We start from the raw sequence: 72,089 nt of genomic DNA on the forward strand, positions 1-72,089 counted from the left end.
TATTCACATAACACCACTGCTTTCTGTTTTTAGCAATTGACGTTACTTGCTTGGAATTCACATAATTCTTTCATACAAACAAACACATTACAGAAAGTTAAACCGTTAATTAAAGAGAAAGGAAATTAGTATTTGGGATGTAGTTAAGTGGTCAAACTGTCAAATTGCAATTCATAGCCACATCCATGCTAGCTACCTATAAGAATATTCTATGCCCATTTGATGTGTGGGATAATCATAAACGCATAAATGATTATGTTAGGTTTGATGTTATGTATAACTGATTTTGTTAATGAATTTCTTATTTTTTTTTTTATTTTCGTTATTTCTAAATATGATGTGTAATGCCAACAAAATTATCGTCAGAGATCACTATATCTCTACCTGGTTTTATTCTCAATGATGATCTCACAATCTTAAATAATTGAAATTGCCATAAGTGAACCTTGGACCTCTAAAGATTTAAGAAATATATTATTAGTCAATGGAATTGATGAAGGAGCAATGAATACGTGCTTTTATTTTGACACTATAGCATTTTCACATCTCATTAGTTATCACTCACTACCGTCTTGAAGTTCTTAATTTTAGGGTAATAATCTCACAAAGGAAATCAATTGCTTTTAGAAAGACGAAAATAAAAGGGAGGAGCGAGGCAACAATAATGAGATGGCCCTCAATCGTAAAAGCATACAATGACATTGAAACAAAAGTGTTTCTTTGCATCCAAACACAAACATAACAGAAAAGTTTCATTTACCAACAACTACATAGTAGTAGTATGTATCAATAATTCAACAACCTAAGAGACTAAAAAATCCAGAAAGTAAAAACCAAAACATAAAATCACAATCCCCAACTTAAACAGACAGAAAAGAACACACCGGAGGAGCTTCGAGCTTCATAAATCATAATCACAAGTTAAGCCTCTTCCACGCGCTTCTTAGAGCGACTGAACCTTAGACCAGAAACACACCCTCTGATGCAACAATCCATCACGCCCTGCCACTGCATGTGGTTTTAAATACTTTAACCACACTCACCTCTTTCTCTCTCTTTCTCTCTCGCGTTAATAAACACAATCAGTCTCTTTGTAGCACCCACTCTTGATCGAACACCCCACGAGCCTCTCCAGCATTTTCAATCCTCTTCTTCTTTATCCTTATCGCTCTGAACCAAAACCTCCCCACTCCTCAATTATTTATTTATTTATCTCTCCCACTTTTTCTTACACATTTTCTCAAACACATGGTACACGTTACTTTCCTCTAGCTCAACGCTCAACCCGCAAATCACCCGGAGGAACTTCACCTCAAACTCAACCATGGCCCTCGAAACGCTCCTTGTCAAGGTCAAAACCGCTATATCAAATAGCTTCGACTCGGTTCCGCCCAAGCTGCTGAAGAAGAAACCCTCGTTCAAGTCCAAACCAAACGTCGGCGTGTTGGCGTTCGAGATCGCCGGCGTCATGTCGAAACTCCTCCATCTCTGGCACTCGCTGTCCGACGCCACCATCGTCCGCATCCGAAACGACGCCGTCAACCTCGAAGGCGTGAGGAAGATCATCTCTAACGACGAGTCCTTCCTCCTCGGACTCGCCTGCGCCGAGTTCGCCGAGTCGCTCCGTGTCGTGGCGAACTCGGTGACCCGACTCGGCGTGCGCTGCGAGGACCCCAACCTGCGCTCCTTCCAGCGGGCCTTCCTCGAGTTCGCGGACTCGGGCTGCGACCCAAAAGAGTGGGCCCTTCCGGGCCCAAAAGAAATCGAATCAAAGCTCAAGAAAATGGAGCGTTACGTGACGCTTACGGCAGCCCTCTACCGCGAAATGGAGGAGCTCACGGTTCTGGAAAGCGGCTTTAGAAAAGCTCTGATCCACGCTGACGCCAACAACGTTGGGAGTAAAGACCAGCAAAAACTCTATGAACTTCAGCAGAAGATTTTCTGGCAGAAGCAAGAGGTGAAGGATCTCAAAGAAAGATCCCTGTGGAGCAGGAGCTTCGACAGCGTTGTCGTGCTCCTTGTAAGGTTCAGTTTCACTGTTTTAGCTAGGATTAAGGTTGTCTTCGGAATCGGTCACCGCATGCCTTGTCTGTCACGTACCTTATCTACTTCGGCCACTGTTTATCCATCTGATCAAAACCCTAATGATTTTGTTGTTTCTGGGTTATTAGAGGAAGAGTCAAAGTTTGATGAAGCGGTAAATGAAGATATGGAAAGTGGGTTTTTTGAGGCCAACTCGAAGCTTCTTAAACCACCGGAGAGCACTTTGGGAGCTTCAGGTTTGGCTTTACACTATGCAAATTTGATAATAGTGATGGAGAAGATGATAAAGTCACCTCACTTGGTTGGAGTAGATGCAAGAGATGATTTATATGGTATGTTGCCGAGGAGCATAAGGTGGGGGTTGAGAGGGAGACTGAGAGGGGTGGGGTTTTGTGCTAGCGATCCTGTTCTTGCTGGAGAATGGAGAGACGCCTTGGGAAGGATATTGGGATGGTTATCACCTTTGGCACACAACATGATCAAATGGCAAAATGAGAGAAGCTTTGAACAACACAATTTGGTGGCCAAGACCAATGTATTGCTGTTACAGACTTTGTTCTTCGCCAACAAAGATAAGACTGAGGCTGCCATAACTGAACTTCTGGTGGGGTTGAACTATATTTGGAGGTTTGAGAGGGAAATGACTGCTAAGGCTTTGTTTGAATGCGCCAATTCTAATGGGCTTTTGTTCAAGTTGAATAAACCAGCTAATGAGATATGATGAGTTTCCTTTTGGTAATCTTCCTTCATAGAGACTCGAATTTTGTCTCTGGAAATTTAATTTTATATAGGGTTGCAGATTTTAGATGAATTGAACCGGTTGATCGATGAGTATCAGATCCTTCAGGTTAGTTTGCTTTGCTTCCAATTAACCCACCAGGTCTGTAAATGGAGTCAGTTAATCGGCGTCTGTAAATGATATATGATTTTTTAGTGACATCAAAGTTCAAGAAATGAATTGTCCTTCTTGATCATGAGAAAATATTCCCATCTGTTCAATTATAATTTGACCATGAAATTTGTTATTGATATTATTATTGGCAGAATTCATTTGTTGCGGGCTTTTGTGGCTGCACCACCAATTCCTGATTCAGTTCTGGGTGCTCCATGTGAGAAGTGATAAACTACTAATTATACTCAACCTTTTCATATCTTGGGAAGCATTAATATCGTATTAAAAGACTACCAAGGATGGACCCCGCCTATTATTCATATACTTAAGTTTGCACTAAATAATATATATATATATATATATATATATACACACACACATACATATATATGTGTGTAATTTTTCCGAAACGACGGGAAACTTACGTTTTTTTTAAAAGGTTTTGATATTTAAAAGAAAAGATTCAAAAAGCTATATTTTAAAAAGAGTAGCACTTTTCAATTATTTAAATATATACGATTATCTATATTTATCATAAAATTAAAATATTTATAAGCTTTACAGAACTCATTTTTATGTCTTCGGGCTGTAACTCTATTAATTTTTTATTATTCTCATTTTAGCATAATAATAAACACACTATCTATGATAACTAAATGTGTGTTTAAAATATTTATTAAAGAAAAATAAGTGAATTTACTATACATATCAATTTAGTGTATATATAATTTAAAAAAAAAAAATTGCCTTAAAAACTGTTGAATTTATCATACATTAGATAATTATAATTTCCCATTTTATACTCTAATAACCACATCTCTCAATTTAATATTATATATATATATATATACCTTATTGGATTCATTGATAAAAAACCAAAACAAATCTGAAATTATTATGTTTAAAAAATAAGCGAATATAATATGCATGTTATGATTTGATTAAATTATTGACCTAAGATGAAGGTAAGGAAGCATGCCTTATTATTAGTAAGGATTCCAAAGAACCTCCCTTTCCTTTTCCCTCTTCTGGCCATCAAACAATTTGATCATATTCTTTACTCTCTTTTTCTTTTTAGTTTCTATTATTACTTTTGTTTGGTCCTTTTCTTCTTTTAAGTGGATACCTGCATCTTTTTTCCTTTCACATTAAACTTTTTCATTCATGAGAATTTAAAACCAATATTAGGAGTTTCTAAACCACTCCAGTAAATCACCTAACCTTTAGATTTAACCATAATTAAAATATAAAGTTACTCAAATGTTAACCATTATTCAATAGTTTAATTAATGTTAATATATGTTTATAAGATTAAAATTTACTCATTTTCTTGTTATTATAAATTTTCATATAACATGAATCACGTCAACAAAAATTAAGAGAATCTACACTATCATATCTCCGTCTTTTCTGTGTCCATTCCTCCCCTCCAATTTGCATACTAACTTGTATAAAACCATGAACTAAAAGCTTATATCTCATGAATATTTTACATGATAATTTTATGTGGAAGAGAACATGCCTAAATCTAAAATCCCTAAATACAAATTTATTAAGTTAGTTTGTGTTGGCTAAAATTTATGGAATTCACTATCAAGTTAAACTTTGCATCATTTTTTCTTTTCCTTTCATTTCTTTATCTATTAGAAAACAAAGTCCAAATGTATATCAGATATTGCGGGCAAAAAAGTAATTTTATAACTGTAAATATTTTAAGCATCATTTTATAATTAAAATATAGGTCATTAAAAATCACATTAAATATTGACAAGATTATTGTAATAAAACTTTAATCTTGTTTGACTTAAAACAGCAATGTTAATGCATTTAAATTTAATATCTGTTGAAAGAAAGAATAGGAAATTCTTGAACTAAAAGAATTTATGGAGGAATTTGATTGTGTTGGTCCCATACTGGGATGGATTTATTCAAGTGGACCAAACTCAAGTGGACCAAAAGTTCATCGCCCAATTTGTGAATTGATTTGTGTGAAATAGTCATTGAACTTTTATGGGGTAGTTGGCTCAGTTTATTCACTAGTTTTAAGTTCAAATTCTTAGTAGTCATACACTTGAAAAGAGAAAAGTTTTACTTGTAACTTAATATTGAAAAAATTAACTCTACTAAGAGTATATATAGGTTATAGAAAAAAAAGAATGAGCACCTTAGGCGATGTGGGAGTAGGTCTTTATTTAGTTGTATAATTCAATCCAATTTGGAAGATCCTTTTCATACCCAAAATCCACCAAACTAAATAGCAGTTAGTGCCTTTCCCTTTCTCACTTCTGCTCCTCTCATGTCACTTCTTTAGCCACATATTCAATAAATTTACATTATTTTTTTTTCTTACTCAAAATTTAATGAAAAAAAATCAACTTTCATCATTTAATGTTTCATCCTCTTCTTCCTTTCTTATTTATAAAGGAACGTATTTCACATAAACCTAGACACCGAATACTTCGAAGACAAAAATATATTAACACAGATTTTTTAAGAATATTTTGATACAATATACATATTATTTTTTATTAAATTTAGAATATATTAATATAATAATAAATTAATAAAAGAATGACATATATACTATTTAAAATATTATCAAAAAATTAACATAAGATATATTTTTTCTAGTTTCAATGTTCATAGCTGTCAAAATGGGTCACTCGGGTCCACCACGAGTTGGTCACTTAGTGTGTTCACTTGGGGGAGAGTGAGTAGATGAATTTGAGGATGAACTAATTGTTGTTTGTTTGAGTGGATTTTGAGGTAAATGAGAGTGAATTTGGAAGTAAAGTTTATAAAAATTAGTGTAGGATTTGATTGATGTGAATGATAAAAAAAAATTGTTTAATTGGTAGGAATTAAGGATTACCAAAATACCCTTAGTTATTAAAGTAATATAAATTTATATTTATTAATAAATGATAAAAGTAATATAAAATGATATTTATTAATAAATGATAAAAGTAATATAAAATGATATTTATGATTAATATATTTTTTGGTAAAAATTATTTGAAATAGTAAAATTAAAAAAAAAATTAATATACAATACATTTTTTTAGGATACATTTTAAAAAATAATAAAAAAATAAAATATTATATTTTTATCCTTAGTTATAAAAATAATTTAAAATAAAATATAATTAGTATTAATTCAATTATATGCATATTCTTATTTTAAAAATACATAAAGGGCACTTTAGTAAAACGATGTGAATCTTCTCAAATCTCTTTACCACTGTGAGGATTCACTTCCTCTTGTAACCCGCAAATCCATTCACTCAAATCATTGCAAATCTTTTAAAACAAACCCAATAAATCCCGCAAATTTGTGCTTCGATTTTCTCTTGAATAGTAAATCATCCAAAGTGAACATAGGCTTAGAGTCAACCCAACCCGGCTCATTTATTAGCGAGTCAGAAAAATTCGAACCGGGCCCTACCCACCACACGTTGATGGATAAACGGGTTGGTTCACTGGCTCATTTAATTACAATTTTTTTAAAATAAAAAAATTACAAACTTTCTATAATTTAAATCTAAACAAATTTCACTGTTTAATTAATTTTGAAAAATAAGGAACTTAAATAATTTTTTCAAACAAAAACAAAATAATAAATATTTTTTTATAAAATTAAAATTAAAATTAAATTTTAATAAAATAAAATTAGGCAGATGGGTTGGTGGCCAACCCGGTCCACCACGGGTTCAACCCGCATGAGCCGGGTTTAAGACTTTGTTCTTTTGTAGGGATTTGGGGAGATGATTTGGGGGAGATGGTTTGAATGGATTTGAGGATAATTTTTTTTGTTTTTTTGAGTGGATTTGTGGATAATTGAGAGTGGATTTGGAAGTAAAGTTTTTGAGAATTAGTGTAGGATTTGATTGATGTGATAGATTTAAAAAATTAGTTTAATTGGTAGAAATTAAAGATTACCAAAATGCTCCTAGTTATTAAAGTAATATAAAATGTTATTTATTAATATTATATTTAATTGTAAAAATGTTTATAAAAAGACCAAAATCATAAATATTTTTTAAAATTAATTTTTAAAAATTATAAAAATTATAATATAGTAAAATAAATTTATTTTTAAATGTAGTATTTGTTTGTAATATAATTTACTACCAAGTAGTATCAATTTATTTGTTACGGAAGTGAGATTGATTAATTTTAAACAAACATATTCGACGCTACATGGCCTGTGTATGTCATTCAAGAGCAGCACATACTCTTCTTCTTTGATTATTTACTTCTTTCAGTTCATCTATGATTCGAGAATGGCTTGTGTATGTCATTCAAGAGCACCACATAGTCTTCTTCTTTGATTATTTACTTCTTTCAGTTCATCTATGATTCAAGAATTGTTAATGTTATATTTAATTGTAAAAATGTTTATAAAAAGTAAAAAAAATATAAATTAATTTTTAAAATGTAAAAAATGGTAATTTAGTAAATTAAAATAATAATAATAATAATTATTATTATTAATATTATTATTATTATTATTAATTATTATAATAATAATAATAATTATAATAATAATAATAATAATTATTATTATTATTACTATTATTATTATTAGTTATTATTATTTATATTACTACTATCATTATTAATTATTATTATTATTATTTGTTATTATTATTATTATTATTACTATTATTATTATCATTCTTATTATTATTTATTATTAATTGTAATATTTCAACCAGATGGGTTTAAACCTTAGAACACTACGTCTTCGTCCCGCAAAAATTGCTCCCTTACCTCCACAAAAATTGCTTCCTATCCAAATCCCTAATTATCATCTCCTTCAATTCCCAATCCATTGCCACAGTCGCATACGTCGCGGGGTGCTCAAGATTCACGCCGTGCCACAACTTCCCCCTCCCTCCCGTCCGAAACCGCGTGTCCTTCACCGTGAAGAGCCTCAACATCTTTCTCCCCTCACGCGCCGCCTCTACCTCCTTCATCACAAATGGAAACAGAACCATCTTCCAGTACTTCTTCCAACACGAGCTTTCTCCTCTTTCTCCGTACAGGGCATATAGGTCTTTCTCTACTAAATCAGGACAAATCTTCGCAAATTAGTGAGATGACTTCAACAGTCGCAAATCATGGTTGTTCCATCATCGTAAATCATTGCAAATCATCGTAAGAGAACACCGCTCGTTTTCTAAATTCATCGTTGTCAATCACCGTGAACAGTCATTTTCTTTCAAACGAATACAGACTAAATAAGCCGGGTTAAAATCTGACTTGCTTAAAAAATACAATTTTTTCAAACCCAACCTAACTTAAACTCGTGGTAGACTGGATTGTTCTATGGACTGTAACCCATTTTGACAACTCTACCCAAATCTCAAGATCCACATATAAGAACCGATTGAGATATCCAATGCATGCTTTTGTTCTACGTGGTCACATTTTACAAATATGGTATTTAATTTTAAATTCAGTTTCTTATAAAATAATAATTTTAAAAAATTGATTTTAAAATATGGTATTTTTGTTTTTTTTACTGAGTTGCTTCTGATTCCATTATTAAAATAAAAATTATTGTAACATGTGACAATTTTAATTGTTGTCATGGAAGGAGTACCTGTCACCTACATTATTCCTGGTTTTTTGTGTCTAATATACAAAATATTAATTAACTTAAGAAAAGATTATAAGATTCAGTTTTAATATTAGACATTTTAAAAATTTAAATATACAAATAAAACTAAAACAATAGTTGTAATTGTAAAGGATAAAATTGGAAATGGAAAATTGTAGACCAAAATATTGTATCTCTTTGTTATAGATTGTTATTATTATTATTATATTTATAAAATCAAATATAAATAATTTAATTATAAATAAATTTTATTTATTATAGGTAATTTTTAATTAAAAAATATTTAAGTTTTAAAAAAATGGTTAAATTGAAAAACAATTAAATTTAAGAAAAAGTCATTTAAAAGACAAAATTAGTAAAATAACTGTTGTAATTTTTAAAAAAATATTTAAAGAATAAAATTGAGAAACAAATGTGGACACCTAATTAAAAATGTATTTAAGTTTAAAGGGTCAAATTAAAAAATTAATTAAATTAAAAAAATATATTTAAAAGATAAAATTAGTAAAATAATTATTTTACTTCAAAAAAATTATTTAAAGAGTAAAATTAGAAAACAAACACGAACACTAAAAAGAAATACTTTTAATAAATATTATTATTATTAATAATAAGCAAACAAGTCCTATAACATCAAAATAAAAACATGTCTTTATCTTTCAAACTCTTTTTATTTAGATAGATACTCTCCTCTACTATTCTTTTTAGTGTTTAAAACTTCCAGAAGGAATGCAAGTTTGCATGTATAGTTATAAAATTAAAATTAAAAAAGCTCTCGAACTAAAATGGTTAGAACATTGGAATTCTCGTATGTTAAGTAAAAATCATGATACAGAGGTCTAGTTCTTTGTTAAACAGTCACAAACAGAACAGTGCAAACAAGGCCAAAAGTCTTCCTGTCACCTACACAAAATCACAAACAGGAAAAAAAAAATCAAACAAGGTGAGTAGAATAGTTTGTTTCTATTTTCAGTCTATGTTCGAGCATTCAACTAAAAGGACTCCAAAGTTTCAATAGTTAGACATCATTGCATTCCATGAGCTGTGCCTTCCCTGTATTTTACTGTGAAATGGAAGTACTATTATGGCTTAATGTTTGTGCACCCAAGAACATTGAATTTCACTTACAAAAAACATACTAAGCTTTGAGCTGCAGCAAGAATGAACTCAGTTCCACAAAAAGGTTTTTTTAGAAATCTTAAACTTGTCAATCTAGTACTTTTTATTGATTTTGTAAGTGCATACATCATTCTCTGGTTGATGAAATACGATATCGTAGGCCATTTACTTACCTAGTCCTGTCAATAAGGTTGTAAGAACCTGACTTTGCTTTGTCTGTTTATGAATAAAAAATCAGAATAATTGATTATATCATACTTCACTACAGAAAGATGAAAAAAAATAAGTGTGCAATTCCTTGAAGTCAATAAAATGATAGACTGAGAATGAATTTCTAACAATGCTTGAACTTGTGGTCAAATTCAAGGATTAGCTTTTTGGTGTGAAATCATATACAGAGTAGTGTGGTAGAAGATAATCCGTAGTCAATGTATAAGTTTCCTCCAAGTAATCAAACCTTAATTTCTTTGTTATAAATTTAATGTAGCATTAATATACGTGGAGGTCCATTTTCCAAGTCACATGTTTCAGATAATTTCTGCCATGCTACAGAAGGAAGGAAAATTTCAAACTCCATGATACAACAAACTACCAATTGATATAAACTGAGACCTATGTCACTTGGTAAAAGTCATACATATCTAATGGTAAATATGAACCAATTAAGGCTTTCTTACCCTGGGAGCACAGAAAATATTGAACCAAAATTACAAGAATATTAATTTAATTTTGAGTTGGAATGGATCAAATCCATTGGGGGGTTGACTAGCCATTTTACTACTTGGTCATTGCTAAGTACAATACAATACAATACAACAAAGAAACAATAATAACCACACATTATTTCCTGGGAGGAAGATTGGAAGCCAATGAAATTCGAATAATAACAATTTATCCAATTCAATCAGGTGAGTGCTTCATCTAACTGTCATCATCATCTTGACAAATTCATCATAGTTAACTTGGCCATCACCGTCCAAATCTGCTTCTTTAATCATCTGCTCCACTTCCTCATCAGTCAGTTTTTCTCCTAGGTTGATCATTACGTGTCTCAACTGCACAACCCAGAAACAGATATAAATGTTTTCACCATTATCATACAGTAGTATCTACATGTGTGTATAACTTATCTATACTTAGAGTGAGAGAAAACAAAAGAAAAAAGATTCTCTACAACACTCAAATGTCAAACCCAATGCATTTTTTAATCAAGCAATTGATATTCATTGCATGCGGAAGTACGGTCTACTGTCCTAGTTGTTATAGATTTTACCTATATATATATATAAATAAATTACAAAATTTTCCATGTCTCTTGAGTCTAGATAATACTAACATTATATTATTTTAAATGTGGAATATCAAAAACTTTATTGAAAATAGCGAGCTTTTTCATTATTAAAATTTAGACTTGTATATTTAAAAGATGGAATAAAAAAGTTGAAAACTCTCTATAATTATTAAGGTAAAAAGAAAATGTCAAGAGCTTTAACTCTTTCAAGGAAAAGAGCTGTAAACTAAATTTGCAACTTATATATTGGTCCACCTACATTGTTCAGCTCAGCTCAGCAGAAAACTTTATCGAAATTTTCAGAAATCTATGATGTGGATGATGATGGAGATTTTCCAATGGCCTTGTCATCAAAGAAAGAAAACCAATACAACAGAAAAATAAATAAATACCTCACTAGCTGATATATAGCCATTTTGATCTTTGTCAAAAACCTTGAAAGCCTCTTTGAGTTCTTCTTCTGCATCAGTGTCCTAAGTGAGAAAGAACACAGCTCACAACTCAGTCTTTGATTATTGTACAAAGAAAAAGGAAGCTTTGGCCACACAAAAATCAAATATCAACCGAATAGGACTTGTTGAAATGAATGGAACAAAAAGAAATCAATTTACTTTCACTTTCTTGGCCATCAAGCTCAAAAACTCATCAAATTCAATGGTTCCATTGCCATCTGCATCGACCTCACTTATCATATCTTGGAGCTCTTCTTCTGTGGGGTTCTGATCCAATGACCGAATGACAGTGGCCAGTTCTTCCACAGTAATGCAGCCTAAGATGGACACAATTGATCACAACAACATAAGACACTGACAAGAATTCTATCAATCTAAAGATGAATTCAAGGGAATAAAATAATAGATACCATTTTATGAAAATTATAGAGACAACCAAAAAAGGAGAAATTTTGCTCACCATCTCCATCTTTATCAAACAACCCAAAAGCCTCCTTAAAATCAACAATCTGTTCTTCACTCAAGACGTCTGTCATAGTCATGGTGTATTTGTTTTTCAAACAAGAAAAAGAGAAAGAGAGATAGAGAGAGAAGGGGAAGAGAGAGAGTTGTATTGTTGAGTATAGCTCAATCTTAGCTGGGGTATATGTAGAAGTTGAGTGATGGTAGCCAGTCTTGGAAGATTTGTTTAAAAATTTGAATTTACCAAGTCAAAATAAGTTTTAATGGCTGCATTTTGTTGTTATACTTGTGGCATTAAGGTGGAAAGAAGAATGAGAGAGTAATTGTTAGGACATAAATGGGGTGGTGGAGGTGGTGGGGCAGGATGATTTAAATGCAGTGAATGATTTTATAATAAGTAATGATATTTATTTGATTAATATAATGCAGTGAAAATATTGACAGCTGGAAGGGTTTGGTGTTTAGGGGACAAAAGAAAAGAGCTTAATTGAAAGTTGAAAGGGTAGAGAGTATGGAGTATGGGGAAGAGTGTAGAGTCTGCGTCCTCATCAATTTCCAATTTCCAATTTCCAATTTCCACCCAAAGACCACGCTGCTTGCATTGCTTGCACCAGAAGAGAGAAAGGAAATACAAATTAATGCACATTTTATTTTTTTCTCTCTTCCTTGTGATATGGGTAATGGAGATGACAGTGTCAACACGCTTTAGGAATGAGAACAAACACACATACGCGTTGTTATGTACTTTTTTTTCAAAAGAAACGAAAAATAATAATTGTACGTGTGAAGAATGTGTTGGACTAGGTTCTCTCTTCAACCTGTTTTTTCTTCAAATTCTGTCATTTCTAAACTTTGAAGATGGATGGTGAAAATTGTTTCCTAATCTTTCACTCCAAGTCACACTGTTCATTAACACCGTTTTTGAAGGACGATGATTCGTGTGGTTTTTTTCATTTTGTTAACATTGCTTTTGCTAGCTGCTTTAGAAGTGCTTTTTGACATTTTACCGTCAAAATAATCTTTTCGTTGTTTATTTGTCTTGCCAGAGGAGGTGGGTTCCACCTTATGTGTCAACTTAACGCGGCAATGTGTTATAGACTCGGTTTATATATAGGAATATATTCATTTGGGTCAATGAATATGACGGTCGGACTCTTTTAAATATTTCTTTATTCATTCAAAATTATACTTTTTACTAAGTTTTACATTTTGCTTAATGACTTTTTTTCTAATTAATATTTTTTTTATAAATTTTAACAAAAACTATATATATATATTAAAAGATGGAATAGAAAACATGATGTTAATCTTTTTACCAAATTTTATAACTAAGATTTATCCTTTTTTTTCAATTGACAAAAGAAAAATACATTAAAAGCACACAAGATGTATTAAATATAAAATAATAAATCTATAAATATATTTTAATCTATAATAAATACATTAACATACTTTTACAATAAAACATTGAATCGTCTTATACTCCAGTCTTACTTTTTAAGTTTTGTTTTGATTATGAAATTTTGATAACGAATGATGTCTTCACGAGGATGAAGTAGACAGATCTTAAATAATTTTTAAAAAAACTAAAATAATTCACTTATATATTCTTTCTTATTTTTTATTATCAATAATTAAATCAGAACTAAAATTAAGTTTTTTTTAATGTAAATAATCATATTTTTTTGACAAGAAATTCATCTTTCACTGTAGAAAATGATCTTTGTGTTGTAATTATAGAAACAGAAAAAAATAAAATAAACGATTTAAACTATTAATCAAGTAAAATGTCATTAACTTTTCTGTTTCTGTTAAAGATTAATAAAATCTGTTATGAAAAAATACATACTATAATAATTTTTCTTATATATTCATAAAAATAAATATACAAAAGACTTATGAAATAAATTAATGATAATTGTTAAACTAATATTTTACTATTAAGAAAAAAAATCCTTCAAAAATAGAAAAAAAAACGTATGAAAAATGAGAATAAAAGTAATAAGTCGAGAAATGAGAACAAAAATAATAAGTTATTTTTTCTTAAGAAAACATATGAGAAAATTATCTAAAAAACTTAAAAGACAATAAAAAAATATAAATATCTTAATAAATTTTTATTCTTTATTATATTTGATTTTATATTTTATTATTTATTAATATTTAATATTATGCTTTATAAAAGAAATAAAAAGATACTTAATTTAATTTCTATCAATTTCTAGTATACCATATATAATTTAAAATATTTTTCCAATATATCAAATGTAATTTAAAAAATTCCAATAATTTTGGGACCATGACAACCTTGTCCCTTCTAAGATCCTGTTCCTATATGGACACTTTTTCACTCTTTTTTCTTTTTTTAAAGTGACTGAGTTTATGAAGGGCAAATTAAACTTTTAATAAAAACGTAAACTTTTACAAAAGTATAAAGTGTTAATTTTTAATCAATTGATACTTTCAAGAAAACCAATTTTAGGGAAAAGTAAAATTGTATTTTCACAATTATTTAGTCATTAATAAGGATTAAAAAATAGTTTTAATCTAATTCAATCTTACAAAATGAGTTTATAATGTGATATTTACATTTAACTGTATATTATAAATTGATTTTATTTTTAGGAAAAAAATTTATTGGAAATCCAAGTGTGAAGTTTCACATTGGATAGAAATGATAAAGTAGATAATTATATAAAGATGAAAAACTCATTAACCCATTGCTTTAATATTTTGGATAGAGAGTGATATCAATCTCTTATATAGTTGGATTCAGATGTCATTAGTGTTTGTATCTCCTTAGTGAATCCTGGTTTGTCTTGGTGACGGACTCAGACGAGTATAATAATCCTTATACCGAAAGTCTTCCTAACAAAGGGTATTCAGGTAAGCTAGTTCCGTTAAGATAATATTGTGAATTCCTTATATGGTTGGACTCATATCTCATTCATATTTGTGTCTCCCTTCATGCATCCAATACACAAAAAATAAATTCTAGTTCATGAAAAAAAAATTTATTCAAAGACTAAAAAAAACATCTTTAAAAAAGCCGATATGGTGTGTTTAAATACTCAAGAATACAAAAATAAAGAAAAAAGATAAAATGATAAAAAAATAACTACACAATATGAATACAATTTATATAAGTTATAAGAAATAACAGAAAGAGAATAATTAAAAAGAAATATCATAACAAGAAAATTATCTTCAATAGAAGACAATATAATTAAAAAAATTATGAAACAAGATTATTTTTGGACAAATTTTAGCTCAAAGAAAAAAAAGAATGATGGTTTTCAATATAAATTGGTCAATTTGTGATCTTGATTACATGATTCCTCTAAAAGAGATTTAAAAAAATATTTTGAAAAAAATGCAAGGCTCTCACTCAAAGTATTTTGAAAGGTTTCGTATTAGTAAAGTTTGAGTTGATTGTATCTAAAAGAGTAAAAACTAAATTTGCAAGTCAGTATGTAAAATATAAGTTTAAAATCAAATAATTGGAACATCGAAATTAAATATATAACGAAAACAATATTTGATTAGAATTTAGTTACTTCTCAAATTTAACCAATCTAAACTAAAATTTTCACTAATATATACATAAAAGAACATTATACAATTACAATGTGTGATAAAATTTGGGAAAAGGTTCTCGTCCGTACCAATAATGTACAATGATGCAAGAAACCTATCAAGGATAACTAATGAAAAATTAAGATCACTTATAAGTAAATCCTAACTCAGTCTTATAAAAACAATGATAATAATAAACTACACATTAATTTATAGTCTCTTTTCTTTTTCTTTCTTTATATTGGTACAGATTTTTTATTAAAAAAATAATAATTAATATCTTAAAAACCTTACGTCATATAAAATGAATATTTTTCTCAATATTGTTTATAATTTATGTTTCACCATCAAACTTTCCAAAATTATTTTGAGGAAATTTCAGTGACAGCTTTTGACATTGGTTTTGCGCATAAGTGAATATGTGAGCTATAAAAAAATATTTGTACAAATGGGTGTACCTAAAATATATAACTTTTATAAAATGATGGAATTGTCTTATATATAGTCAGAAGATATGGGACATTAGTCGTGTAATTTTTTTATCAGATGTCTGGAATTTCAAAACTTCAAGATATGTCACTAGATTTATTTTCTGATTATCGATGGTATCTTAGAAAAATGAACAACTTGCATACATGAAACTAGCTAATAGAACAGCAAGCCAGATATATTCAATGTATATAAGAATTTAATTATGTTTCCCCAGACATGATTAGTGAAATTTATCCAATGAAGATACGATAATAACGTCTGAAAGACAATGAAAAAAGAAAGAACTAGCGTATAAGAGATTCAGATTCAAAAATACTATAATGGACACAATTCAGAAGTTAGGTTATATATATGTGTGTGTGTTTTTTATTGCCATAGCTGGAGAATGGCTGTAAAGCATAAAATAGTCTTATATAGATTGGGATAAAGATATTCTTTCATTAATAAAATATTATTTGAAGTGCTAACATAATAGTATTGTGTAATGTATTCCTATCTTTATTATTTTCACAATTTATATAAAAATTAAATAAAAAATAAAATTTGACAATGTTATATATAATTTTAAAGAGAAATTGACATCTGACTGTAATTTATATTAATATTCCATCATCTAATTTTATCTTGTGAGCATCAAACATAAGTTATGCGTAGCTAATTAGAATAATAAAGAAAGTGTAATATTTTACAATTATACAAATTTAACAAAATATGACACGATTCATATAAATATTATTTTACGGGAAAAATAAAAGGAAGGAGAGTCTCAATCTTCTTTCATCAAATGGGTATATATAAAAATATTTCATTTTCAATTAAATTGAATATTTTAAAAATACTATATTTCAGTTTATGTTTGTTAGAATAAACTCCGCAGTTTTTGTATAAGTTTCTTATAAAAATACATATTTACTTCAACATATTTGTTTAATTACGCAGTGAACTGTAAACTATCATAGACGACTTTATTTTATTATTTCATATTATAAGTTATATATGGATGGGTGTCCAAGATCTTGTAAAAGAAATCTCAATCATTAACATTCACAAATTAAACTTTGCTTTTGCACTTGAATGAGAAAATCCATTTTGTATTTTACTTCATGCAATAAGAATACCAGCAACAAAAAATAACTTGAAGTTGATCATCCCTTCATATAATCCAACTAAATCATAAGAAAAAAAATATACATATACATACATATATATATATATATATATATATATATATATATATATATATATATATATATATATATATATATATATATATATATATATATTACATTTCTTGAAAGTTGAATATATTTTTAATAATAACCGTCTTTCAGGTATTGATTTTAAGCATGAATTACAGTTATATATGTAATTTTACAAAATTATACGTAAATGGACTCACAAGACTTTATGCATAGGTAGAGTATGGTGTTTTGTATGTGCTAAGTATTTTAAAATCCCATCAATATCTCTATTTAGTTTGCTAACATTAATTAGTTGGTTAATTGATATGCTTGTCTACAATTATTTTTCCTTAGGTTTACAAATGAGTAGTGCAATTTATTGTCCCAATGATTCCTCAAAAATAAAATATGGTAATTGCTTTAGTGATATCCAAATGTTGTTATATATAGATTTTGTAAACCTTTCAAACTGTGAGAATTATTTTGTAAACCTTTTATATCCATTTTATAATTTATGAGTGGTTTAATCTTTCTAAAAGTATACGAAGATTTGTTTCTTCTGATAATATACAATAATAAAAATGGACTTTTATGTGATCCAAACTTCATCCTCTTCATTTTGGGAGTTTTTAAACGGTTACAAATTTGTTAAGCTAATACTAAATTAGAAATATGCACTAAAACATATCTTCATTATATTATTAAAATAAAATAGGTGGAATGTAGTTATAAGATAATACCAAAAAACTTACGATATTTTGCATCTATACAAATTATAATCAAATATGAATCCAAAATCAAAAGAAAGAGAATATATAAATAATTATGAAAAATTAAATAACAATTAAATATTTAAGTTTCATATATCAACTTCTATTTCTTTATTAATTTTAAATATAACACAATTCAAGTAATTTTATTGATTAAAAAAATTATAAAATTATAACAAAATATATATATATATATATATATATATATATATATATATATATATATATATATATATATATATATTAACTTATGTAATATTAAATTTTAGTTGACAAAAATACATTCATATGAATTCTAAGTTTTAAAGTTAAGTATTATAAAGGTTAAAATTATTTGAATAATTTTTAATTTTTTTTATTTTAAACTTAAAATAAAAATTATTAAAATATCCTGTATTTAAAGTATGTGTTTCTTTTTAAATCGAGATATTTTTATCAACTAAAATTTGATACAAAGAGTTACTTAGTAAACCATATATATATATATATATATATAAATAGAATAATATTTTAATATTTTAAAACAAGTTAAAGAAAAAAAATAACAGAATTAAACTATATAGAGTGAATAAAGTTAATATATTATGATAAGAGAGGGTTGTGTAAAATTTTACGTTTTAAACTTTACCACACAAATTGTGGTTGACAAATTTGATCAGAGAAGAATATTATAAAAACTTGATAAGTGATATTTTTTTAACAGAACATAAGTGATAACTTTTGAAGGAATGAACTTTTGTTTGTAACAAAAAGAAATAACAACTCTTGAAAACAATTACATTTTTTTTTATTAAAATAATTGCTTGGCGTGTGCGACCACTGACATCTATTAGGGGAAGCCTTTTTAATTGTTTGTTTTCTTTACTTCCATTCTTGAAAAGTAAAAAAAGAAAAAATACAAAACAAAATTGAAAATTCCAAGTTGGGGCTCTCACGATTTCAATTTCCCTTTCTTCCACGGACTCCGATTCTCCTTGTAAACAGCAGTGCCAGGTTCGATCTTTTCGTTCTATGATGGTTAATGTATTTTGCACGTGATATCGATCTGTTAACTGTATAATTGACCCAACGCAAGTTTGATCGAAAATCTGATTTTCAGATACTTCGTGTTCCCGGGTTTGTCTGTTGATTGTATAGGATTTCTTTAAGAAGTACATAGAGGATGGGGGCATTGATGTCGAGGTTCTGGTTCATGTTATTCCCTGCAAAAGAGTATAAGATTGTTGTTGTTGGATTAGATAACGCTGGAAAAACCACCACCCTTTACAAATTGCATCTGGGTGAGGTTGTAACTACCAATCCTACTGTTGGTAGCAACGTCGAAGAGCTCGTTTACAAGAATATACGATTTGAGGTCCGTTCACCCAACTCTTGTTTATTTTATTCACGCATTTTGTTTCATCGTGTTGATCTTGCTAGGAGGGTTTCATGTTATCTTTGTTGTTGCCTAATATATGTATGTGTGTGAGGGCTTGTCTCTGCTTACTTTGTTATTAATCTTATTAGTAAATCATAGGCTCTAAGTAGATAAATTTGCCAGCACTCCAATTTAATTATCTAGAGGATTCGACTATAATAGAAAAATTAAAAAATTAGCCATTTGACTTCACCACAATGACTGTTAGTGTTCCATATGATTCTGTGTACTTGGACCGGACATACAACTTTGTCCTGCTTCTATTTTCTAATGTGTTTGGGTGAGATGTGTCAGAAAGGACGCGTTTGGGTGATTTCTTGCAAACTTGATTTTGAACGACCTAGATTTTGTAAAATTGATTTTGTTAAAAGTAATTTTGAAATTATTTTGTTAAAAAAGAATGTTTGATAAAAATCACTTTTAGATGTGTAATTATACAACATCAACAACAACTAAGCCTTCTCCCATTGCATTGAGTTGGCTTGCACCATAAAGTTCTGTCATTATGGAGTGGAAAGACAGGCAATTTACCTCTAAATGTATCCCAATGGTTTGATTTGTAAATTTCTTCATACCTTTAAGCTTTGGGTTATCTTGCATGAGCGGTCAACTGCCTCCTCATGTACCCAAACTATCAAAGACAAAGTTTTACCAATTTTTCTGCTCTGGGAGGTCTCTACTTTCTCTCTATTGATTGTGCTCATTCTCAATCTTGTCTGGAGTGACCTCTCATTCATCGTAGCATTCTCATTTTCCACCATTAAACTTGCCAACCCTTCTTGATGTTGACATATAAAGGCTATTACACTATGAGCATTGGGTTATCTTGCATGAGCGGTCAACGGCCTCCTCATGTGCCCAAACCATCAAAGATAAAATTTTGCCAATTTGTCTGTTCTGGGAGGTCTCTCTACTTTCTCTCTATTGATTGAGATCATTCTCAATCTTGTCTTGAGTGACCTCTCTTTCGTTGTAGCATTCTCATTTTCCGCCATTAAACTTGCCAACCCTTCTTGATGTTGACGTAAAAAGGCTATTACACTATGCTTACATGCAAGGAATACTATTATTAAGGATGGATATGAACGGATTCGAGAGGATGAGTTGAGTTTGTTTAAGCTGATTTTCAGGGATTTGAAAAGAAAAAGTTGTAGCCCCCTTGCTTTAGCTCTCTGCGGATTCAAGAGATTTGTAGGGATAGCCGCATTAGAAGGTGGCCATGAGAGAGAAAGAAGAAGTGAGAACTTTCACTTTAGGCGAAAATGCAACATAATAGACTATGTTTAATCGATTATGTATTTTGTTGCATACATAATCAATTATGTTGCTAAAACAAAAAGTGTATTCTGTATATATCGACTATTCTGTATGCATAGTTGACGTATAACGGCTATTACACTATGCTTACATGCAAGGAATACTATTATTAAGGATGGATATGAACGGATTCGAGAGGATGAGTTGAGTTTGTTTAAGCTGATTTTCAGGGATTTGAAAAGAAAGAGTTGTAGCTCCCCTTTCTTTAGCTCTCTGCGGATTGAAGAGATTTGTAGGGATAGCCACATTAGAAGGTGGTCATGAGAGAGAAAGAAGAAGTGAAAACCTTCACTTTAGGCAAAAATGCAACATAATAGACTATGTTTAATCGATTATGTATTTTGTTGCATACATAATCAATTATGTTACTAAAACAAAAAGTGTATTCTGTATGCATAATTGATTGATTATGAGACATCCTTAATTTAAAATGGGTGTTTTTTTCACTTTTTAACAGTAAGTAATCAAAAACTAATATTAAAAATAATAAATAAAATTATTAATGGCAAATAAAATCATCTTACATTTTCGCTCATTTCATTTCCACTTTCTTTCAACTCATCCAAATAACCTTACTTTCCTCTAGTTCTCTTTCTTTTTTTCACTCCACTTTCTTTCACACCATTTAAACGAAGGCTTAAAGTAAAATACTTATATTGAATTATGGAGCGAAGGGTTTTGCTTTTCACTGTGAAAGTGACATGTCAAAACTGTGGTTTGAAGGGCAAAATTGAGTGCTTACAGTTTTGCCGTAAGTGTTGGGACAGTGAACAACATGTGTTTGCGTCCACTGAAATAGCTTTTATGGATGTCAACATTTTTCCAAATGCTGGCTGATGCTTGGCTGCTTTGATTATTTACAAGCTCCAACCACAATTTGGCATTTGATGATTAAGGACCGTAGTTGTTTCTTTATGAGCGCCATTTGTTTGTGTCCACTGAAATAGCTTTTATGGATGTCAACATTTTTCCAAATGCTGGTTGATGCTTGGCTGCTTTGATTCTTTACAAGCTCCAACCACAATTTGGCATTTGATGATTAAGGAGGCTAGTTGTTTCTTTATGAGCGCCATGTGTTTGCGTCCACTGAAATAGCTTTTATGGATGTCAACATTTTTTCAAATGCTGGCTGATGCTTGACTGTTTTGATTCTTTACAAACTCCAACCACAATTTGGCATTTGATGATTAAGGACGCTAGTTGTTTCTTTATAAACACTGGATAATCACATAAATTAACGTAGTCTTTGCTTTCTCTTTGTAACAAGTGATTGGGGGGAGTGCAATAGCATTTATTTCCACTTCTTTTGGTTTTTGCGCGGGCCATCATTTTAAACCTTTGCTATCTTCTTTCCTTCCTGGTGAAAGGATGGATATGGTTTTGATAGCAATCCACATTAATGTTTTTAAACTACATTTTGTTGAATATTCTAATTTTTACTACTGAGTAGGTTGAAGCATTACTTACTCCACGTTGTCATTCATTTCAGGTCTGGGATCTTGGTGGACAAGAAAGACTGAGGACATCATGGGCAACATATTACCGAGGAACTCATGCTGTTATTGCGGTGATAGACAGCAGTGATAGAGCCAGGATCTCTGTCATGAAGGATGAACTTTTTAGGTTGCTGGGGCACGAAGATTTGCAACATTCTGTCGTTCTTGTCTTTGCTAATAAACAAGATATCAAGGATGCTATGACTCCTGCTGAGATCACTGATGCATTATCTCTTCACAGTATCAAGGATCATGATTGGCATATACAGGCTTGTTGTGCCCTCACTGGAGAAGGGCTCTATGATGGTCTTGGATGGATTGCCCAGCGAGTAACTGGCAAAGCCCCAACATGATGTAGGGCTGCGGGAATCCTGAGATATTCATTTTTCATGTATTGAATTTATATGACGAGGGACAAAACTCTTATGTATCATTTATACTTCAAAGAGTCAAACAAAGATAATGTGTTTGATTTGCTATGATATGAAGAGAAAGGTTATTCAATAATCTGATTAAGACACGTTAATTCTCAATCAAGTTTATTATTCAGGTGAGAGGAATACGTGAAAGGAGTGAATTTTAATCACGTTACTAGAATTGCTGGTTTAAAGATCAGAAGAGCTCTTTAAAACAATTTTGATCGTTGATATGGTAATTTGAGAAATTTTCTCATTTGCACCACGTATGCTCTGTATTCTTGAGAGCATGTGTTTGATGGAAGTCTTTGATATCACAAAATTATTCATGCTATTGTTTGGTTTGAAAACTTTATGAACATCCTAGTTTTCTTTTTCCAATTGGTATAACTAGAAGCTTCTGCACTACACAAGTGCACCTTCTTTGTAGTCGCCAGTTTCTGCTACTATGTAACTCCGGCTTATCATACGCCCCACGTATTTTCTCAGTATATTGGATTTCTTTTTATTCAATGAAATATTGCATTAAACTTACAATAACGAAATTTATGTGGTACAAAACTAAAATCATGCGAATGAATTTAAGCTAAACCAAATTATAACCTAAAACTAAGGGAGAATTATAAAAACTATTTCCTCTTTTGGTACAAAACAAATTATGCATTTAAATGATATATATAATGATTAAATATAATTTTTGTTTCTAAATTTGAATGTAAAATTAAAATTTATTCAAATTTTAAATTTTGATATAATTGAGTCTTCAAAGTTTAAGAATATATATACACGTGTGTGTATTTTAATACAATTGTATGAAGGTATTTTAGATTTAATTTTATTTCAAATTTACAAACTAAATTCATAGTCCTATGCTATGAAAACATAAACATTAATAACGTCCCAATCTAACTATATAAAAAGATTAACATATCACTCTTTATTTAAAATAGTAAGATAATGAGTTAAAGAGTTTTTCACTTTTATATAATATTCTAATTTTTTATTTTTATTTAATATGAAACTTGGACATTGGAGTCTTTCTTTGTTAAAGATTTTGAGTCACATGATACAGACTAATTAAAATATTTAAAGAAAACACTTCCCCATGAAAAAATAAAAGGTGTACACAGATAAAAGTGTGTAGATGTCTATCACCTGAACGGTTCTCCTAACAAATTAAATTAATGGTTTACACTAATAACGATGAAAGGGATTCAAGTTTTTTAACAATTGAATCCGGCAAAAGCTAATGTGCTTCCGAAGTGAACAGTATTTTTCATACCTCGTAAATAAACACTAAAAAACAACTCATAAAAAATGTTCTCATGTTGTAGTTCACCAGTACTCCAGTATGTTAAACTAATAATTGAATATAACTTAGTTAAAATAATCGTTTTTCATGCAATCAATACTCTGTCGTCTGTCTTATCCATAGGAAAATGAGCAAAAGGAGCACAATATTTTATTGACTCCTCCATACATAGCTCACGAATGCTGAGGCAGTCTAGCACATGGTCTATATATGTCTGCTAAAGACATGCATTATGCACAGCCACACTTCAAAATTGCACTGAACATAAAAGGTAGGAAAAACAAGCTTCCAAATAAAGTATGTTATTACGTTTATTGATGAACATTGACCTTCATTGTACACTGATATGAGGAGACATTTAGAAGAGTTTGTTGGTAAAGAGCTTTTTTATAAGGTTCTCGATAAAGTTTATAAGGTAACAAGAGTTTATTAAATAAACATCTGATAGTGTTTATCCAAACGCATCTAAGTCACTAGCACACAATCTTCGTTGAGAAAATCAAGTTGATTCCCATATTAAATAATACTTTGAAGTCTGAACTGCTAAAAAGTAGCTGCGATGCACAACAAAAGTTTTTCGAAACCATTCAATATGCTCTTCCTCAAGTCTGCAAATAATGTAGAAAACCAAAAGTTGGGTATGTTGGACCTATAATACAAGCTTTGCCTCCTATTGCATCACCCTCAACTATATATCTTGCATTCTTTCAGGAGTTGATTGGTATTGGCCTGACCAGTTGGAATGGAGACTGATCAAGGATTGTGACATTTTTAGCATCCACATGCTTCACTATATACCAAGAGTGCTGAATGCAGTTCCTCCCTCAACGTCCACCACTCTCATTTTACGGTCATAATTCTTGTACAAGGCCCTCTTGTAAGTTAAGACCCACTGAACCTAACCCAAATGCATATATACATGGATTATAACACTAATGAAATCTGAATCCAATTAAATGATAACATTTTTTATCAAAAACTTAAAAGACAATGAATTGTAATGAGTCTTATTATTATATAGTATTTCACTTTCTCATTTTTATCCAACTTTTGTCGAAAGACTTCGAGTTGAATTTCTAATCGAAATTAAAACAATTAGAAAAGTTGAAAAAAATACTACATAAGTGCTATTATTATATCATGGAAACTATACAAGGATGGTTTGGACATTGAAAGTGACTAGGAAATGGTAAGGCTTACTAAGGATTATGCAGAAAAAAGATCAAGACAAGACACGGAACTTGGTGCTGCAGCAATAAATAAGTGGTTACGCACCACTCAACGGAAGCTAGCGCTGAGTTTTTCCTGATGGTACTTGATAATCTCTCGCTCTATTCACCACTGAGCTGTTGCCATCATATGATAGCTCTATTTCTTGGATTTTTCTTTTCATTTCAGTTTTTTGTGCAGTTAATACGCGCAGGCACAGCCATTGTTTTCAATTGCGGGTTCTTCATGCTTCATACTGCAAGAAAATTACAGATAAATGTCACTGATTGTTGTAGCCATAACGGGATTGCAGATTGTAGACCACAATTTAAAGCATCATCTAGCAGAGATTAATGAGGGAACAAAGGAACACATATAATTATGTATAAGAGATTAATGAGGGAATAAAGGAACACATACAGAACAAATTTTAATAATTTTTTACACAGATAATATAGTTATGGTCAACCTTAAACTTTAGTATAGAACAAATATTAATAAAAGAAATTAAACAATACAACATATAATTATGTATATGAGATCCTAAGTAGTCAACCTTAAACTATAATATAAAACAGGTTTTAATAAACTTTTAAACATATTTTAACCTAAACAATTTATTTATCATCATAGTACTATTAGTTTACACTTAACAAATTTTTACACATACTTTACATTCATTATTTTGTTTTCAATCTCTTTCTTTCTTTACAAATATAAAAATTAACTTTTTTTTAATGAGCAAAATACTTTCGTTCTTTACAAATACAAAAATTATTTTTTTTTAATAACCAAAATACTCTTAAAATATAAAAAACATTTTCCTTCTTTTTCAAATGTTACCAATAAACAGAGCCATTGTTTTAGAAAGCTGCAAGCAGGTGACAGCTACAAAACAAGAATTGTAGCCTAAATGAAAGCAACATCGGGAAGAGTGAGAATCCACTCCAGCTAGTCTTACGAATTTGTCCATGACAGTTATCTGTTCATGATCATGAAAAGCAGACACAATAATTGCCTTGAAGAAAAGTTCATCCCAAGCAGCACATAAATTATTTAGACAGAGATAACACCAATTGACATACATTTTACTCTTCAATGCACACAGAAACAAATTGAAGGCAGTGATAGCTAACCCCAATATGATGTGGAATGAGCTTCATGTTTCTATCTACTATTCTATCTACATATACGAAGAAGAAAAATTAAAGCAAACATGACAGTATAACGAGGATCCGCAAAAAGTGAGTAGTAGCAGCATTAGTCAAAGGCCGTAATGATAAAGAACCAAGAAAAAACATTGGAAAAGCTTAGAGCATGATGATCATAGTGCCAAATCAGAATAAGGACAAACATTTAATAGCTTATTAGGCGGTTGGAATAATAAGGAGACCAATAAGCTGCTGCTAGCTGTACATTTCCATAGAATGCTTAATGATGGATATGAGATTGTTGCTCAAAATCTAACATAATGAATTCATAAGGCATCTTAAGAGGGCCAAGCCATATACTAATAGTAACATTTTTTTCCAAAAGGTATGTATATGACTTTACATAAAGCAAAAGGAACGTAGAAAGTGTTCTTCCCTGTGCAGCAACATGCTTAGGTTACCCAAAAGAAAATGTCTTCAAAGAAACAGTTAATAGAAGGTTTCTCACATGAATCCGAGATGAAGGGTGTTTTCATTAAAGGCTACAAATGTTTGTCTCAATTTCAAAAGTTGGTTTTGTTCCTACTTTACCATCTCTGCGTGCACCATATTACATTCTGTTTCGGTGTAAATGTTTTTTGGTGTGTCTCTTTTCCTCCATTGTTGTCGTTCGCGCTATAGCCTCAGCTCTCAAGAAAGTGATTATATTATCACTGTAGAATATTATCTAGAGTTCCTCTAGCATCAGTAGAACCTAGAGGGAACATACCTGAACTTTTGTCTGTCATTGTATTTATAAGCCAAATAAAAATAACCTTACCTAAAAATGTGTGGTTAGTTACTCATAAATATCTTAACCGCTTAAAATATCTAAGATATTTTATCTAATAAATATCTTAGTACATAACACATTCCCATGTCACTTTTACACGTGGGAAAAAGCTCAAACTCTGAAATTGAAAAGTTAAACAATTTTTAGTCTAAGTTGGGTCCAGTGAGATAAACACTGACAAATTCCAATTTTGTTGAATTGTTATTGGTTGGTCTTTCACCTAATGCATTTGTTGTGAAGAGGGAGATGGATTAGTTGCTTTAGTAGCTAAAGTGTCACGCGTGGTTTTGGTTCGTTGACCATGAAGAGGACCATTAAGAACACAATTCTTTTTTACATTTTCTTGGTCTTCAATGAAATTAAATATCTTAAACTATGATATACCCTATCTATCCTTGGGACTCGCCGATCTTCAAAAGAAATATACATAATAAGAAACTAATATAACAAATCTATATAATGATTTGGAAGTTGGTTTCCTTCACTTCCACCTCCACTTCTTCTACCAAGTACAATTATATCACCACTATAATAAATACAAAATACTGCATTATATATAATATATATATATATATATATATATGATGCAGTATTTTGTATTCATTAGCTTATCTTGTTTTTTAAGTGAAATATATTATTCGAATAAAATTAATGAAAATATAACTTTTAGAAACTATATAAAATATTTTAACAGTCTAAAATTATCAAATTTGAAACTCTACTTTCTTTTAACTATATGTACTTTTTATGTTTTACGACACTATTTATATATCTTTTCCATTTTTCTCGCTTTTTTTTTCTCTCTTTGTTTATCCTAACTTTATTTTATTGGATCTATCGAGAAAAAGGTTCATTAAAGATACACAATACCAAATAAGATATGAGTCCAACCATATAAGAGGTTAACACCACTCTCTACCCAAAACCTTAAAACAATAAATTAATGAGTCTTTCATCTATATATGATGTTCTACTTTTTCATTTCTATCTAATATAAAACTTTAATTCACACTTGGATTCCGAACATATTTCTATCTTATTTCTTTCTCTTTTCGGTATATTTTCGAAATTATTGACAGAAAAACTTATTAAATCCTTCACGAATTAGGATTTAAGATTTAAAATTTAAGAAAAAACCCTCCGGCTAGAGTGAAACTATTTAAAAACTAGTAAAAAAACAAAGTATTGGTCAATAAATTTAAATGAATTTTACGAGACTTGATAATATTTTATCATCAGATTTTAAAATAAACAGTACAGGTTTATAAATTTAACATCAAATAATGAGTGACACAATAACTTCAATAAAATTAATTGGAAATTAAGATAGATTTTTAATCATTTTAGTAAGTCAATTTATGTTTAATTCAACTTTACAAACTAATTTTAAAACTGAGATTTGCACTAAAGTCGTATATATTATTATTTTGTTATGTTACCAGTGAATGTGTTACCTTGACATAATAGATCAACTAAGATTTGGTGAATTTACGATATATCAGTCTTCTAGAAGAAGTTTCATACCTAGTTATGATATGATGAATAATTAATATGAGTTCATTTACATTCATATATTCCATGTTTAGTCATAAGATGATGTGCACCTAAACATGAATTTATTTTAATTCCTGTACATGATCACTACATGTACATAATATTCAATGAATTAAAAATTTATTTTAATAAATTATAATTTTTCTTAGAAGAAAGAGAATAATTAGTTATCTTTATTTTTTATTAATCTATTTTGATTTCTATTTTTTTCTTTTCAATAAATTTATTTAAACTGAATAATGTTTATGAATGAATAGATATAATTTAAAAAATAAATTATAAAAATGATTCTTAAATTTGATTTAAGTTTCTCAAAATTTTGGGTATATATATATATATATATATATATATATATATATATATATATATATATATATATATATATATATATATATATATATATGATGCGGTATTTTTACTAATTTTTAAATAGTTTCACTCTAAATTAGTTTGAGGGTTTTTTTCTTAAATTTTAAATCTTAAATCCTAGTGAAGGATTTAATAAGTTTTTCTGTGAATATTTCAAAAATAGATTGAAAAGAGAAAGAAATAAGATAGAAATGCGTTCGGAATCCAAGTGTGAGTTAAAGTCTTACATTGGATAGAAATAAAAAAAATAGAGCACTATATAAAGATGAAAGACTCATTAATTTATTGTCTTTAGGTTTTGGATAAAGAGTGGTGTCAAATCCTTACATGATTGAGCTCATATTTCATTGATATTTGTATCTCCCCAGTAAACCTAAAATGAGTATAAAGATTCATTGTCTTAAGGTTTTGGATAGAGAGTGATGACAATCTCTTATATGATTAGACTCATATCTAATTTGATATTGTGTCTCTTTGATGAACTTTTTCCTCGATAGACCTAATAAAATAAAGCTAGGATAAACGAGAGAAAAAAAAAAGAAAATAGTATCATAAGACGTAAAAAGTAAAAAGAATTAAAAGAAAGTAGAGCTTCAAATTTGATAATTTTAGGCTGTTAAAATATTTTATAGTTTCTAAAAGGTATATTTTCATTAATTTTATTCGAATAATATATTTCACTAAAAAAAGTTACTACCTTATAATATTCCTCACATGTAAAAAAGAAATCATATTAATAATTACTTCTTATTAATAATCATATAAATACATACACTGATTAAATTGACAAATACAAAGATATGGCTTAGTAATTTTAAATAATTTTATGATTGAACAGAAATATTAAATATGTGAAAAGGCAAAATATTGAATAAACTTTTATTGTGTATAGAGGAAAAAGTCGAAATAGACGTAAAAGAGAATACATTAAAGTGATATGTGACATTATTAAAAGTGGTGGGACATGTGAAGAGCAGGTTCTTGGTAAAATAATGTCCTTTTAGTACTGTACTACGTGAAAGTTTGGAAAATCAAACGGGTATAGCGAATACAGGACTCACTGACAGGAATAAGATATTTAATTTTCTCGCGTGTATATTTATATTTATATATAATGAATATGTGATTAATTCACGTTGAAAATTGCATTGTTTGTGTTAAATATGTGTGGTGGACTTTAGGATATTGTAGATGTATCATAGTACTGATTTGGCATGTTAAATAACCATTTTTTTTTTTACCTTGATTGATGCGGTTTTGAATTAAAAGTCTAGAAGGATGGATAGGCCAGGAGTAATTCGATAGGTATGAATTATATAGAGTCATTCGATAAGTATTTTATTTCTTCGTATGAATTATATAGACTCATTCGATAAGTATTTTATTTCTTCAGTGATGACATAAGTTATTTTTTATTCATTTTGGAAAAAGTGATGGAACGTACTTGAGAGAATTTGAAAATAAATTTTGTTGTTATTTATTTGAGTGAATTTTAGAAGTAAGTGAAGCTGAAGTACATTTTTTTAAACCTTACAGAGGAATTTTTTTTTTTTTTATGAATGACATATTTATCACGTGAGAATAAATTTATGAAAGTTAGAAAAGAAGGTGTTTCTTTAGAACCAGATTTTGAAAATTTTTTTCTAACGATTTTATTCATTAAGTAAGAAATATGTTTGTAGAGGAATTTTCAAAAGATTTTATTTTTCATGCTTACTTTTTGGGCGAGAAATTGGGTTAGTAATATGGAAAATTAGATTTTAAGTATAATATTTGTTTTTGTTGTAAAGAAGAAAATGTTTAATTTAAACTAAACATGATTGAAAATTTAAAATGTAATGTTTGAATGTAGATGAGTTTAGAGTATAAATATGTGTGGTGGTATGGTTTGTTAAGATATAAATAAAATTTTATATTAAATAAAATAAAGGATGAACGTAAGTTTATAAATTTATTAAGTTTATGTAAAATGTCTTTCTTAATCTAAAACAAATAATTTACACCATACATGTTTTTTTAGGAAGTAATTGATAATAACGTAATCGAATAATGTTTATTTAATGATATGAATTATCTTATTTACATTAACTTTTTCTTTTAATTCTTGATATGTGATTTAAGTATGATATGATATATATTAGGATAGTAAATTGAGCATCAGTTAAAATGATAAAAAAGTATACAACAGATGTAGTTGATGTATATACATCAATTAAAATTATCTTTTTTATTTATTTGTTATATTCATTAATGTGTTAATATTTGTTTTAAACTACATGGGAAATTTAACAATTATATATACATACGTATATACTTTCTTTTCTTTGATAATGTTCGATATATCTAAAACGTGTATATATTAATAGTTTACCATATTCAAGTTTTAAAAAATAATATCTATATTTTGAATTCAAATAGGTTTTTGGTTTGGTTTCTTAAATTTCTTTTACTTTGTTTTTATCTTTTCAAAATTTTAAATTGAGAAAATACTTAAATTAGTCTATGGAAAATTGGGACATAAAATAATGAGTTTTTCTTTACTAAAATTTAGATTTAATTAAGTTTTAAATCCTTTATAAATATAAGTGTTTTTAATTAAATTTTTTCATCCATTGAGTATTAAAACAAATTATTTTTCAATTGTACCTCTATCATTTAATTTTTTTATTAATTGGATGACATAACTGTTATTTTGTCTCTTCATTTTAATTTATTATCTTGTGTTAAGAAATTTGAATAAAATCTTAAATTTCTTAATATATGGAGACATTAAGATAACATGTACCTCACTCAATTAATAAAAAATTTAAACATTAAAAATTCAATTAAAAAATTAAAAAAATATATCTAACAGACAACTTAATTTTATAATAACTCAATTGAAAATACTTAAATTATGAAGAAATTATAACTTAACCAAATCTAAATTTTATGTAAATTTATCACTGAATTATTCATTTCATTACATATAATTTTTTCTTTTAGTGAGACTTTTTGGGAGAGAAGTTCATATATAGGATAACATTTTTCAGTCTTATTAGACACAGTTGAATGATGCTTAATGCATTTATTAAAGAGTTCAACAATCTTTCGTATGCAAACTTCTTGCTTCCATCACACGGCCATTCAAGTTAGGAAACATTCAATGAAAACCCTTTATATTTACAACCAAAAATTATTAAGAAATTTATAAGCCACAATCTCAATCTTTCAAGAACTAAATTCTGTCTAAAAAATTATCTCTAGTATACACTAATTACAATTTATATGTTAAACAAAAGGTTAAATAATAATTCAAAATGACAAATAGTAATGTTGTAATATAATATTAAGTGTACCTAGTAAACGAAAACATCCTCAAACGGTAAACTAGATCATCTTAGTCATCTACAAACGACATCAATTAGGATTGATAGTCTAAGCATAATTACATGGATAATTTAATTAATTTAGAGATGATATACTATTAAAAACAACGGATTGTGTCAATCTGGTCTATTTTAAGAAGAAAACCCCAACAAAACTCTATAAATAGATTTAAAAGTTTGTTATGTAAAGACAAATTAAATAGTATTTATTACCCCGTTATTAAAATACTAACTTGACATTTGGAGAATACAACCCACCTTCACTTAAATAAAAAACGTTAACATATCTTATCAATAAGTATTATTAGTATATCTTAAAATGGTTAAATATGTTTTTGGTGCCTTAACTTTCAGCAAAAATAGTCCCTCTTCAAAACTTTGGACTAATTTAGTCCCCAAACTATAGAAATGTGTGAATTTAGTCCTTTTTACCAAATTTTGTTAACTTTATTTGATGTTTCAAACGCATTTATCAGTGAACATTGAAGCAAAAATGTGTCAAACGGTGTAAACAACTTAAATGTTAATGTGTCAAACGGTGTAAACAACTCAAATGTACTTGAAACATCAAATAAACCTAACAAAATTTAGTTAAAAGGACTAAATTCACACATTTCTAAAGTTTGGAGACTAGGCCAAAGTTTTGAAGAGGAACTAATTTCAATTTTCGCTGAAAATTAAGGGACCAAAAATATATTTAATCCTATCTTAAAATGAATATTAAAGTCAAAACTCACATAAAAAACTATTTCAAATTTAATAAGATAAAAAAAAAATCAATTAAAGCTCGTCAATTTTACATAAATTGAAAACGCAATTAAATGAATAATGTTTAACTAAATCATCTAAAACAACAACTTCACTGACTTAACTAATGAAGTTGCTTTTTTGTCCGTTTGGTTCATATTGTTTGAGATATGGAGGTTGAAAAATCAAATCACTCTACACAATGGTGTATTAATATATTGAATTCAACTTGCTTATTTTAGATATGAATAATTTTTAATTTATTGAATGATATTTAATTTACTAACAATTACTTTTATATCTAAATTTAATTATCATTTGATAATTTTCTTGGAGGGTCGTTTCATTCACTTTTATATTTTTATAAATTCTCTTCCTTTTTCTTTTTATCCGGCACACTCGTAACCAGAACTCAAATCATGGTTGGTTCTATTTATTGTACTAACTTTTTTATTGTCAAAAATAAATTACAATATCAATATATTCAGACTGAATTCAAAAACTCTTGATATTTATGACGTGGTATTTTTCTAATAAACAAAAATAAAATATTTTAGTTAAATTTTGTAATAATCATGTTGAAAACATCTTTAATTAATTTATATTGTAATAATATATACTAACAATTAAGTTATTAAGACACTTACATGTATCTATAATACAGAAATAGATATTGCTGTGAGTATTAAAGTCATATTTTCTGATAATACTCATTTTCCTTTTGCCGGAAGAGTATCAAAAGGAAATATAGCAAAAGAATGGTAGAAAGATTTTTCAAAATCTGTATTTTCTTTTTCCAGCTTAGGTGGGGTTTACCTGTTTTATGTTATTATGAAAATTCAGCTTCAATTCAAAGAATCTTACTTAAGGGATAAGATTAGTATTCCACAAATAGAAACAAAACAGTATTTTGCATACAGAATAATCAATTCTTCAGTTGATAATCAGTAGTTATAGAAAATCAATATTTAATTTTTTTGTTTCTATATCTCTTTTTATCTGTTTCCATTCCTTTTTTTTTTTTGTTTTGTGTTAATCAGAAACAGCTAATCTATCCTCTAAGACTGTAAAATCTCACATGGTGAAAATTCCAGTTCAAGAAGAAATGGAAAGTGAAAAGCAACAGTAACTTTCGTTTGTTTGTTTGTGTTAAAAGAAAAACACATTACAGTAGGTAATACTAGAAATAGCATTTTACTATTCTGTTTTAGAAAGGAAAGAAATATATATTAGGCAGTGAGAAAGCGAAGTGGTCACAGTAAACAGAGTGAAAACACCGTCACCGCGTGACATTGCAAGAAAAAAAAAAGAGAGAGTCTGAAAGTCAGAAAGAAAGAGAGAGAGATAGAGAGGGTTTTGAAGACAAAAAAGACAGAAAAAACGAGAAACTAAAAGGAAAACCAGCTTTGTTGTTGTGTTCCAATTCCAACAACAGAGCCCAAAAACGACAACTTGAAGTTCAACACAATACTTGAAGCCAAGTTTTTCTTTTTCACCCAATTTTCCGCTCCACTCTCAATCCTTTCAAACTTCACTCAAAACACCCTTCTTTCTCTCTCTATTTCTCTTATGTTCTTCCCCAAACAAACACAACAACACCCGTCTGACCTGTCTCTTTCTCTGCGTTTTCAGTACGCTTAGATCCTGCTCTATTGTTTTCTGAACCCCTCCATCCTGCTTCTATGGCCATCCCTTGATCATGGGGTCCATCAAGATTTATTCAAGAATGCACTCAAATTCAATCACTTCTCTTTCATAATCATAATAAACTCTTTGAAACCTAGGGATTTTAGATTTTAGATTTTATATTTTAGATTTTCCATCGCCACCACCTCACTCTCACAGAATGCAATCGGGTGGGCCTGAATCCGCTAGCCCCGTGACCCACAGGGTTCAGTCTCTATCTTCCGCAGATACCAGAGGGAAACATAGGATACATGCTGAACTCAAGCGCTTGGAGCAGGAAGCAAGATTTTTAGAGGTACGTACTTTTTCTTTAAAATAATCATAATCTATTGGGGTGTTTTGGTCGTTGCTGAAGCTTGATTTTTTCTGCTACTTTGTTTTCTCTGTGTGTCGTTTTTTTTTTCTGTTGGCCTTTTGCTTTTTGATGGGTGTACTTTTTGTTCTTCTGTGTGTCGAAGAGAGATAGTAAAATGAGTCGGGAAAGGTTTAACTTTTCTTTATTCTTGTGTCGGTATTATCAGAGACAAATGTCATCTGTTAGACTGATGAAGTTGCCTACAAATTAACAAAAATAAAAATTTGTTTAGTTGATTGCTGGGGTATTTCTCTGTCACCTGGATTTATGAGTTTTGCTTGTGGAAACACTGTTTAAGAAATTAATGTTCAGATAGGAGGAGAGGTACTTGTTACTGTGGTGCGGGAACCTGAAGTCTTGGGGTACCTTCCTCCTGATAGTTAAATAGGGTAGTTGTTTTTATTAAATGCATAGTTCTCCAAGGATACACTGACATTTACATCAATTTGGTCCTACAAGATTTTTGACATCCAATCAGCCCTCTCAATGTTCAACGGTGCGTTTGGATTGACAGTAGGAATCAACTTGTAATAAAAAAAATCATGGTGAAATCAGCACAAAAGCAACTATTTTGTTGAACCTATGCAGTACCGAACACGCACTAAATTGACATCAAAGTGGTTGAAGTTGATGCCGTATATAGCTCGAGAGAAGGGTTGTTTTGTTGTATATTTTAATCTAAGGACTATTTTTTATGTTTAAAATCTTTGTTGGATGAGATTGATGTCAGGTGTATCTTTGGAGGACCAAACAATCAGTTTGGTCTCTTGTTCTCCCCAATGAATATTTTCTGGTAATCGCATTTAATGTTTTGCATTAATTATTACGCAGTTACAGTTAACAGCATTTCTGTTTAGATTACCAAATATTCTTAACGAAAAAGATGCACTTTTAGCTGGAAAATTTGTCTTTTGAAAGACATTTTAACATTTCAGTTGAACATTTCAGTTGAAGATCAATCTTCGGTAGTTCCTGAGTTTGCATTTAGGAAGCTTCATTTGTTGATGCTATGTGGATTAATCTGTCATTACAGGGATAGAAGCTTGATTATTGAGCTAGTATAACTAAACCGATGTTCTTCTTTTCACTCTAATTTTTTGTCGTTTCTTGTTTATTACTGTCGACAGTTGTGGGTGTGGACAAGTTTGTATTTTCTTTTGTAGGCAACTTCCACAAAGTCCATTAAGTTGCATGAAGGAGCATAGTTTTTTATATTTTCGATATTTTGTAACTTCCTTTTATTCCCTAAAGCTAGACCATGACACTTGTAGGGCTGTCATTCATCGGGATAGCTAATTAATTTAAGGTTTGCACTCTGTATTGAATAATCAATGATGAAATATCAGTCATTATTGTGTTGTCTCTTGCTCTCCTAATGTTTGATTCTAGTATATAGTAGCCATTCATGTGTTTGCTTCCTAAAATTGGTGTTTTCATTCCTCCTACTGTATCGCTTGGAGGACTGCCTCCAAAGTATTGTGGCAGAATTAGATGCTCAACCAATCTCTGCTTAATTGTTCTTTGAGATGTCCCTGAGACAATCTATTTTATCTCTCTCTTTCGAAACCATATATAATGGAAAATTATTAAAAAAATAATGAGTATGAACCTTGACTTTTGACTTTTGAATTTCATTGGTTGCTGAAACTCAGCAGCTGCACTATGTTATGCATTTTCGGGTTTTACCTATGTTAAGAAGTGGACTTTAAGTCTAAGTCAAGTCCACAAAATCGGCTTGTAAGGTGAGGTTTGCACCCACTTACTAGGATAGACTCTAATCATGGCTCTGATACATGTTAAGAAGTGAACTTTAAATCTAACTCAACTCCACAAAACTGGCTTGTAAGGTGAAGTTTGCATCCACTTGTGCATCTTCGGGTTTTACCTATGTTAAGAAGTGGATTTTAAGTCTAAGTCAAGTTCACAAAATCGGCTTGTAAGGTGAGGTTTGCACCCACTTACTAGGATAGACTCTAATCATGACTCTAGTCGATGTGGGACTTCCAACAATCTATAGCGAGGGAGAGTGACTGAAATCTAGGTTACCAAATAACTGTCTACCTACAAAGACTCATTTTTTAAAAATGAAATATTGGGTGACTTTGCGCAAATCAACTTTAGTATTTTGTGTTTATGTGATAAAGTTGGCATGTTCAGGGAATGTACAAGTCTTTTTGGCTCCGAGTATTTCTGTAGTCAGCACTAAGTAAAAAGTTGGAGAATTTTAGCTAGTCTACCTATCTGAATGTATAATTGCAATTGACACAGTTGGCTTAATATATGGATGTACCTTCTTTGTTAGGTTACCTTCTGATGAGTGTTTATTAGGATTGGCAGGTACTAATTTCATGCAATAGGGAATCCATCCATTCCAATATAAATCCTGTTTGTCTTTGCTGCTCTTTTATCAATAGGTTATTACTTTTTGTTTTTATACAGTTTGTTTAGTTATAGGAATTAATAATTTGACTTTTTGAATTCAACTCCGTTTGGGAATAACTGAGATTCCATTTCTCAACTAGCTATAGATAGAATATGATTTATCACCAAGGTCCCTTCAAATTTATGATAACTGTTCTTATATGTGAGCTGGCAAGGTTTTAATTTAGATCATGAATTCTAAGTTCTGACAAAATAGAAAACTGAAAAATAATAATTTATTAGATCACTTACAGGAGGCACTGGATATTGAATTGGAGAATGCTCTCAGAATGTAAGTCAGATATTTCACTAAATCAAACTAAAATTAGACCCTGCTGCCTGCAATTATCCTGATTCCTTACCAACCTAAAAACTTCAAATTTAGGTTTGAAGGAAACATAGAAACATCAGATTGGGCGTTTGTCAAACTTAAAAGATTGTTGCCAAACCTTTCTGAGCCCTGTTCTGCTTGGTTAAGTATATGCAATTAAACAATTATGATATCGTCATTGAATGTTCAAAGAACTAGCAAAGTCCCATGCTATTAGCTTCATCAGCATCAATGGATACGAATTTTGCCAACTCACTTCTTAATGGGTAGCACCTTTGGACAGGAACGATCAAAACGTTTTTGGACATGCATGGGAAACTGCTTCCTTCCATTCATTATATACATACCCCCTTGTTGTTGGCATAAGTTCATTGTTGAGACTTAGGAGTCTTGCATTACTCTTACGTCTGAACAAATGGTTTGATTGTTTTCCCTTTTTATCTTAATCTTAAGGGATATGGATACTAAAATTCTCTGGATATTAAATCTCTTTTGTGCATATTATTTGAAAGGTATAACTTTCAGAATACCATGTGGAATATTCTATTCCTGTCAGCATGACTAGATAAAGGTTCGTAAAGTCAAAGGGGAAGGTAATTTTGTAGCACTTGACAAAAGGGTAGTCCAATCCTCTCCTGAGTAGTGTTGTTTAAATTCCCCTTTTCCATTTTCCCCCTTTTTTCTCCTTATGTTGAAAGGAAACCTTTCTAGCACTTGCACTAAGGGATTTTGGCATTTGATCTATGACTTTTCTGGGATTAGATTCCTTAGTCTTTGATGAACCCATCTGGTTGGCTTTTCATGGGAAGGTTGATTGTGATTCTTAGCCTCTTTTATGAATGACATGTATTTATATCCAGTTTTCAAATTTGGGTTGCAAGTGTCAATAGTCACTATAAAATGAATGCAGGAAGAGCTGGAAAAACTTGAAAGGATGGAGAAGGCGTCTACGGCGTGCAAAGGGTAAGTTTAAAGGTAGAATGTGATACCGTAGTAGATAATCGGTGTTGGTTTAACTTTAATTTTCCATCTGGTGTCTGTTTTGCCAGACTGCTCAGCAACGTGGAAACAAAACCTGATCCATTACTACCATCGTAAGATCTCTCATGGGAACTTGTTCTATTTGTGTTGCAACCACATGTTATGTTATGTTATGTTCATGTGTGACAAAAAATGTATATATTTTTTCTCTGACAGAACAATTGGGCCCGTAAGTCCTACATGGGATCGATGGTTTGAGGGCCCCCAAGATTCTAAAGGCTGCTGTAGATGCTGGATTCTCTGATGAACAATGCTAATTGCCAATCCTTCCTTCTTCCCTTTTTTAATCCAAGATTGGTTTAGAAATTGTGAGTTTTGAAACAATATTGTTATTGGCAATTTTTCATGATTGTTCCTATGTGCGGATGACAATTATAGCAAATACATAGCTTTTATGTTTCAGTTGACAGCTTAATTACTGAGACGATAACTACCAAGCCATGATGACAGTATATATGTATATAATTTTTTTTTTTCCATTGCAAATCATCTGGTAGACGATGTTCGTTTAGACAAAGTAGACTGGAAAAGAATCTACATACTTGCTTGGCTCGTTGAAGTATAAATGATACAAGAAAAATTAATCTCGTTCTAAGTTTTCAGCAATCCAACCTCTTGGGAGGGCACAGCAAGATCATGCTAAGAAAGACTAGCGCACCAGTGATCATGACCCTCGGAAATATGTTACCTATGATGTTCTTTCTTGTCGACCAAAGATCCAAGACCTGAAATGAATGACAATGACGAATGAGTAATATTTGAATCCTGCAGAATCGAAAAACTTCGGAATATTCATGCCAAATGTTGTTTACACACATTCAAGTATTGATTTACAGTTCTTCATTTATATATTTTTTATTTATCTTTACATTGTATAACATTTTAAAAAATATAATATTTTTCACAATTTTGTAAAATATCATGTTCTCATTTATATATTGCATAACATTATGATATATTAAAGTTCTTTACATAATATTTTTTGAAAATTTAATAATAAAAAGTTCACTATTATTTTTTAATCAAATAAATATGTTTTTTTCTATAATAGTTAGCATAATTAAAAATTATTAATTTCCAAATCTTCCTTAGAAGAAAAAAAAATAACACGTTTTCTCTTCAAATTATTAAACCAAATGAGTATAATTTTAAAAAACTTCTATATTCTTCGTTCCACCCCATCCAAATGGAAATCTTTTTTATTTTTGTAAGAAACCAAATATTAAAAAGCTTGGTGTCATTTTTTCAGTATTGGTATCAAGTGCAAAATCACATCAGTATTCCAACAGTTAGAAGAGTGATGCATTTTTGTTTTTTGAGAAAATATTTGAATGAATCTTCAACTAATTTTCACCCAAAAAAACAACTCATTAAATGAATACAATACTTTCTCTTGTTCAATTGTAAGGGGCATGCAGTACACTACTGTGATTATCTAATGTCCACACAAAAATGCCTAGGACTCCATTTCATAACCAAATTAACGGTTGGAAATGTATAATAATTTTCTATACTTAGTGATTTGTTGAAAAGAAAAATGTATAATAAGTAAAATGATATTATTTAACATTAAAATTGTTAAACAACGTTTAAACATCTTTTTTGATTTTGATTAAATAGAATCTGTAATTAAACTATTATTGTAAAATTGATATTGGAGGCATGTAAACTTAGAAAGCTTGTGTAGATAAATAGAAGGACGGTGGCATTTACCCTAACGAAAAAACGCAGGTCTTAGACAGCACAAAACAGAACAGAGCGCGCCTCGTAGTTTCCGCAGTTCCGTTTGGAGGGAGACAAGTGCAACTCCGTTAGTAACGCCCAACACTCCAAAAAGTGAAACACAGTTTCTCCTCACTTCACCTTCGCTCTTCGTTTCATTTCGTTCCGCTCTGTTTCTCTCTCTCTCTCTCTCTCTCTCTCTCTCTCTCTCTCTGCCACGCGCCACCATGTCGGTCTCGCATTCCCTCAACCTCCGCCTCTTTGCCCCTCCTCCCACCGCCATTCCTACCCACGCCTCCCTCCCCCCTCCCACCCTTCTCTTCCCTCGCCATCGTCGTCTCCCCTCCCTCCGCGCCTCTTCCTCCCCGGAAATCCTCGTCTCTGACAACAACGGCGTCCCAGCCCCGCTCTCCGATCCGAGCTCCATCGAGGTGGACTCCGTGACGGAGGCGGAGCTTAAGGAGAACGGATTCCGCAGCACTCGGAGGACGAAGCTGGTGTGCACGGTGGGCCCCGCCACGTGCGGGTTCGAGCAGCTGGAGGCCCTAGCCGTTGGAGGCATGAACGTGGCGCGAATTAACATGTGCCACGGAACGAGGGAGTGGCACAAGGAGGTTATTGACCGCGTCCGGCGGCTGAACCACGAGAAGGGCTTCGCCGTTGCCATCATGATGGACACTGAAGGCAGCGAGATTCACATGGGTGATCTCGGTGGCGCTTCCTCTGTCAAAGCAGATGTACTTATTTATTACCATGTCCTCTTCACTTCTTTCCGTCCTTTGCTTCCTCTTCAACACTCACTCATTCTATTTATCTTGCTTTCAGGACGGTGAGATCTGGACCTTCAGTGTGAGAGCCTTCGATTCAACTCTCCCCCAACACACCATCAATGTCAATTATGAAGGCTTTGCCGAAGGTTAACCAACTTCTTCAAACATTTTATTTTTGTTATTAGTTTTGAACTGCTGTGAGGTTGTTGATGGAATGTGATGTGATGTGGCAGATGTGCAAGTGGGGGATGAACTTTTGGTGGATGGAGGAATGGTTAGGTTTGAGGTGATTCAAAAAATTGGCCCAGATGTTGAATGCCGTTGCACTGATCCTGGCTTATTGCTTCCGCGAGCCAATCTCACTTTCTGGAGGAATGGTAGTTTAGTGCGAGAAAGGAATGCCATGCTCCCTACTATTTCTTCCAAGGTTGCTTATCCCTCCTTTGCCTTTTGCTTACTTGCATCTCTTTATTGCTAATTTTGTTTACCTGCATATCTTTAATTTTGTTATTTACTTTACCTTTATCAAACAAACAAAGCTTTTCAATGCTGTAGTATTACTATCATATTGTTATCCAATCCAAGGTCACAGTTAGGAGTAATTGATGCCCATGGGCTCATATCTCTGGCAACCATGAATTATCGAGTTATAATACTAAGATTTATTGTTGTAGAACTCTGACATCCCCCTCGCTGTGTTTGTTGGATACAAGATACATTAACCATGCAACTTACAGAGCAATATGCTTCCTAATTTTCATTTCAACTGTTAATTGGTATCTTGTATTCCGTGTTATTCCTACTTAGTGGGAAACACTCCACAAGAGACATGCATTGACGCTTGGACTCTTAGATATGCCCACTGCCTGATTAGTATGCTTAATGCCCGAGTAAAAAGGAGTCGACCCAAGTTTACCATTTCTGCTAACCTTACACTGATTGTGTTGTTGGAAAATGTTTTGTTACATCTCCATGAGTTTCCAAACTGGTTATCGTAACATGTACATTTTTTTATGGCAATAAAGACATGCTATACAAATTCCTACATTCTAAGAGTGAATTTTAGAACAAAAGAGTGTCTCATTCTTGAATTATGTAAATAAAAGTATAACTTTGACATTTTGTAGTTTTGAACTCCAAAGTGTATTATGTTGTTTAATTAAATAGTTGTAGCAATAACAAGTTTTTATATTGCCTTTTTATCCTTTGTTATACCTAAAGATAATGTTACCCCTGAAAAGCTGTCTCTCACCTAGATAAATTCTTAGTATCTTAACTATCTCATACGTTCTAGTGATCACTTAAAACACTTACATGAGTAAAATACTTTAAACACACTCTGCTTTAATTTAAACTTTCTGAACATTTTTTGTGTACCATCATTATTCTATAGTTTTGTGTTGGTTGGTTCTAGGCATGTAATATGTAACTAGCACTTCTCTTGATAAGGGCATTTTTGGGAGAGTTTATTCATAGTTTATTTCGACTTATTCTATGTCACAAACACTTTTGTAAAGTGTTTAAGTAAACTAAAATAGTATGTTATCTCTATAACCTATTTCCAGCTTATTTCCTATAGAACATAGCTTATAGAAAAACATTTTAACCCTATTTCCTATTACACTAGTGAATCAACTTATAAAGAAGTTCTTACATGATGAATAAACATATCAGTGTTCAATTAAGCTGTTCACTCAAATGCATCCCAAAATATCCAAAATTTGTGATATTTGTCTTGAATCAATGCATGAAGTTTAAGATAAGTACAGTGAGTTCTTATCACAGACAAATTATATGGAAATGACATTCTGAGGACATACGTCTGGACTGCTTTTTCTTTTTGCTAATATTAGTAAAAGAAATAAATTAGGAATTTAGAATAGATATTATCATGTAGAGCAATGGTCTAACAATGGAGTTACACGTTAGTTATAACTTTTGATGATTCTAAACTGTATTTGTTGGATGCTATCTTAAGATATAAGGTAAGGAGGGGGGAGGACGAGAGAGGCGGAAATCATTAGATAGTTTGGAATGGCTGTTGCCTTTGGAAATAGAAGTTTTCCTTCTTTGATAGGTTTTATTTCATATAGTTTCTATATCTGCAATTTCCTTTGCAATCAGAGCCCTGCTTTCTGAGTATTTTTCTCTTAATATTGGTGAACACCCAAAGAATTGAAGAACTCACCCTTAGAAGAAATCTGATAAAGGGGGAGAATAAGGTACTTAAATATTCCACTAAACATCCCATACTTCTCAATCTGATAACCAATTTTCTATGATATTGCATCAGCTCCAAGATCCATTGTTGTGGTAGCTCACACTCTGATGACATCTTACTCTCAGTGACACTTCACTCAAAGTCTCCCTTGGTCATAACCATCCATTGATCAGAATTCTTTGTTAATAACTCTTTTTGAGGCACAATCTACAACCATCTCTAACACCATTCATGACCACCCAAACACTTGGGAACCCACCCTTGAAAGCTAGTGGGTAAGGGGAAGAATCAAGTACTTCCATATTCAACCAAACAATTTATGGGACTTAGTCTGCTCCACAATACCATAGGCAGTTTCATTTTCTACCAACTATTTTCAGATCCCAGGTCTAGTAGTCGTGGCATGGGATGCAGGATTCAACAATGAAAAAGGTGGGAAAGTAGTGAGAGGTGGACATTATTGAAAGATGTTTGAGTGTTTGAGGAAGGAAGAACAGGAGACAAGGGCATTAGAGAAAATTGAAAATTCCAGAACTTGAAGGATATATTGCATATTGACAGTTGCTGAAGGTGGATTAAGTTGCTGCAATAAGAAATTTTGCTGTAAAGGCTCTTAGGGTTGTGCTTTGAATTGGTGGCTTTGGTGGAAACTGTGCAACTCAAACAACTTAATTTAAGTTTGTGAAGGTGGTGCTGAAGCAGTTCCTGCTTGAGTATGATCCAGATATACCAGTCTATGCACTGGATGAAGAGGCAAAATGGGAGTGATGTGATAATTTTTGGGAAAGGCCATGATAGCAGAGTGTTGTTTGATTCCTTGAGATATCAATTAGGTTATATTCCTCCAATTATCTAACTCATCCCCTAACTCTTCTAACTGTTTTGCACTAACTATCCTTGCCACTTTTCCCTTCCTTTCCATCCTAAAGTATCACCAAGGGGAAATTAACAACTTAATTTTGCATCATTACCCATCCTTTCTCGGCTTTGGGGAAACATGTGGACTGTGATGGTGTTGATCTTGGTTCAAGTTGATGACAAAACCATGTCCCAGACCTTAAAAATTTTGAACTTTGCATTGTGGATCATTATGGGTTTCTATGGATTTCTAAATTCTAATAATTATCAAAGCAAATTTTGTGGGCTTTATTCTTTTAACGATTCATATTAATTTCAGGTGATTCATGTATTGAAGCCAAATTTCCTTTAAGCGGGGATCTGTCCTATATAATTTAATTCATTTATCTAATTTTCAATATGCAGGATTGGTTAGACATTGATTTTGGTATAGCTGAGGGCGTTGATTTTATTGCCATTTCATTTGTCAAGTCTGCTGAAGTTATTACTCATCTTAAAAGCTACATTGCTGCACGGTCTCGTGATAGGTATGCATTGACCTTAATTAAATATTTCTATTTGAAACTGTTATCAACATATTATTTCTATTATTATTATTAAGTAGCAATGACCAGAGTACTTTTATTATTTACCATTTTTGTTATATTAAGAAATCACAGTACAAGCAGCACAATTGACAATTTTATGAATTATGAATCTGGTGATGCAGTGATATTTCTGTCATTGCAAAGATAGAAAGTATTGACTCATTGAAGAATTTAGAAGAGATCATTCAAGCGGCAGATGGAGCTATGGTGGCACGAGGAGATTTGGGTGCTCAAATACCTTTAGAACAGGTTCCATCTGCTCAACAAAGGATTGTTCAACTGTGCAGGCAATTGAATAAGCCTGTTATTGTTGCTTCTCAATTACTTGAATCGATGATTGAGTACCCTACACCTACAAGAGCTGAAGTTGCAGATGTTTCTGAAGCTGTCAGGCAACGTGCTGATGCTTTGATGCTTTCTGGTGAGTCAGCCATGGGCCAGTACCCTGAGAAGGCCTTAACTGTTTTAAGGAGTGTCAGTTTAAGAATTGAGAAGTGGTGGAGGGATGAGAAACGCTATGAAGCTATGTTGCTCCCATCAGTTGGGTCTTATTTTTCAGAAAAAATATCAGAAGAAATCTGCAATTCTGCTGCTAAGATGGGTAAGCAGCCTTTAAAGCTTAAACTTGCGTTTTTTTCATTATTTTTATCTTACCATCTACATTTTATGACTTAAACTGTTGTGTATTTGTTTTGATTTGTTGCATTGGTGTATATACTGTTCGAATTTGAATTACTTTTTGTTGGTTGCAATACTACTTTCCAATAGTTATGCTTTATAATCAAAGTCCTAAGCCTAAAACCATAATACACGAGGCTTGTTTATCTTTTTCTTTACCATATATAAGAGGTTTATTCTATTCTTGATCATTGGTTTTCTTTGACGAGGAGTTCCACAGTTTATAGCTTTCACATATCTGAAACGCTATATAATGATTATTGACTACTTAGTTAAAATACTAGTTTCACTCATAATTTTCAGTCTCATCTAATCCAAAAACTCTTTTCTATTTTTAGTTTTATTTGTTTTTTAGTCGTCTGATTATGGGTGCTTACTTGTTTTAAACTTTGGCAGCCAATAATTTAGAGGTGGATGCACTTTTTGTGTACACGAAGACAGGGTACATGGCATCTTTATTGTCGCGATGCCGTCCTGACTGCCCAATCTTTGCTTTTACTACCACTCCATCTGTGCGTAGGCGTCTCAATCTCCAGTGGGGCTTGATACCTTTCCGTCTGAGCTTCTCAGATGATATGGAAAGCAATCTCAATAGAACCTTTGCGTTGCTCAAAGCAAGAAATCTCATCAAATCAGGTGACCTTGTCATTGCAGTCTCAGATATGTTGCAGTCAATACAAGTGATGAATGTTCCTTGAGAACATGTTTCATTCCTTCTGAAAGCCAACATAGCCGTTTGTTCAAAACCTCGGATGCTGCTAGATTGCTAAATTGGGACTGAGACTTCATGAATGAATTTTGTCATATTATAATTTATAGGACGCAACTAAGTTTGGGAGAGTTTATGTTATTACAATGAAGTTCTCTATTTTAATGCATCAACCTTGAAGCTTTAGATTTCTTTTAGGCGAGTGGGGCAATATAGTGGATAGCTACCCTTTTTTAAGTTGTATGACATATTAGCATTGCTGTTTTATTTCTTTGTAATTTGTATTAGCTTACCACTTCAATGTTGGCTAAAATGTGAAGTTTTCAAAAAGATTCCAAAGCAGTCGCATATCATTATGCACAATGTATTTGTTCTGGGCAAACTCAATGCTAGTAGAATAAGCAAATTGGCATCCAAGTATACTTTGTTGGAATTGTGGAGGTTGTTTAACAGTTAAGTGCACAAAATTCCGGGGCAGGTGTAATTACTCTGTAATTCTTACTCCTTTAAATTGGGTATTTTATTTTCCTTCGCATCCATTTCTAGAATAAAAGATGGGTCAAGATTTTTATACAATTGGGACTTGTTATGTTACCGTTAGTGGGGATGTCCGCGCCACAGCCAGAGTGTTGTGGTCAATCCATGTCAGGATGGGGCATCTTGTCGGTGTAGTTGGGTTTTATTGGGCTAGGTAATCTGATGAGTTTGGGCTTTCTCTTCCCATACCTAACTATTACTAGCTGCACCCCATACTAACAGAAAAAGCCTAAAATATATTTTCTCACTACACCACACCATGATACTGCTGTTGTCATCATTGTTATCGTTGTGTCGTTACTGCTGCAATTCTGTTCATTGCAGAAGCAGAAGAAGAAAGAGAGAGCTCGTTCTAGAAAGCTTGTTCCAAAACAATGAAATGTATTTTGGAAAGCTTGTTTCGAAAGGTATTATATAGGTTATTGAAAGCTTGTTCGAGAAATTTTGCTCTCGAAAGCTTGTTCTAGAATGAATTTCACGTGTTTAGAAAAACTTTTTCTAGAAATCTTATTTAAAAGATTCTATTATGAAAATCTTGTTTAAGAAATCATGTTCCAGAAATTCTTGAAAGTTTGTTCTGGGTGATTTAAAGAACAGGTAATGCAGAAACCACTTTTACAAAAGGTAAACAAAATGGTCTGGTCATTTTGAAAAGTATGGGGCTGCAGGAAGAAAAGACGAGATTTTGTTGGGCTGGAGTTAGGCCCAGATTCGGTCCAGGAAAGTATTGAAGCTCATGGGTAAAATCTTGAGTTGCTTCACTTGACAATATTAGAATGATACTTTTAGGATAGTCTTAGTGTGATTGAGGAATAATATATGTATGATGTCCTTACAGTAGATCTTGTAAAGGAAAGGAGTGAGTTTCCCAAAGCAACGTTACCTTCATCTTTTTATATTGTGGAGCAGGATTGGGTTTGAGTAGAACCTCATTTACTTCACTGTTTCTTTCGTCTTTTTTTCTTTTTAGTTGGTTCCTTGCGGGCAAAAGCATGTAGAATGCACGCTACAAACTCAAAGATTAAATCTTAAACGGATACGCGTTGGCTCATTCACAAAGCATCTGTTAAAGGTTTGAGTTTGACAAATTTATTTTTCCAAGAAACTGGTAATACGCTGTCCCTGCTTTTACACAATCTAATGCTTGCTTTAGAACATTCTTTACTCATCAAATTCAAGTCCAGTTTCCGTACAAATATATGCTTAAGACTTATAAAGAATGGAATTATTCAATGTTTTTCTTTCTTATGTACCCTACCACAATATATACGGCAAAGTAAATATCATTACCACCAGTAAGTGAGAACATAGAAAATGGATGAGGACATAATGTCATTACCACCAAATCTTCTACTCTAATTATTATTACTTTTAGTAACATTCATAAGTTCCAAATCTGAAACCTGAAGCAAGGTGTTGCTCAGCCTTCTTCACACTTAATTTTTAAAAGCGACAAAGTATCTACTCAACAAAAATAATGGAAATCCCTGATCGAATTTGATGGGAAGCTGCATTCTTCTACTTATAAAGATTTTCATTAAGGTGCATCAGTTTGTAATGTACACAATTGAAGAAAATTTATGTCTCTCATTTATGGCATTTGTTGTTTCTTGTTAAATACAGATATATATCAGCTACGGAAGTTATGATATAAAATCAGTTTAATAGCTATACATTGTCAATGTAATACTTTTTACAAGACAATAAACCAGAAATGATTGTTAATACAACTTTTAAGATAAACCATGAAAGTCTATAAACTAATTTGATTGAATGACAGAACAAAATTACTTATATGGTGATTGCACAACCCTGTTACCTCAGTTTAATTTGATTATTTTTACCTGTCAGTGAGAAAACCAAAAATCAAAATTTCTTTACTTTTTTATGAAAAACAAGACTGGCATTTAAAAATAGTACATTAAATGTAATGTACTACTGGTTGTATTTTTTTAATCCATTGTGTATACAGTACTGAGTCCTACAGTATAAATGAAGTTATTGAATGTCATCTGCCTCGTAAATGAACTCAATTGCAGTGAGTAATTAAAATTTTTGACTGAGTGATGGTATTTACAATTGTTATATGGTCCCCTGAACAGGTACCTTCCTTGGCTTGTTTGTCCTCCATTTCAGGCCAACCCCACCCAGAAAGGGGAAAGGGCCAAAAAGGAAGGGTGAGAAAAAGACGTGGGATGGGTAAGTGACCTTAACTACATTGATAAAAGTCATATATATATATATATATATATATATATATATATATATATATATGCAGTGTTCCAAGTCTTTTTAAGCTCCTTCCAAGCAATGCAAAAACTCCATAGGTGCCCTTTAACTTTCACAATTAAAATTTGAATAGTTGTACAACTGCTCTTTTTGTTCCTTCTTTATTGTTCTTTTCTCTTTAACTTGAACCTCCAAAGAACCTAAAGATACACATAGAACAAACGAAAGAAGAAATTAAATACACAAAAGAGAGCCCACCGTCTAAAAGACCAAAAAACAAAAGGAGAGAAGATGCTTATCTGCATACATATTTCACATGTATATTCAATGCATTCATTCATGTACCAATATCATTCACTCAAGTTAAACATAAACAACCTACAAGGTGCCTTGTTCTCATCATCTTAGCCACATTGCTTACAATTACAGGCATGCTTTTTAGAATGAAATTGTTTCCAGAATTTATAAAAAAACAAAGAAGAAACTATTGCATGAAAAAAATAAGTCCAAACACTAAATGCAGTACATTTATAACACCTTGAATTTGTTTAACCAGAGTATTCTGAAGTTATGTGTGATATGCATTAAGTAGTGGAAAAATGATTTCCTTTTTCTGATAGCAGAATAACAAGAATGGTGTGTTAGGAGTCAGAAGTATTGTAGTGCAATCAATTGAAAGCACATAGTAAAGTGGCCTTCAACTTACCACACAAGGCCAACAGATTCGGCTCAAACTATCAAACTCCAACTCCATAATTCAGTGGACCCGCATTTGCAATTTCAAGTTGGGGAAAAAGACGTGAAGGTAACTTGAAAACTTGAAGCAAGCAGCATATAACACCTGCTACACTCCCATTATTATGGTCACTGACAAATGACATAATGTCCTCATAGTCCTCAACTTAACACAAGTTGGGTTTGGTTAGTAAATATGTACACTCACAAAGATCATACAAACTGAACCTTTGATCGTCACACGTGAGAAGATATTCTTTGCTGAGGTTAAAATCACTTGATTCAAACGGCTGGTTAAATCATCTAAGAAAAAACTGTAACTCTGATGGATTTGTAATTTTGTGGAATTTTTATCATCATCGCAGTGGGCCCCACCTGGAAAACCATTAAGTGGCTCACAGATTCATCATCAGCCATGACTCTTTCAGCCCATGATGTGTATAACATCATCATAGAACAGTTAAAATGTGCCATTATTTGAGCACACCCATAGCTCAAATCAAATCAATGGTACAAACTTAGTATCAAGCACTGTGTTTGGCTTTTGGCATGGGAAAACTCAACAACAAACAAGAGTAAATAGGATAAGTACTCACTCACACTGTAAAACACTCTTCCTGTTCAACATGATCTGAGTTTATGGTAAATTTTTTCATTTCTAGAATTATTATTTTAAAGCTCACATCAATGATAATATTTTACTAATTTTAATTAAACTCCAAGCAAACAAAAATCCCATAGATGGTTTTTTGGTGGGGAGGAACATGGTCTGAGGTATGGGGTCCGGAGCATCATGTCCTGTTTGGCCTTGCTTATCAAACACTTTGTGTCCTTATCAGTCATCATCTGCAGTTTTATTTTATTTATCTGCCTAGAAAAATTAATGTAGTTGAGACACCAACTTTTGTTGCAATTGATACAAACAAACACATATTTATTTATTATTTGAATAACCCACGATGAAGCGGCCATTAATCATGATGATAGGCCACACATTTGAATGTGGTGTGTTTAACATATTCACAGCAAAGAAAATAATCAAGCCGTAAGACGAGTTCAAACGTCTCGTAAGCAAGAAGATTGAGCAAGTACACTCACAATTATTGCCTCAGAGCCATTATATAATTCAGAAATCTATATCAGCAAGGAACCGTAATAACATAATAGTTAGATATATTGATAGATTGATAGATATAGACCGATAAGAAAGAGGATTTGAATTAATAAATGCTGTGTTTGGACAATAGCTGCTATATCCATATCAATTAGTGGAACTAACAAGGTCAAACAAAGCCTTCTTTATCATTTTATACACCACACTCTAACTCTAACTCTCTCAGCAAAATCAAATATTACTTACTTGCAATCAACAAAAGTGGGTCCATTCTCATGTGGCACATTGCTTCAAATTATACAAACATGAGATTTCAAAAGGGTGACTTAGGTGAGCAAGATATACCAGTTGACTAGGTATACGGGTAAATACTAAATCATGGCATGGTAGGCCAACGATTGTGGTACTTTTGGGAGGTGTGGACAGTGACCACCATGTTTCACAATACCCTCTCTCTATGTAGCTAAGTGCTTAAATATGGTGGATACCTATTCTCTACTTTTCGCTTCCTTTGCTTCTGTTGGGTGGTCACCCACATTTTTGACTCACTACATCATTATGCTTTTATATTCCCAATTATTTGTCATGTATTTTGGAAATCTTCATCACTTTTTATTCTCCTGGGTTTGCTCTATAAAAGAGGGTAGCAATTGCCTTGTGTGGGGATGTATAATAAGAATGCATGTCCACCAAACAATAAATTTTGTTAAGATAAATTCTAAGTCATAATACTATGTTATAAGAAAAAATATTATTCAATTTCGCAAAATCGATCAGTAAGATGAGATTTATCTCGTTTGGTTTTTGTGAGACAGTAAAAGTCGCATGAATGAATTATTCTTAAACACGTGGCTTTTGGTTTTTGGGAAAGATGTTAAATTTAAGGAAGTGCCAAATAAGTTTATTCTACATTGATTGATGGGAAATTCTACGAAAAATGTGACGTAAAATCTTCTTGTTTACATTGATTCGAAATTCTATGAAAAATATGACATACAATCTTTGTTTTAAATTACTAAAATTAATATAGTTTATTACATAACTTAACAAATTTATCTTTCTTGTTGTCTATTGTACATAGATTCATCTCATATGGAAAATCCTTTTTCTTTTCTTTTGTTATACAATATTTCACTCTCTTTCATTTATATTTACAAAATCCACTTAGATGTTGTAAATAATTTTCCTTTTGTTACAACCTTTATTATACATTTTTTTCTTTGTATTTTTTTTAAATAATTACATTTAAGGAAACAAAAAAATTAATTTTGCATTAAATAAAATAGTCTTTGTTTACACACACTTCATTATTATTCATTTTCAATATTTTTATTTATTATTTATTTTTTCAAATGAGAATATCTCAATTTGAAGCTCATTAAATAATTGAAAATATCATTTTAAAAAAAATATATTATTTAATAATTTTTGCAACAATAAGAAAATAAATAATATATATATATATAATTATTACGTAATGAAAATAAAGATAAAATTTTCATATTTATTTGGTAATGAGAATAAAAACAAATTTATAATTTAAAGATGATGACAAAATACTAAAATCCAGACCATTATGTTTTCTGATTATAATTGAATATACTATAAAAAAAACTGTGATATGGTATTTAAATAGTTATAAATTGATTTATTTATATGAAACGGATACACGTGTGGTTAAATTTTTGGCTTGTCAACACATTGAGGGATTTTTTATTTAGAAAAGTGGAGAAAAATTAGATGTAATAAAGTATAAGTTTTCATAGTCTATTACTTAAGAAACAAATAATTAACTGATTAAAACTAATAAATCAATTACGAACTTATTTTTAATTAATAACTTTATAGATTTAAATTTTGTTCTAAAATTAGTGGTAGAATTAAATAATGTAGAACTAGTGATTATATTTAAACACCCGTATTATATTTGAAGAATATTCTTTTTTCTATCAATGTTCGTGAGTATTGTCAAGATCTACTTATATGAGTTATGTCTCAAATAAAGAAAGGATACTAAAGCAAGTTAACATTTAAAATGTATGAAAGTATTCTGCTGTTTTCTTTATAATGGTGATAAAATAATAATTTAATCTTCTTACATAAAGGACAGGAAGAGTATTGTATAAAGTTACCGTACCACTTGTTGAATAAACTAAAGACTGACCTCTGCTTTCATCAAAGACAATAAGAGAGAGAGAATGGTGTTTTTTCCTTAAAAAAAAAAAATAAGGATCTGTACAGAAAACATTTTCATACAAAAACAACGTTTTCTTACTCTTTTTGCTTTCTTTTTAACGGTGATGTTTAAGATTTTCTTATATATTATCGGAAATCTAGGTATGAATCCAAATGATACATTGAATAAAAATAAGAAGCTAAAACATTATATAAAGATAAAAAATTTATTAATTATTATTTTAAAATTTTAGATAAAAAGTAGTATTAAATTTTTATACGATTGATTATTGGTATTTATATATGTCTTTCTTGATCGATCCAATATATATATGATTTTCCAAAAATAGGTTTATAAAATTCTTATAAAAAGATTTTATCAATAAAAATATAATTTTAATATAAATATTGTGAATATGAATTTTTAAGATTAAATAAATTTACTTATATTAGTGAATATTGTTTAACTTTAAAGTAATATTCATAACCCAATGCTAAAGAAATGTTTTTAATGATAGAAACTCTAGTGAAAAAAGTTTCATCGAGACTATTTATTACTTTTGAGAATATAAGTTTTGTTCCTTTACTATGAGTCATGTTTATATATTATATAGCACAAATAAGGTTATATTGTGATAATTTTGAATACATGTTGAATGATTTAATAACTATATATTCAGATATAACTATAATACTAAGAAAATACATTTCATTTATTACAACGTATATTGTAGACTTTGAATTAGAATAGTCTGCCCTCTCAAAAATGGTCAAGGTCCAAGATTCTTTCTTTACTAAATAATGAATGCTAGTTAGTAAATGAGATTACTACTATTGTAGCATTTTCTCATATACAATCTAATTCGTAGCATCCACCAAAAATACAACACACAAATTGAAAGGGAAGTCCAGAAAAAAAAATAAAAAATAATATATATATATATATATATATATATATATATATTCACACACACACCTAAACTTATGATTTTGTCCACATTTTTCATTTCTGTTGTCAAGCTTATGTTTCTTTATTCTTTTTCTCAAAAGAATCTGATATAGATTTTAAGAAAATTAAATGTATTTTAAATTGATACAAAATATTATTATTATTTTCACATGAATAGCACAAACCAACAGAAGGGTTATATAAAAGAAAAAGTTCAAACAAGAAAGCTCATGAGTAGCATGTTATTTGTTTAGTAGAGTTCACTGTTGACCACTGAAACAAAAAGATTATATATGAAATGAAAAATTGAACAAAAAAAATCAGTGGACAACTTTTAGAAGACTTAAACACTCATAAAATGTAAGGACTAAAATCATATTCAAACTATATAAATTTGATGTAGCAGTACCGTACGTCATCCCTTATGCATTATTTTTAAATATTAAAATTTGAAAAATCAAACCCTAAATCTGAGGTTGAATGAGTCAATGTTTTTTATGTATTAGTGTCAGTTAAATGTTGTTAAATTGAAAGCTAAATGTTATAAAGTTATATAACTAAATTAAAACTGTTTACTGTTGAAGTAAGCAATAAATGTAGAATTAAGTATAAAGTATACATTTTTATATCATATTTTATATAAAAAATATTTAATGTATATACATATGATAATAATAATTTAATTTTTTTAATTGAACTCAATCTTTTATAATATTTAAAGGAAATGTCAATTACCTAAGATTTTCTCGAGCTACACCGATATTAAATTATCCTGCTTTTATATTAAACGTGCTTCTTTTATAATTTAAAATACACTACATACTAAACTAAAAAGATCGTTGCAATGATAAATAAAAATGGAGTGTAAATATGATTTGAACAAAATCTACTTCAATATAATTTACTTTAACTTTTATTTATAAAGATAATTATTTCAAATCATTTTTACGTTTCTATTTCGGTTATGGACTGAGTTACTAAATACCTTCACAATTTGTCCTTTCTCGTTGTCCGGACTTGCTCTTCGGGTCCTTGATCCGCTAATTCGGCCAGTGTGTACCTGTTAAAGATACTCTAATGCCAAAGTCAGTAATTGAACCGTCCGGTTATCTAATACGACAATGACAGTAATAAATACACAGTAATTGTCCCCGTCTACATGTTACCTTTGACTTACATTTATAGTTTTTGAGCATGGGTCCAGGATTAGCGATGTTTTAATCTCGGCCCAATCCTGGTCCAATGCCCTTAAACGTGATTTACCTTAGTCTCCTTAATCATTATTTATTTACGCTTATGAGGTCGGCTGTCCCGACTGATCAATTTGTCTTTTCCTGGCCGTCCAATCATGTCTTTGTTTCGGACACTAACGACCGTCCAGTCATGTGGTACAATTTCAGACTCTGTTTTTGTGTTCTGTATTCACTTATAATCTTGTATTATATATACTTCAAAATATTCTCTAAAGAGTTACAATAAAATAGAAATAAAATACACTTAAACAACCGTCTTGCTTTCGTTATGGTTATTTGTATGTTAACAATATTTGAAAAGTTAACAAAAATATATGAAATGTTAAATGGCAAAAACTTAAAAACTAAATGAAAAGAAATCTCAAAAAGTGCTATATATAGTTTAAAGATATACATCAAATACTATTATTAGCACAAAATATTTTTTAACTAATTAAAAAAATTTAAGTTAACTAAAAGAAGTTTTCAAATATGTTCTAAAAAAATAGAAGTATGAAAAGAATTTATAAATCATTAACTTTAACAGTATTTATCGTAAGAATCATGTGTTTCACATAACTATTAATTTCCTAAAATGTATTATTTTTATTTAAACGACGTAATGCATAAAAGTTAAAGTATATTTATGTAGTTATTTGATTGGTAGTAAAGAAAAATTATTGTGGTGCAGCGGCACTAAAAAAGCTAGGAATTAATTAAAAGTTTGGGGGTCTGTTTTGAGGCTTAACTAGAAAAATGTAGAAAATGAAGCATTAATTTATAGGCCTGCTTCAATGGTAATGTCTATATGGATAAAGACACGTAGCTACAGCAATTTGTTTCCTTTAGTTCTATAGGCCAATGCAACCCTATCATGGATTATAAGTAATTACTTATTATTATTACATTTAGTTGTTCTGAAAACACTGAATGAAAGTAATTTTTTACATTTTATCATGATTTCTTATACATCTCTAATTGAGTTTATTATAATAAAGACAAATAATTTTCATTGAAGTATTGTGAAAGAAGATGGATAAAGTGTGGTTAATTTTGGATAGGTTAATGAAAAGTAGGTTATGTATCTAGGGAATAAGAATGAAGTACGAAAGAACAAAACTCATGTTGATCTTGGAAATTATGAAGGTAGGACCCTCTCAATGAAATTCTTTAAACTTCTCACCTAACAAAAGGGAGCAACTTTTTGTAAGTCACAAAAAAGCAAAGTCCTACTATAATTAAAGCATTTGCATCATCTACAAAGATAGATAATAACAATCCCGTGTAATGATGCCCTTTTTTTCAAAAGAAATTTGAATACACATCATCAAAAGAAGTTCACTAAAGCACCATCCATATTAAAGTTCTAACATGCAAATTTAAACCCCTATCTATTCTCTTTAATCACAAATACCACATCATTGCGTTTCCCTAATTGCATACCCTTTGCCTTTTTACCATCCTAATATAAAAACAACACAAAAAATACTTTATTTTACCAATAAACAATCTCAATCACAAACTTAACAACAACTTTCATGTTTTCAGATAAAAACATTTTTTGTCTAAATTCATCAGCTTCCCACTTTCTTAATCTTCCTTTCATTGATATTTTGTGTTTATTTGATCATGTAATTCGGTTTGAATTCTTAATGTAAGACTTTGAATGTCTAACTATAGTTTATAGATGTGAAAACAAATTCTACGAAGGTTGTAGGCCAATTATATTTAATTTTTTGTTCATGGCATGTATATGGAAATATTTTATTATTTAATTTGATTAAGATCGTATCGGATATAAGAATGGTAAAACCATTCTAGAATTTGTCATTAATTGAATGCAATGTAATAAATAATTCTTTCTTTTGAGTAAGAATAAATTTTCTTAATAAATATTTATATAATTATGTCTTGGTTTTAACCATTGAGAAGAGAATTAAAATGTAGCAGTAAGGTAGAAATATAGTGTAAGAGATGTGAGAGAGATGCTCGTATTGTAAATCCTATGTATAAATGTTACTGGAATTACATTGCAATATTATATGAGTAGCTAAACTTTCTCATGTTGAGGTTGAGTGTTATCAATTCTAATTTTTTATACTCCTACTTCTTGAATATTATTTGTGCTTTTATTTAGTAGTTTATGGTTTGATTTATGCTCAATGATAAATTGACAACTCATTTTAATTGGTTTGGGTTGAGTTGAAAGATTAGTCTCAAACTATAATCAAATAATCTTATTCTTGTTAAAGACTTCTATGTGATCTAGAGAGTGAGTTGGATAAAAGAGTAATGCACTCAAGACAATAATTCGTTTTACAAGAGTGGAGTAATCACACTAAGGAGGAAAGTTCTTAGGTTCTAAGGTGTAAGAATGAGGCTAGATCTACCTTAAAGTACTCATAGGACTTTGAATGATTTGTATAGTAAGTATACAAGATCAATAGTGGTGCACTAGAAGAGAATGAGATGAAATCCAATCATATCATCCACTCCACTCAATCTATATAATATATATTGTTATATTTTCATACAAAAAACCAACAAATTATCAATATCCTTGTTAAATCTCTCTAAATACCATAACACTCATTCAGGTGTACTACAACTAGATGCACTTGCTTATAGGTCATACAAAAAGAATAACTCTTTTAAAACTTAATATTGAGTGATGTTGGAGCTTAAACCTAATGGACATAAAATTCTCAACCCATGTTTATCCCATCAGTAGTATCCTATAACAGTGAAAACTTGTATAATTGTGTTAGAGTCAAAAGGCTTAATCTAGTTAAGGAAATGCAATCCAATTTTTAGATTGCATTATAACTTATATTGTTTGGTGTGAGAGTGACTTGGTCACCACTTTTTTATAATGTTATGATATTTTATGCGAATATAACAATTAATATTGATGAAATATGAGTGAAATTCTATTAAGAATAAATTAATGTTGATTTGTATATTTTACGTGTATTTGAGTAATACATATTATGATGATTATGTTTTTTTATGAGAAATGGATACAGATTATGAATATTGAATGAAAAAGGATTGGTCAAAAGGTTTTGTGTTTAGTGAGTTATTGAGTAATTTTTATATATCAAATTGTTCTATGTAAACACATTTTTTAAACTCAATGTAATATTTTTTAGGCTTAAATGCTTACTTCGTCCTCATGTTAAGATGTGAATTTCTGTTTAGTACCCGGTTTTAAAAATGAAGACATTGAGTCTCTATGTTATGAAAAGTGTATGAATAAGTCCTATCCGTTAAGTTGACAGCAACGATGTTAAGTCCATGCTGATGTGACCGTACTTTTTCTCTTTTCTCTTCTGTTGTCCAGCTTTTTATCTCTTTTGTTCAACTTTTTCTTTGATGATTTGTTGAACTTGTTCTTTCTTTGTGGACCTTATTCATATACTTTTCATAACATAGGGACCCAATGTCTTCATTTTTAAAACCGGGTACTAAACAGAAATTCACCTCTTAACATGGGGACGAATTAAACATTTAAGCCTTATTTTTACTAGGAAAGAAGTAAAATTATCCTTGAATTATCAAATATATTTGTTAAGTGTTTTTGAATTTCCAAACTTATTGAATGAGTCATTCATTCGTTGAGAGAAATTTTTGTTTTTAAAATCCATTGAACTTTCTATGGTTTACTCGTTGAACTAGCCAAAATTTGTCAGATAGGCCTTTGAAACTGGACTCCTAGGTTTTGGGTCGTTAGGAAAGTAAATCACTTACTGAATACAATTTTTTTCATAAAAAATTAGAGAACTTTGAGTAGTATGGTTCCTAAGCGAGTTTGGTCTCGTTGGGAAAATTTATTATGTTATGCTCCCAATACCTAGTTGCTAGGCAAGCCAATTTTCTTGTTGATTGAAATTAATTTGATAAAAATTCAAAGAGAACAGAGAGACTTGGTCATTGCTCAGAGAATTAAGCAAGATTGTTAATATTAAGGAGATCTTGTTGGAGACTAAAACCGATTGTAAGCTACATTTGAAGAATATTATAAGCATCCTTGATATTTCACCTTAATTTGATCTATATACAGGTACTTGATGAAGATGGTTATCATAATTCCTTTGATAATGAAAAATGGAATGAACTAAATAAAAAATGATGGTCGTAAAAAGAGAGAAGTGAAATATTCTTTATTGGACATCAATATAGTTCTTTATCCTTCAAGTGAATGCACTTGATGATTGTTCCATAAGACTATAGCATAAACAACTTGAGTGAGAAAGACCTTGTTACAATTGTAAAATGAGTTACTTTCCGTTAGAGGTTTGTCTTTTGAAACTTGTTCTTATTGTCTTATTGGTATAAGCAAAGTTTTTTTTCTCACTTGTGCTCCTAGTAGAAAACCACATATCTTGGATTTGATTCAAATTGATATTTTTATTATGGATGCTAAATCAATTAGTCCTTGCTTTTATTTGTTACTTTTATTGATATTTGAGTATATATGAATATGAGTAATACTTAATTTTTTAAGTTGGTTGTGAGAACGAGGAAGAATATATACATTTCATCCTCTCTCTCCCCATACCTATTGTGAGGACTACCGAAAAAATAATATATATATATATATATATATATATATATATATATATATATATATATAATAACAAAAGGTATTTTGGTTTTTTTTAAAAGAAAATTGAATGGGGGAGAGAGTGATTTATCCATCACAACACATAGGATTCTTCAGCATCCCCTTTAATCTCTCATCTTTTTTCTAAAAATTTCAATTTATCTTTGGAAAAAGTCCTTTAATCTACTTTGAATAATTTAACGTAAGATGAGTGAAATCTGTCCTTGAGATTGTTTTTAGGTTTTGTAACGCATGCAACATTCTAGGGTTGCGTGTGATTTCTTCCTTGTAATCTAGATGAAATTTCATCTACTGTTGCTCATAGAATCATAAAATTGATTATTTTATGTTTTAATTGTGTATATAGGACAAATTTTGAGGAAAACTGGTAGTGCTCAAAACAAAAATTTAGTTAATATCCTCATTGAGATAAAAGAAGTTGTTTTTTTCTACATTTTAACTTAATATTTTGAATTTAAATTACTTCAGTGTGATGTTATAATTGCATGTTGATTTCAATATCAGAAAGTCAAGACATTATTTAAAAAACTTAATTAAATTGGGTTAGAAATGTGATGTTGGTTGAGGTTTTAATGCTTTGAAATTTAGGAGTATCTGAGTATCAATGTGGTTTGTGTGGATTTTGTTAAACATGTGATTTATGTTGGATTGACGAGTTGTTTGAAAGCATGACTAAGGTGTTAATTCTTGAAGCTAAGAGAATATAGAAAGGAGAACAAAATTTATATTTGGTTGCTTAGTAGAATGTTGTGTGTGTGTAAATCTTATAAATTATGGATAGGAATGAGAAAAATATGAAGCGAAGATAAAATGTTACTTTTCAAAGAAACTGATCTATTTGTGTTGGGCAATGGTTCTTTGGCATTGGACGGTACCTATGTGATATATTTTTCATACTTTGAATGATTTATATCTTGTTAAATTGTTTACATGTATAATACTTTTTACAATTTTTTGTCATATGTGTGAAAATGCATCTATTTGTGTGAACTTTTATTTTTAAGGTTGTTAAATTAACTATTTTCAAGTGGAAATGTTAATCTAGGATAAATGTAAGTGTATTAAGGAAACTTGATATGTGAGATTATCCTGATTCTACTATTTAACTTAGATAGAGGGAGATAAGTAGGTGGTGAAAGTCGAATAAAACTTTATATAACAAATAATATGATATGAAAAAGAATCATACTTAGAAAGTTAATAAGTTAACCTTGTGAATGAGATATATTATGTTTCACTTTATTTTGTTGTTGAGAAGGAAAGAAGAGACAATATGACATAAATATAATCTTACAAGTCTATAATATACTAGTCTATTTAATACTTCTAAAAATGATATTTGTTACACATATTCTCTTTTCAAATTTCTAAAATATATTTAATTTATTAGATAATCTAAAACACTTATATTATTGGAATTTATTTATAAGAAACATTTTATCATTTTTTATTTATCTTTTCTTATTTTATATTTATACAATTTTATTTGATATTAAAAAATAAAAAATGTATATTTTCGTTTATGTTGAATATTTATGATATTTTTTTGTTTATATTTTTTATAAAAAAAGATTTATTTAATATTTAAAATAAAAATATATATAAATATCAACCAAGTATGAGTATATTGCTTTTTATACCAATTAAACATCTCAATGAATTTTTTCTTTAAAAACAAACATAAAATTGCCAAGAAAGTTGTTAAACCCTAACATATTTCCCCAAATCTAAATCTATATTACACCTTTTACTTCCTTAAGCAACATTTAAAATTGTAAATTAACAACTTGAATGAATTATTAAGTGTAAATTTGTTTCCATGTATCTCACTCAGTAATACAAGTTATTGATTAACTTCTTTAATAAAAGTTATTAAAACTGGTTATATAACTTAAACACAACTAATTTTATTTTCAAAACTACTTCAATTATTATTTTTCGCGTGTTGATAAAAGAATTTATTAACAACTCACTATTATTGATAATTCAATTCCCCTCAACTGGTTGTTACTCTATTAGGAACTTTAGCTTTTATAGGAAGTCATTATTCTGTCTCAAACTTCACAAAATAATAACACAATCCATTATTTTTCTTATCTTCAGTGTATTATAAACTAATAAAAATATTATAATTAATTTAAAGTTTTTCAAATTGTGTTTTTCTCAACATCGTCATATTAAAATGATCTCTTCATCAACTAATGCAACCACATTTTTAAGTTTAAAACTGGAATATTTCCTACAAAATTTCTATTAAAACATGATAATATAAGCTGAGAGTTTCATTAAGATGAAGATCATCAAAATAAAAGTGTGACACTTTTACTGAAACAAAATACGAAGAAAATAAATAAAATTAATATAATATTATGAAACCTCAAAATAATATGACCCTAAAATTAATCTCAAAACAAAAACTGACTATTGTATTGAAAATAAAAAAACAAAACACAATTGCTTTTACATTTAAAATTTTTAATTTTGAGAATATTTGAAGAGAAAATAAATAATATATATTAAATTAAATCCAGCAAAATCTTTTCCTCTCTTAAAACTTGTTTCCCAAGACTTTATTCTATTGATCCACCACTGTACCATGGTCTTTCGTACACAGCTCACGAAAAAAACTCCATCTCTCATTTCACATCAATGGGTTCAAATTTTCTCCTTTGTCTTCACCTTTTTAATTTAAAATTTCAAAATCAATAATAACAAATAAATTTTTAAGAAAATGCAGGCAATGTATTAATGCAGAATCGCCACGATCACAATGCAGTGGGGGTGGTTTTCCATAACCCCCAGAACACGAGGGGCATCTACCCGATATTCCACGTAGTGGAAAGGGTACCACTGTCAATTCATCTAAAAGAACCCCAATGCTTACAGCGCACGATAATCTTCTCCAACACGCGTCACCAACCTAAGTGGTCCGTGATTTTCTTGGCTATGCAGATCATCCATTCCTCATAGATCCTACGTGTCATATAAAGCCATGTCAGCAACTTTGCCTCTTTGCTATAAATACCATTGCCTCCCTCACTTGCACCTAATCCAGAAACCTAAACAACCAATACACAGGTGATTTTGTTTTTTTAACTCTTTAACCTTCTTCACTGTTTTTCTTCCAAAACTCGTGATCCACCTCCGGCGACAGGGATCTCGCCGGTGAAATGAACATCCCGGAAAAACTATCTTCTCTTTCTACGAACAATGCACGTCTCTCTTATAATCGCAGTCATGTTTTCCAGGAAAACCTTGATTTCCAAATGTTTTTCAACTTCTCCTCTACTCTCTTAGTCTAGAAGTTATTAGATACTTCTTCCCTTAAAATGGAACATACATGATAGAGTGGTTCTTAAAGATAGATACAAGTTTTCCTAAGATTTCTAGTTTCTAGAGGTTTTCCTCCTCTGCTTTGTCATTCATGCCTCCAATGAAGATCCAACCCATACCTGTGGATTCACAGAAGCTAGCGGTGGTTCGGAACGACCCCGTTAAGCCGGTGCTGAAGTCCCGCTTGAAAAGGCTGTTCGTGTTTGACCGTCAGTTTCCGAATGTGCTCAAGACTTCCTCCTCCTCCTCCTCGGATAAACCTGCTGCCGGGGAGCCTCCTCAGTCCAACGGTAGAGACGTGGCTGCGGAGTTCGAGCCCAGCTCCGTCTGCCTGGACAAAATGGTGCAGAGCTTCATAGAAGAGAGCAACGAGAAACCGGCTCCGACCACCGCAAAATGTGGTCGCAACCGCTGCAACTGCTTCAACGGCAACAGCAACGATAGCTCCGACGAGGAGCTCGACATCTTTGGCGAATCTATTTCCTCTGGCTCGTTCGGCGAAGCCAGTGACGCGCTCAAGGTAACTAGCAAGCTAACTTCTCAAATTGCCAAAACCTGTATAGCTAGTTCAGGATTTTCTCTGCATCCAAACATTTTAGTTTGAATTACGTACTAGCCTTTTTCGCAGAGCTTAATTCCTTGTGCGAGTGTGGCGGAGAGGAACCTCTTAGCTGACACATCCAAGATTGTTGACAACAACAGCAAGGTCTACAAGCGAAAAGACGATTTAAGGAAGATCGTTACCGAAAGCCTCTCGTCTCTCGGTTACGATTCCTCCATATGCACATCAAAATGGGACAAAACGCCAACCTTCCCTTCTGGTAATCTATTTTACTTGTTTTCCCCAAATTTTCTGAAAAAGAAAATATCCAGGGTTCTTTAAATAATTATGGAAAAGTGACTGTTGTGATGTTGGTTCAGGTGAATATGAATACATAGATGTGATTGTGGAAGGTGAGAGGTTGATAATTGATATCGATTTCCGATCCGAGTTCGACATAGCACGATCCACAGGGACATACAAGGCGATCCTTCAGTCCCTGCCGTTCATTTTCGTCGGGAAATCGGATCGTCTTTGCCAGATCGTAGCCTCTGTGTCGGAGGCGGCTAAGCAGAGCTTGAAGAAGAAAGGGATGCATGTTCCGCCGTGGAGGAAGGCGGACTACATGTTAGCCAAGTGGCTCTCCAACTCCTGCACCAGGGCAAATCCGCCGTCTTCCTCTAACGTCAATGGGTCGACGGAGAACTTGAGCGTCGGCGACGGTGCTGCGGCCGAGAGTGATTGTGGTGAATTAGAACTGATCTTCGGCGATAAAATATCGTCGCCCGGGTTGGAGACTTGTTGCAGTGGCGAGAGGAACTTGCCTCCGGTTGCGACTCCGCCGTGGCAGCCACCTGCATTGAAAGTGAGGAGTGTTGAGAGAGGAACGAAGGTGGTCACCGGATTAGCCTCTCTTCTCAAGGACAAGCCATAACAAAATTTTGCACTTAGTTTTTTGAAGAAAAAAAAAGTTAATTAAAAATTAAAAGTATAACCAAAATATTTGGATAAGAGCGCCCTTTTTCTTTTGCCCTTTCAGTTTTACTCTTTTTTTTTTTCTTTTTTTTAGTGTTGCAAGGGGACTCTGTAAGAAGCATCAATGAGTACTCCATGTAATAAACATGAGTAAATATTTGCAGAATCTAACTTTAGAAGAACATACATTGTTTATTTGAAGTTCCCAAAACTGCATTAAGTTATTTCTCTATATTACTGTGAAAGAATCATTGTTTAATTATATCTGTGTTTGGGTTTTTATGTGTGTATGTTTGTAATGATTTCTTGAAACAGAAATAGTTCCATTAGGAAATTCTTGTTGGGTAATCATGATGTATTTAGGAAGTGGGATTTTAGTAAAAGGATTTCTAAACAGCTTAGCCTTGAACTTTCACAAATGGATATTCCATTACCACTGTCGTTGTGGTTGGGTGGTTGATTTCTGAGATGGAAAGCAGGGATAGAGCAGTCACAAGGTCTCTGTCCGTGTAAAGGGGACAGCGGGTGAAACTTTTCTTTCTTAAAATTTACTCATCTTTTCGTTAAATTGTATCAATAGTATTAAAACTCGTATACATGTTTTTATGACTTTAATTAGTAAGATCACAGTTTATGTTTTCATCAGACTAGTAGAAAAGCAGGTAAGGTGAGAAGTGTAGTGATATTGGTGACAGCAGCAGAGGAAGCAAGGTTTGTGTTTTTTTGGTTTGTTATTTTTATTTTTTCCTTTCATGTTATTTCCAATATTGCCCTCATGTTGTCTATCTTTTCTCCTTCCTTCTGCTTGTTGCCGACACTGGTTTCATTTGTCGTGCTCGACGGCATGGGCGCCGTGAACATCATATGTCTCCACTACTGGAGTTGATATCCCGCAGCTGCGCTTCATTTGTTTTCTTTTTTCCTCTTTCCTTTTTTTCTCTTGTTTCCCGCTTTCTTTTTGTTTCAAACCAGATATGGAAATTCTCACCCATACAACAATCCAAGAGAAATTGGAAAAAAAAATTATTTACTACTATTAATATTGGTATTAATCATTAAACTCACTAACACGACCTTGCGAGACGTGAAAGGGGAAATCGCTGGCGCTGCCCTCTTTCCACGACGGGCCACCGCCTCCTATGGCCTCGCCAACGAAAGGGTTGCAGGTAGTGGCGTTGTGGTGGATGGGTTGGTGGCGTGATGGTTATTGACGGAGGCAAGGGACAAAGAGAAAGAGAAAAGTGAGACTTAGGGATAAAAAGGGAAGTGACGGAGGAAAGAAAAGATAAAAAAGGTAAATTTAATCTCATCCATTAATCAAAAAATTAACAGATCTAACGGAGAAAATTGTGTCTCTTACCTTGGGACATACGGAGGGGTTTCCCACCCTATTCGAAACGAACTAAAACAGGAAATCCGTGAACAACAACAGAGACTACTTTAATCTATCACTTATATTATTCTGGAATTTTTATATTTATGCCATTAGAAAAAATATGGAATATTATTAGAAAAATTTATTCTATAAATGTTAAAAAAAATAGTGAAAATTGGTTGTCCCCATTTATGATGTATGATTTTACAACGGATGGAGGGCCCACAGTAAAGAAAGAAAGGTGAGAATGCGTGAGGAGGTAAATTAAGCTAATTTGACTGTGACTCGCTAGTAATGGCATATTATTCCACTCTCTCTCAGTCTGTGGGAACACAGGAAACTGCCTTCTAAATGCAGGACACGTGTCTACCATCACATTTGGTGTGGCTTTTGAAAATGCTGAATTTAAATCTTTTCATACTTTTTTACATTATTATAAACCAATCATTTTTAAATTATTATTTTTAACTAGTAATATAAATAAATCTTCTTGATGGCCTTGTTAACAGAAACAAAATTAAATAATTTAATATGCAAGAATATTTTTAATGACAGGGATTTTTGTAGTTGAAAATTAAACTAGTTAGAGAAACCTCGATACTCTCGCAAGTCACCACTTCCTGAGTTATAAGTTCTTACCACCGACCACCGTTTTACTCTTTTACCCTCAACCCTTGCTCTGATTTTGCCAAAATACTTATTCAAATACCTTGGTGAAATCTCAATTTATTTTTAAACATTGTGAATTTCAGAAGACGGATTTTTGTTTTCTTGCATAAAGATCCAACCTGTGCTTACAGTTAATAACAGTTTTATCTATTTCAAACATATTTAACTATATTTTACTTAAGTTAAACTAAGAGCTATAAATCTTTCCTTAATTACCTTTGTCGTCTTTATAATTAAGACATCATTGATTGAAGGAGAAAATCAACCCATTTTTACTCCACTATTACTTGTCTTTGGTCTAAATTTTCATGGCTGATCATAATTAGTGTTTATTATTTGGAATAAACTCCTTTAATGGCCTTTCCAAACAGAGAGTGGAGGGTAACTTAGCTTTAACCAATCCAAAATCTATACCCAACCCAATTTGGGATGGTTAATTAGTTATATTTGTTAGTATTATATTTAAATTATCTATGCTATTTGTGTTGTTTTTTCATACCATTTAGACTACAAACATATTTAGATTTATTGTTGTTTAAGTCATAATAGAGCTTTAAATTATTGAATTTGAAATTTAAGCCAATATTTTATTCTGTGTGACTTTATCCTTAAAATGAAACTAAACAATTAGTATCACTTTTACATCTGGATTGAAGAGACGTGAAATGTGGGATATCATTTTTCAACTCCAATTCATAATAAGCATATTTACTTATTAACTATGTACAGTAGTCAACTTGTTGCAGACAAATTAAATCTAATAAATAATCATATAAAGAAAATTAATCACTGATAAAAGGTAAACTTTTGACCATAAGAATATAGAAAATTTCGCATTCTTACGTATAACGTAGTTACTAATATATTGAGATGCAATCTCAATGTTAAAAAAAAATTAAAATGTTAAATTTTTTACTTTAATTTTTATCACCTCAATGAAATGTATTTGTTAAGTGAATTTATTGTATTAAATTTTACTCCTTGTATTTTTTTCACACATTTATATTATTTTAATTACATGCCAAATTCAAGCTTTGAGTTAACAATTTTGGAATGGAATTTAAAACTAGACTATATCCATTTTGAGTTAACATTGTACTTTGTTTGTGTATGTATGTACAAAATACAATACAATACGAATACGAATACGAATACGAATGAGATTGGTGTCAATGATTGCAGTGGGCCTGTGTAATGAATCCACTGTGCTATGTAAAGACATAGCATACGTACCCTACAAGGTAATATTCTAGAATTTGAAAAAGTTTATAATAGGTTATTTATTTTTTCTTTAAAATGGGTAAAGCTAATCACAAAGTTGTCAGAGATATTATAAGAAAAACTGTGGGGTCCTCTCTACTCTCATCTCTTTTGCGACACCTATTCCCATCTTTATTATATATTAAAGTAATTAATTAAACCTTATTTGAAGAACATCTAATATACCTAGGACAAAACTTAAACACATTTTTTATTTTATTTTAAAAATAAATTAAGTAATCTCTTTGAATCACAGAAATAATTAATTTGGTATTACTTATTAGATCAAGTTTAAAGTTCTATCTAATTTAAGTAATATAAACTGAGATGTTAGGTTCATCAAATTATTAAGTTGTTGTGGATGATGATTAAATTTAAGAAATCCAAGCACCATTGAAGTGAAAAAATATTAAGAGTATATAACCTACTAAATCTAATCATATATATAGATGATACCGAAGGAACTTAAAAAGAAACAACAACAAAAATATTTATAGAGATAAAGAAATTTATGTGTTACAAAATCCAAAACTATGTTCAATCCTAATAACAACAGACGGTGGATTAAATCAAGCTGTGTAAGCTTTCTTCTTGAGATAAAATTTATTATATTTTCTTAAATTTACGAATTACACACAATAAACAGAGAGTGAGTTATTACCATATGTATTATATTCATTAAGGATATTATTAAAAAAACAGTCATTTCCCAAATATTTTATACAATTGATTAATACTGGAGTTGGATCCCACATAAATTTTAAAAAGTTATACAATTTCTGCAATCATAATAAATTTAGTTAATAAATAAAAACCGTGTTATAAAAATGTTTCAAAAAAACATTTTATTAATGAAAGTTTTTTTTTTGTTGACATTTAAGAACCTGATTGAACAAATTATTTAATTCAAGCGTTTTTTTCTCTTAAAATTTTTTACGAAAAAATTGTCCAAAAACTTTTAGAAGTTAAAACTCAATAAAATATATTAATAGTTTCATATCACGTACCAATTCGATAACCCCCTATCCGTTAATCAGTAAATGAATTTTTTATTCAAAATTAACAATATGTTGATAATATAAAATAATTTTTAAAAAACATAGGTTTGATTTAAAATATATTATCAATCAATTTTATACTTCCTTTTACCTATTTCCACGATTAGCTTAACAAAATTAATTAATATATTAAGTATTTGTGATATGGAGGTCAACAAACATTTATTAGTCAACTTCGGTGCTATTTGGGCCAGAGCCCATTCGGTGAGCAAGACTTTGACTAATTAATGTTGTTGGAGAATGGGAATCAACCACTGACTCATCTAATCAAATACTCTACTATGTCACAATATTCATGTCAAATTGGAGAAAGACACAAGGACAAACAAAATCAATATTACCCTCTCAATTTCTAGCATCTCTTTTGCTCAACTATCTCTTTAATTTTCTTTATAGCAACTGCATTTACAAGTTCTTCAAACATTTCTAAACCTAAATCACCATTGCAATTAGTTGCATTAGGCAAAACATTGATTTCTAAATGCATACACAATGAGCGAGTGAGTGAGAGAGAGAGATAGTAAAAGCTTTTCTACATTTTTTGTCAGTAGTAATGGTTCTTTCAGTTCTGAGTTTTCAGATATAATGCCTATTATGACTCTCTGAGGAAACTAAATGCTTACTTGTTTAGTATATCGCTGTGCTACTGAATCATATTTAAAATATAATTTTATTTCTTCTTAATTTCTCCCCTTGGATCTGTCTTGACTTTGCTGAAACTGAAACACCCATTGTTGTGTGTGTGTGATGAAGCAATAATTGTGAATATGAAGAAGGAAATGGCAAAAGATTCATTAAATTATTGAGTAGAAGACAGCTTGCATCAGAGCTTTAGGAAAGGATACATCACAGAAATCAGAGAAAACCAGAAAGAAGTAATGATATTAGCCTTGGCTCACTTGGATCATGAGCTTCACCACATTATGCTTACTTTTAAGTTTTGCCTTCTTTAAGCTAAAGGAATCCTAGAAACTAGTGGTGTGATCTCAATACAATAAATGACATTTGCAGATGGCAAGTAAGAAATTCAAAGGGTCATGCCAGAATTCAAGATAATCAATACTTTTATCTACAATATCTCTTATTTAACCCTTCAGTATTTACCACTCTCTTTCTTCATGATGATAAGGATAATAAAGTTGAATAAAAGAATTCATCTGAAATAATATATAAAGGAATAATGTTTTCCATATAAAGCTTGTGGCTTTGGGATAGAACTGGTGCTTCCATCGTGGTTGTTTGTTTGCACTGTGCCGGAGACATGTTTGTCAAAATGCAATTACCACTTTGTGATCATTAATTTCCTAATTAAGGCTTACCACTGGCAACTTTATTTTCCAATTCCACGCCGATCATAAGGATTTATTTTGAGTTGGTGGGAACATGCCAAAGAAGCAGTCACGTCACATTGACACAGACCAGAATTGTTTTATAGCAGCAACTGTGTTATACAATACTATGTGATTACCTTTTCGGGTACTCATAGTGCCACCAAGATTTTGTGAGATAACAATGTTTGGAGTATTCAACACACAGAATTAAACCAATTACCTGCTATATAATTGGTTCAGCTTCTAATTTGTCATAATGTGGGCATCATCGTCTAGTCACTAGTGGGTGTTCTTTTTTATTGAGGAGACTATTCTTTTGAGGCAATGCTTCGTTGGTACTGAAATGTAATTGGTGCACTGATCTCCATCTCATTAGTACTCTACCGTGTGAGGTGTCTCAGCCAATTAATTCAACATTAAACTTAACCTCGAACTATGTTTCTGGGTTGGTTCAAATTCCTTATGAAGATAACTTGTTTAGTTAGGAACTCGAAACCCAATACCCTTATTTTATTTTTTTTTCATTTGAAAGCAATTTAACAAAGCAGGAAGAGGTTTTTGCGATTAATTTTGATGAAAGTATTTACACAAAATCATGATGAATTAAGCCATGCTTGGCATGGACTGAAACACTTAAAAGTATATATTGTGTGCGTTGTCCAAAGCATCTTAAATTTCCCTTCAGTGAGTTTGGAATCTCAACAATAAAATTTGTGCTCCCACAGCAGTAAAATAATACTTATTCCCACTTATGCCTCTGATTTGATGACCACTTTACCTTAAAGTACTTTAACTTAAAAGTTCAGTTATTAAAACTAGTTACAATGGTACCCCACCCATCATACAAAAACAGATACAGATAAAGACAAGAAAGATGAGCATTTCCCTTGAAAAATTTATGTCATCTTTAAGTCTATGAATGTGATTTACTAACTGCAAATGTATATACATATATTTGAGGTTATAAAAACACAAACCATATCAGAGTAATCTGAAAAATCAAGAACATGAAGAAATAGTTTTATTTAGAAGTTATATAATACTTTTATGATAATATGAAAATGAAATGTTACAAAAAGTCCCATTACTCTTATGACCTCAACATACAGGAATAGCTAATGCTACAAGGATTTGGAGGATCAAGACAAGCACCTACTGCAGAAACATTAATCAGCAATAATGATGTTAAAAGCTTTAGTTATGATGCAGAATCAACCCATCAAGCAGTTGATAAGGGAAAACAAGGTTCGCATAATTAATATTGCGAAAGGTAAGAATAAAGCATGATAATACATTTTGCTGTTTCATGATTAACAAACAGGTAAGTGGTCCTGATAAGATTAGTCTGTAGCTGGCTGGGCCATGTTCAAGAGAATGATGTGAAAAGCTAGAAACTGTGTTGACTATTATGTATACAGTTTTTAATACTTTTAGTAGGCAATTAAACAGTGTTAAAGCACACTTGGAAAACAAGATTA

The 72,089-nt window shown here is 30.8% G+C and overlaps 6 protein-coding genes across 8 annotated transcripts; 5 read left to right on the forward strand and 1 right to left on the reverse strand.

Moving 5' to 3' along the window:
* The first annotated feature begins 676 nt into the window (after positions 1 to 676).
* Positions 677 to 2,987, forward strand: LOC124823736 (protein PSK SIMULATOR 1-like). Its single transcript, XM_047296029.2, has one exon. The coding sequence runs from the start codon at positions 1,325 to 1,327 to the stop codon at positions 2,762 to 2,764; it is 1,440 nt and encodes a 479-aa protein (XP_047151985.1). The 5' UTR covers positions 677 to 1,324; the 3' UTR covers positions 2,765 to 2,987.
* A 7,272-nt stretch (positions 2,988 to 10,259) lies between these two features.
* LOC124823737 (calmodulin-1-like) lies at positions 10,260 to 12,111 on the reverse strand. The gene is made up of 4 exons (XM_047296030.2): positions 11,884 to 12,111; positions 11,583 to 11,740; positions 11,364 to 11,444; positions 10,260 to 10,735 (listed from the first exon to the last, which is right to left on the reverse strand). Exons 1-4 carry the CDS (start codon positions 11,963 to 11,965, stop codon positions 10,598 to 10,600), a joined length of 459 nt encoding a protein of 152 aa, XP_047151986.1. The 5' UTR covers positions 11,966 to 12,111; the 3' UTR covers positions 10,260 to 10,597.
* Positions 12,112 to 18,742: 6,631 nt separating this feature from the next.
* Positions 18,743 to 22,654, forward strand: ARFC1 (ADP-ribosylation factor C1). Of its 2 annotated transcripts, none has more exons than XM_047296033.2 (3): positions 18,743 to 18,897; positions 19,042 to 19,258; positions 22,128 to 22,654. In XM_047296033.2, the coding sequence occupies exons 2-3, from the start codon at positions 19,067 to 19,069 to the stop codon at positions 22,485 to 22,487; spliced, it is 552 nt and encodes a 183-aa protein (XP_047151989.1). In that variant the 5' UTR covers positions 18,743 to 18,897; positions 19,042 to 19,066; the 3' UTR covers positions 22,488 to 22,654. The 2 variants fall into 2 exon arrangements, with proteins under 2 accessions (XP_047151989.1, XP_047151987.1); XM_047296031.2 differs by having other exon boundaries at positions 18,750 to 18,897; positions 19,004 to 19,258.
* Positions 22,655 to 34,389: 11,735 nt separating this feature from the next.
* Positions 34,390 to 39,405, forward strand: AGG2 (G-protein gamma subunit 2). The gene is made up of 4 exons (XM_047296034.2): positions 34,390 to 35,073; positions 38,796 to 38,848; positions 38,935 to 38,979; positions 39,083 to 39,405. The coding sequence occupies exons 1-4, from the start codon at positions 34,939 to 34,941 to the stop codon at positions 39,168 to 39,170; spliced, it is 321 nt and encodes a 106-aa protein (XP_047151990.1). The 5' UTR covers positions 34,390 to 34,938; the 3' UTR covers positions 39,171 to 39,405.
* A 1,243-nt stretch (positions 39,406 to 40,648) lies between these two features.
* Positions 40,649 to 46,888, forward strand: PKP-ALPHA (Pyruvate kinase family protein). The gene is made up of 6 exons (XM_047296035.2): positions 40,649 to 41,385; positions 41,474 to 41,564; positions 41,652 to 41,845; positions 44,903 to 45,024; positions 45,207 to 45,685; positions 46,159 to 46,888. The coding sequence occupies exons 1-6, from the start codon at positions 40,876 to 40,878 to the stop codon at positions 46,458 to 46,460; spliced, it is 1,698 nt and encodes a 565-aa protein (XP_047151991.1). The 5' UTR covers positions 40,649 to 40,875; the 3' UTR covers positions 46,461 to 46,888.
* A 15,978-nt stretch (positions 46,889 to 62,866) lies between these two features.
* On the forward strand, positions 62,867 to 65,119 carry LOC124823741 (uncharacterized). Of its 2 annotated transcripts, none has more exons than XM_088095722.1 (3): positions 62,867 to 63,922; positions 64,019 to 64,223; positions 64,324 to 65,119. In XM_088095722.1, exons 1-3 carry the CDS (start codon positions 63,494 to 63,496, stop codon positions 64,875 to 64,877), a joined length of 1,188 nt encoding a protein of 395 aa, XP_087951848.1. In that variant the 5' UTR covers positions 62,867 to 63,493; the 3' UTR covers positions 64,878 to 65,119. The 2 variants fall into 2 exon arrangements, with proteins under 2 accessions (XP_087951848.1, XP_047151992.1); XM_047296036.2 differs by having other exon boundaries at positions 63,109 to 63,922; positions 64,031 to 64,223.
* The last annotated feature ends 6,970 nt before the right edge of the window (positions 65,120 to 72,089 follow it).

This window comes from Vigna umbellata, chromosome 8, assembly GCF_029865625.1.
Source record: "Vigna umbellata cultivar VRB3 chromosome 8, Vumbellata_1.0, whole genome shotgun sequence".
In the NCBI taxonomy this organism is placed as follows: domain Eukaryota; kingdom Viridiplantae; phylum Streptophyta; class Magnoliopsida; order Fabales; family Fabaceae; genus Vigna; species Vigna umbellata.

Bases quoted from the DNA above. Each gene is read 5' to 3' on its own strand.
- LOC124823741 (XM_088095722.1), top strand. From the start codon at position 63,494: ATGCCTCCAATGAAGATCCAACCCATACCTGTGGATTCACAGAAGCTA. The intron at 63,923-64,018 runs GTAACTAGCAAG...ATTACGTACTAG, and splicing joins AAGCCAGTGACGCGCTCAAG to CCTTTTTCGCAGAGCTTAAT. The intron at 64,224-64,323 runs GTAATCTATTTT...ATGTTGGTTCAG, and splicing joins AACGCCAACCTTCCCTTCTG to GTGAATATGAATACATAGAT.
- LOC124823736 (XM_047296029.2), top strand. From the start codon at position 1,325: ATGGCCCTCGAAACGCTCCTTGTCAAGGTCAAAACCGCTATATCAAAT.
- AGG2 (XM_047296034.2), top strand. From the start codon at position 34,939: ATGCAATCGGGTGGGCCTGAATCCGCTAGCCCCGTGACCCACAGGGTT. The intron at 35,074-38,795 runs GTACGTACTTTT...AAATGAATGCAG, and splicing joins AGGAAGCAAGATTTTTAGAG to GAAGAGCTGGAAAAACTTGA. The intron at 38,980-39,082 runs GTAAGATCTCTC...TTTCTCTGACAG, and splicing joins CCTGATCCATTACTACCATC to AACAATTGGGCCCGTAAGTC.
- LOC124823737 (XM_047296030.2), bottom strand. From the start codon at position 11,965: ATGACTATGACAGACGTCTTGAGTGAAGAACAGATTGTTGATTTTAAG. The intron at 11,741-11,883 runs GTGAGCAAAATT...TGTCCATCTTAG, and splicing joins GTTTGATAAAGATGGAGATG to GCTGCATTACTGTGGAAGAA. The intron at 10,736-11,363 runs GTATTTATTTAT...TGGGTTGTGCAG, and splicing joins GCTATATATCAGCTAGTGAG to TTGAGACACGTAATGATCAA.
- PKP-ALPHA (XM_047296035.2), top strand. From the start codon at position 40,876: ATGTCGGTCTCGCATTCCCTCAACCTCCGCCTCTTTGCCCCTCCTCCC. The intron at 41,846-44,902 runs GTTGCTTATCCC...TTCAATATGCAG, and splicing joins TCCCTACTATTTCTTCCAAG to GATTGGTTAGACATTGATTT. The intron at 45,025-45,206 runs GTATGCATTGAC...CTGGTGATGCAG, and splicing joins GCTGCACGGTCTCGTGATAG to TGATATTTCTGTCATTGCAA.
- ARFC1 (XM_047296033.2), top strand. From the start codon at position 19,067: ATGGGGGCATTGATGTCGAGGTTCTGGTTCATGTTATTCCCTGCAAAA. The intron at 19,259-22,127 runs GTCCGTTCACCC...CATTCATTTCAG, and splicing joins ACAAGAATATACGATTTGAG to GTCTGGGATCTTGGTGGACA.